Source organism: Bos indicus x Bos taurus, chromosome 26 (assembly GCF_003369695.1).
Source record: "Bos indicus x Bos taurus breed Angus x Brahman F1 hybrid chromosome 26, Bos_hybrid_MaternalHap_v2.0, whole genome shotgun sequence".
NCBI lineage: Eukaryota > Metazoa > Chordata > Mammalia > Artiodactyla > Bovidae > Bos > Bos indicus x Bos taurus.
Window position 1 is genome coordinate 39,072,745 of NC_040101.1, and position 72,089 is coordinate 39,144,833.

Below are 72,089 nucleotides of genomic sequence, written 5' to 3' on the forward strand. Positions count from 1 at the left end.
CAGAGGAACCAGAGATCAAATTGCCAACATCCTCTGGATCATGGAAAAAGCAAGAGAGCTCCAGAAAAACATCTATTTCTGCTTTATTGACTGTACCAAAGCCTTTGACTGTGTGGATCACAATAAACTGTGGAAAATTCTGAAAGAGACGGGAATACCAGACCACCTGATCTGCCTCTTGAGAAATCTGTATGCAGATCTGCAAGCAACAGTTAGAACTGGACATGGAACAACAGGCTGGTTCCAAATAGGAAAAGGAGTACGTCAAGGCCGTATATTGTCACCCTGTTTATTTAACTTCTATGCAGAGTACATCATGAGAAACGCTGGGCTGGAGGAAGCACAAGCTGGAATCAAGATTTCCAGGAGAAATATCAATAACCTCAGATATGCAGATGACACCACCCGTATGGCAGAAAGTGAAGAACTAAAAAGCCTCTTGATGAAAGTGAAAGTGGAGAGTGAAAAAGTTGGCTTAAAGCTCAACATTCAGAAAACTAAGATTATGGCATCTGGTCCCATCACTTCATGGGAAATAGATGGGGAAACAGTGGCTGACTTTATTTTTCTGGGCTCCAAAATCACTGCAGAGGGTGACTGCACCATGAAATTAAAAGATGCTTACTCCTTGGAAGGAAAGTTATGACCAACCTCGATAGCATATTAAAAAGCAGAGACATTACTTTGTCAAGAAAGGTCTGTCTAGTCAAGGCTATGGTTTTTCTAGAGGTCATGTATGGATGTGAGAGTTGGACTATAAAGAAAGCTGAGTACCAAAGAATTGATGCTTTTGAACTGTGGTGTTGGAGAAGACTCTTGAGAGTCCCTTGGACTGCAAGGAGATCCAACAGGTCCATCCTAAAGGAGATCAGTCCTGGGTGTTCATTGGAAGGACTGATGTTGAAGCTGAAACTCTAATACTTTGGCCACCTGATGCGAAGAGCTGACTCATTTGAAAAGACCCTGATGCTGGGAAAGATTGAGGACAGGAGGAGAAGGGGACGACAGAGGATGAGATGGTTGGATGGCATCACTGACTCCATGGATGTGGGTCTGGGTGGACTCCAGGAGTTGGTGATGGACAGGGAGGCCTGGCGTGCTGTGGTTCCTGGGGTCGCAAAGAGTCAGTCACGACTCAGTAACTGAACTGAACTGAATCCTAATTAACTTGTGAAGTCCTCAACTCGTAATACCATCACATTGGAGAGTACAGTTTCTGACATGAATTCTCAGTTCAGTTCAGTTGCTCAGTCATGTCCTACTCTTTGCGATCCCATGAATCACAGCACACCAGGCCTCCCTGTCCATCACCAACTCCCGGAGTTCACCCAGACCCACGTCCATGGAGTCAGTGATGCCATCCAGCCATCTCATCCTCTGTCGTCCCCTTCTCCTCCTGCCCCAAATTCTTCCCAGCATCAGAGTCTTTTCCAATGAGTCAACACTTCGCATGAGGTGGCCAAAGGACTGGAGTTTCAGCTTTAGAATCATTCCTTCCAAAGAAATCCCAGGACTGATCTCCTTCAGAATGGACTGGTTGGATCTCCTTGCAGTCCAAGGGACTCTCAAGAGTCGTCTCCAACACCACAGTTCAAAAGCATCAATTCTTCAGCAATCAGCCTTCTTCACAGTCCAACTCTCACATCCATACATTACCACAGGAAAAACCATAGCCTTGACTAGATGAACCTTTGTTGGCCAAGTAATGTCTCTGCTTTTGAATATGCTGTCTAGGTTGGTCATAACTTTCCTTCCAAGGAGTAAGCGTCTTTTAATTTCATGGCTGCAGTCACCATCTGTAGTGATTTTGGAGCCCCCCAAAATAAAGTCTGTCACTGTTTCCACTGTTTCCCCATCTATTTCCCATGAAGTGATGGGACCAGATGCCATGATCTTCGTTTTCTGAATGTTGAGCTTTAAGCTAACTTTTTCACTCTTCACTTTCACTTTCATCAAGAGGCTTTTGAGTTCCTCTTCACTTTCTGCCATAAGGGTGGTGTCATCTGCATATCTGAGGTTATTGATATTTCTCCCGGCAATCTTGATTCCAGCTTGTGTTTCTTCCAGTCCAGCATTTCTCATGATGTACTCTGCATAGAAGTTAAATAAACAGGGTGACAGTATACAGCCTTGACGTACTTCTTTTCCTATTTGGAACCAGCCTGTTGTTCCATGTCCAGTTCTAACTGTTGCTTCCTGACCTGCATACAAATTTCTCAAGAGGCAGATCAGGTGGTCTGGTATTCCCATCTCTTTCAGAATTTTCCACAGTTTATTGTGATCCACACAGTCAAAGGCTTTGGCACAGTCAATAAAGCAGAAATAGATGTTTTTCTGGAGCTCTCTTGCTTTTTCCATGATCCAGAGGATGTTGGCAATTTGATCTCTGGTTCCTCTGCCTTTTCTCAAACCAGCTTGAACATCAGGAAGTTCACGGTTCACGTATTGCTGAAGCCTGGCTTGGAGAATTTTGAGCATTACTTTACTAGAGTGTGAGATGAGTGCAATTGTGCGGTAGTTTGAGCATTCTTTCGCATTGCCTTTCTTTGGGATTGGAATGAAAACTGACCTTTTCCAGTCCTGTGGCCACTGCTGAGTTTTCCAAATTTGCTGGCATATTGAGTGCAGCACTTTCACAGCATCATCTTTCAGGATTTGAAATAGCTCAATTGGAATTCCATCACCTCCACTAGCTTTGTTCATAGTGATGCTTTCTAAGGCCCACTTGACTTCACATTCCAGGATGTCTGGCTCTAGGTCAGTGATCACACCATCGTGATTCTGGGTCGTGAAGATCTTTTTTGTACAGTTCTGTGTATTCTTGCCATCTCTTCTTAATATCTTCTGCTTCTGCTAGGTCCATACCATTTCTGTCCTTTATCGAGCCCATCTTTGCACTAAATGTTCCCTTCGCATTTCTAATTTTCTTGAAGAGATCTCTAGTCTTTCCCATTCTGTTGTTTTCCTCTATTTCTTTGCATTGATCGCTGAAGAAGGCTTTCTTATCTCTTCTTGCTATTCTTTGGAACTCTGCATTCAGATGTTTATATCTTTCCTTTGCTCCTTTGCTTTTCGCTTCTCTTCTTTTCACCGCTATTTGTAAGGCCTCCCCAGACAGCCAGTATGCTTTTTTGCATTTCTTTTCCACAGGGATGGTCTTGATCCCTGTCTCCTGTACAGTGTCACGAACCTCATTCCGTAGTTCATCAGGCAATCTATCTATCAGATCTAGGCCCTAAATCTATTTCTCACTTCCACTGTATAATCATAAGGGATTTGATTTAGGTCATACCTGAATGGTCTAGTGGTTTTCCCTACTTTCTTCAATTTAAGTCTGAATTTGGCAATAAGGAGTTCATGATCTGAGCCACAGTCAGCTCCTGGTCTTGTTTTTGCTGACTGTATAGAGTTTCTCCATCTTTGGCTGCAAAGAATATAATCAATCTGATTTTGGTGTTGACCATCTGGTGATGTCCATGTGTAGAGTCTTCTCTTGTGTTGTTGGAAGAGGGTGTTTGTTATGACCAGTGCATTTTGTTGGCAAAACTCTATTAGCCTTTGCCCTGCTTCATTCCGTATTCCAAGGGCAAATTTGCCTGTTACTCCAGGGTTTCTTGACTTCCTACTTTTGCATTCCAGTCCCCTATAATGAAAAGGACATCTTTTTTGGGTGTTAGTTATAAAAGGTCTTGTAGGTCTTCATAGAACTGTTCAACTTCAGCTTCTTCAGCATTACTGGTTGGGGCATAGACTTGGATTACTGTGATATTGAATGGTTTGCCTTGGAAACGAACAGAGATCATTCTGACATGAATTCTAGAGGGACACAAACATTCAGTCCAGAACACTTTATCTTTTTAGAGGGCAAAAATGAGAACCACTTCCTCAGTGGGGGTTAGTCAGATGATTTGGCCACCAGGCAATCAGGATTTGAGTACCGGCTATTTAAAGTAGGTGTCTGGGAAGGCCACGTGATCCATTCCCAAGGATCTTGTGGCCCATGGGAGGTTACAGCATCCTCTCCTGGGAAAGGAAGCCCCTGGGACCATAAGGAGCTAAGTTCAGGTGCACACACTTTTGTGGAGAAGCAGAGTCTCAATTGGCTCATTGTCTGGACAACTTAGAATGAGCTCCCCCAGTCACTTTTGAATGATATGCTCATGCATCAGTGTATTAGAATGAGGGGGATATAGTAGATACTCAGAAGTTTTTCCAGTACATGAAACAACAAATGAAGGAGCCTGGAGACTTCGTGGGAATTAGAGTTTGGGATTACTCATATCCCAGCAGCATCTTATTCTGGAGTACTCATTAAGTAAATATCCTAATTTATATTTCTACAGGATACAAATTATCTCTGTTATGGCACATAGCTTGAACATGAGGAAATTTCATGGTTTCCTGGGAACTCATAGTGACAGCCTCTTTCTCCCAGGGATCAGGAGAGATCCTGGAAGCCATGTCACAATACAGCAGAATCCAGAGAAATAGTCTTGAATTATCTGACCCCAAAGTATCCAAACTTCCCCAAATGCATGTAATGAAAAGGATGTATGGAAGGTCTCCTTTACTTTCTGAATCTTGCCTGTTTGGCTCTTAGAATCCACGTGGTTTCTAGATCCTCACAGGGCTGGCAGGATCAGTAAATAAGTCATACTTTGCCTAAAGGCACCTCAAAAATGGTTTTTCTATTACAGGTCATTTCACCAATAACTAAGATATCTCCAAGATCACTGGAAACTTGGAGATGAACAGAATCCTTTCACCCTCAGCTCAATTTCCTATAGACAAAACACCACAGCTTTATAGAGCCAGTGATAAGGTACTGCCAAGTTAGCACTTAGGGGTAACAGGAGATGGGGATCCAGGGAACCAGAACTAGAAAGACATGGGGGATAAGTGTTCATGGTGGGGGAGAGGGTAGAGAGGAGCGAGTAGGGGAATGTCTTTAGTCAAGAGGGTGATTTACAAAGAGGAGACAGTTGCCGCCAACAGGAACAAAAGGAGAAAGAGACACGGGTGGGGGGAGGGGGGCATTTGATGGACAGAAATGGCTGAAAATAGAAATTAATAAATCAATCGGGATTCTCCAGCATGTTCTCTGTACATCCTTTTTTTTCATTCTTCACTCACTGCTCATCAGCTCTCTACACTTTCTGGTCGGTGTGGAGGAGTAGGGTTGTCCCATGGTGACTTTGTTTTCAGTTTTTTTTTTTTTTTTTCTAATTTTATTTTATTTTTAAACTTTACATAATTGTATTAGTTTTGCCAAATATCAAAATGAATCCGCCACAGGTATACATGTGTTCCCCATCCCGAACCCTCCTCCCTCCTCCCTCCCCATACCATCCCTCTGGGCCGTCCCAGTGCACCAGCCCCAAGCATCCAGCATCGTGCATCGAACCTGGACTGGCAACTCATTTCCTACATGATATTTTACATGTTTCATTGCCATTCTCCCAAATCTTCCCACCCTCTCCCTCTCCCACAGAGTCCATAAGACTGTTCTATACATCAGTGTCTCTTTTGCTGTCTCGTACACAGGGTTATTGTTACCATCTTTCTAAATTCCATATATATGCGTTAGTATACTGTATTGGTGTTTTTCCTTCTGGCTTACTTCACTCTGTATAATACGCTCCAGTTTCATCCACCTCATTAGAACTGATTCAAATGTATTCTTTTTAATGGCTGAGTAATACTCCTTTGTGTATATGTACCACAGCTTTCTTATCCATTCATCTGCTGATGGGCATCTAGGTTGCTTCCATGTCTTGGCTATTATAAACCACAGCTGAGACTGGCAAGCTCTTTGATTTGCTCTTCCAGGTTCCTTCAGAATAGATGACTGGTCCAGCTTGGGTCAGAGGTCCAACCCCAGGCCAATCACAAAGGGCTGAAGATCTGGCTTATGTAGTAAACAGCTTCTAGAAGTCCAATCCTGTGGATGGGCAGTTGTGGGGGTGGGGAATACTGGTATCATCAAGCCCTGGGCATCTATGTCTGGGCTGTCCTTTCAAGCAGTAGGTAGACTTCTGCAGTGGAGAGAGCAGGGAAGGAAAAGACCTAGAGAGAACTTGATGGATAAGCTGTTATGCTTCCCAAGTTCTAGCTGTCTTTATCACATTAAAAAAAAAAAAAAAAAGGAATCTTTGAGTGAAAGAGACTTATAGGAAGAAACAACTGGAAATAGCTGGCTAGGGTGAAAAACCTAAAGTTGGAGACTGGACAGAGGTTTCTCCTCCCTCCCTCCTTTAAAACTACTTTATTGAGGTATGAGTGACATAGAAAAAGTCATACAGATTTAATGTATGCAACTTGATGAATTTATAAAGAAGTATATACCCATGAAGGGCTCTCAGATGGCTCAGCATTAAGGAATCTGCCTGCCAGTGCAGGAGATGGGATTCGATCCTCGGGTCAGGAAGAACCCCTGGAGAAGGAAGTGACAACCCAGTCCAGTATATCCTCTTAGCAATTTGGGGGGAATATAATACAGTATTGCTAACTATCTGACTGCATTTTTTGACATGGATTCATTTACTGGTTTGGGCAAGAACTTGGTTTTAACTACCCTGTATACCCCTTTTCATCCTTTCCTCTTCTCTATGACAAAAGGAGCACATTTGAAGATGATTTGGGTAGGATTAGAAGTGTCTTCTTGGAAATAATAATTGTTCCTTTAGGGGCTTGAGTGCAGTCTTTCTCCTGATCTCATTAACGATAGGTTCAGCCAGCAATGTTAGGCAAATCCTGGAGTTAGCTAGGACTTTCTTTCATCTCCTGGCCCTAGGTCTTTTCTACATAAAACTTTATTTCATCCTTTTTTCTGTGACATTTGCTTTGGCTATTATCTCCAGAAGTTAAACTATGTCAAAAGGTTTTTTGAAAAATGAGCTTGTTGCCCTCATTGCCTCCTTGTCATGAGAATAAAGAGACAGCTTCAAAGGCTGCAGCAAGTATTAAGACAACACCTTTTTTTTTTTTTTTTCCCTTTTCCTGAATCTAGGCTGGTGAATCTTAATCAAAATGTTCTTTCTCATAACCTCCACCCATGCTTCTGAAGTGCCTTTCAAACAATTTATTTTATTTTACAATCTTTGTGTTTTATTTAGGTCCCAATAGACATCACACATCAAATTTAGAGAAGTACTTTTCCTTCATGCCCTCCCCAGGACAGTTTGAATTCCTCTCCTCATACTCCAGTTTCTCCAACACAGTTTTCTCCATTGCCTTGTTTAGGATTGTTTTTCACTGGGGTTTCCCCTTAAGACCAAAGGAAAGAATGGAAGTAAGTGGATGTTCTTAGAGGGTAGAGAATTCCCTAGAAGGTTTCTTCTCTAGGAATAAACGCTGTGATGTCCACTTAATATCTTCCTCTTAAACCATCTGGAGTAGGCACCCCTACTTTTATGAATAGAAAGGGGATTTATGATTAGAACAGAAAAAGATACAATATAAAAGAAATCAGACTTATGTAAACTGTAATCTCGGTGATACTTTAACTTAACTGCTATTCATCTTGGCCTTCTTTGGAGGCTCTTTCCATCTCTTGTGATCTGGTATCTGTCTTTGGGATGCAAAGTAGGATCAGAAGTAGAGTCCTGACTGGATAAAGTAGAGGTATATATTCCCCATCCGTGGAATTTGTGGGGCACTGTTTCACAGTCAGAAATGGGACGTTTTTAAGCCCATTATTGGCTAGAGATCTTGAACCATGTTTGTCGTAAGTGGAAAATAAATTGCAACGGCAACAACAGGGACCATGTAACAGAGGCATGTGGGTGTCAAAAGCAAATATCTTCAGTGGCCTGGACATTTTTTGCAAGGGAGGAAAATGGGAGACTCTAGGGGACAAAATCAGAGATGAGGTAGACCTAAGGAAAAGTCTTGAGGTGCATGGAGTATCCCTCTCCTAAGATTACTGATTACTTTGTCATTGATGCTGAGCTAGTTTTCTGGGTTTGATCTGGGACAAAGGAAGCTGTGATATGATCATGCCAATAAGAACAAAAGGTCTCCTTCCAAAAACATCACTCATGCCTCCTTAGACACCTTCCACTTTCCTCTCCTTCCCTAAGTTTAAGGAGGTCTGTCAAATATTAATACTATTCCCAAGAAAGAAGCTCATCAACTAGACTATACTGAAGGCAAAAGTTTTGCCTCTCCCTTGTCCCTGACCCCAGGCATTTGTCATTTAATAGGAAAATTTAAGCCAGAAAACCACGGAACCTGAGAGTCTCCATATTTCAAGTTTTCTTTGGCTAACTGCCTTTCTCTGTTTTCCATATGCCAATATGGAAGCATATGCTGTTTGAAGTTTTAGCTTTTTTCTTAGCAATTTACTTGCTTCTTTGGTCTACCTTTTTTCCCCCCATTAACAGTTTAATTAAAATAGACTACAAAGTTAGAACTTGATAAGTCAGATAAAAAGCCTGCTGTTACACAGAGAAGCAATTCTTCTACACAGCTGCCACCCTAAAGATAATGAGCTTGTCTTTACATATGTAATCCTCTTAGTGCCCTGTCTACCAGCTTGGTCTTGTCGGGGAGACTCAGCATCTCCATGGGTTCTGTGGTCAGTGCCATCTCTTAACTCTAGACCTATCTTCCAGTGGCCTAGTGCACTCTACATGTCTAGGTAGGGTAACGTCAACAGGGCAGTGCTGGTTCATAGGTAAATATTGGGTAGTTCTCGCTTCCAAAAGCAATTAGATGCTTCTATGGTATAAAATACCAAACAGGAGACAGGCATCTAAAGTGGAAAGAGGCTGGGGTAAAAGAAAGGAGGTAGCTAGAGATTGGAGAAGGCAATGGCACCCCACTCCAGCACTCTTGCCTGGAAAATCCCATGGATGGAGGAGCCTGGTAGGCTGCAGTCCATGGGGTCGCTAAGAGTCAGACAAGACTCAGCGACTTCACTTTCACTTTTCACTTTCATACATTGGAAAAGGAAATGGCGACCCACTCCAGTGTTCTTGCCTGGAGAGTCCCAGGGACGGGGGAGCCTCATGGACTGCCGTCTATGGGATTGCACAGTCAGACACAACTGAAGTGACTTAGCAGCAGCAGCAGCAGCTAGAGATTAATAGAAATTAAAAGGAATTATAGAATTATAGAATTCCCTGGTATCTTAGTAAGTAAAATAGAACCCAGTGGTTCTCAACTCAGTCTACACTAATGAATCACCTACTTAGAAGTACTTCTGGCTTCCCAGCCAGGCTGAAAGGGCTCGGGAAGCTAGCTGGCCTTGTTGGCCCTTAAATCGCACACTGGATGGCCTGGCCCCAGCTGCCCTCGCCGAGCCGCGCAAAGAAGGATGCTCCTGGCTCTCGTCAGCCTCCCAGGAGAGGCAAGAATTGAGTACGGTTAATAACTATGGACTGGAGACCTTTTGGAGCCAAAAGGAAGACAGTCTTGAGTCTTTCTTGTTATGGGTTGTAAATACCACATAAGGAATGAGTGCATGTGATGCTGGAAACTTGTAAAGAGGAACTGCTCATGTCTGAAAGGCCTAAGACAGATGTATCTTTCAAGTTCTTATCGAGAAAATGACTGTGAAGAAAATGATGGGTCAGGAAGACCAGTGGAAAACTCCCTAGGAGAGAGTCATAGAAAATGTACACTTCAGAAGAGAGATATAATCAGAGAACTCAAAAAAGGAAAATATATCATGTATGCCCTCAGAAGGGTAAAAAGATTTTTATTCATGTGCATGAGATTACTCAAACAGATGATCAGATATACGAGTGCCTTGAATGTGAGCAAAACTTTTGTGAAAACTTAGCTCTTATTATGTGTGAGAGAACCCACACTGGGGAGAAACCTTATAGATGTGATATGTGTGAGAAAACCTTTATCCAAAGCTCAGATCTTATTTCACATCAGAGGATCCACAGTTATGAGAAACCTTATAAATGTAGCAAATGTGAGAAGAGCTTTTGGCACCACTTAGCCCTTTCAGGACACCAGAGAATGCATGCAGGTAAAAAATTCTATACATGTGATATCTGTGGCAAGAATTTTGGTCAGAGCTCTGATCTGCTTGTCCACCAGCGAAGCCATACAGGTGAGAAACCATATCTGTGTAGTGAGTGTGATAAATGCTTCAGCCGAAGCACAAACCTCATAAGGCATCAAAGAACTCACACGGGTGAGAAACCATTTAAGTGTCTGGAGTGTGAAAAAGCTTTTAGTGGGAAATCCAATCTTATTAGCCACCAGAGAACTCACACTGGTGAAAGACCCTACAAATGTAATAAGTGTGAGAAAAGTTACCGACACCGGTCAGCCTTCATTGTTCATAAAAGAGTACATACTGGGGAGAAGCCCTATAAGTGTGGTGCCTGTGAGAAACGCTTTGGCCAGAAATCAGACCTTATTGTACACCAGAGAGTCCACACAGGTGAGAAGCCGTATAAATGCTTGGAATGTATGAGAAGTTTTACCCGGAGTGCCAACCTCATCAGGCACCAGGCAACTCACACTCACACTTTTAAATGCCTTGAATATGAGAAGAGCTTCAGCTGTAGTTCAGACCTTATTGTGCATCAAAGAATTCACATGGAAGAGAAACCACATCAGTGGTCTGCATGTGACAGTGGCTTCCTCCTAGGCATGGACTTCATTGCCCAACAGAAAATGAGAACTCAGACAGAGGAGTTGCATTATAAGTACAGTGTCTGTGATAAAAGCTTTCATCAGAGCTCAGCTCTTCTTCAACATCAGACAATCCACTTCGGTGAAAAACCATATATCTGTAATGTGGCTGAGAAAGGTCTTGAGCTCAGCCCTCCCCATGTATCAGAAGCCTCACAGATGTCTTGACCAGACAAGAAGTTGTTATACCATTTAAAAAAAAAAAAAAAAAAAAAGATGTATTTACAATGTAAGAGAACTCATTTAAGATGGAGAACTCAAACTCAGACTTTCCTCAGAGCTCAGACTTTATTGGGGACCAGAAAATCTGCAGTTGTAGGAACTTGAGAAATGGTTTGACCAGAGAGCTGTCTTTACAGAACCGTATCAATCACTCCAGTGAGAAACCTTACAAATGCCCTGAGTTTTTGGAAAACCTCAGTCCAAGCTCATGTCTGATCACCCACAAGAGGATTTATACAGGTGGGAAACTTACAAGTTCAGTGGATGTGAGAAAGCTGTCTAGCAATGCTCACCTCTCCTCATTCCAAGAGAATTCAGATCAGAGGATGATATTTTTTTAATGCCCTGTGAAACAGTGCTTCAGACAGTATGCACGCCTCATTGGACGTCAGAAAGCCCCACTGGAAAGAAACCCCAACAGTTGTGAAAAAAGCCTCTTAACGTAACTGTGACTTTATTACCTATCAGAGAAGCCATACAGGTGAAAATTTGTGTATTTGCCTTGAATGTGGTAAAAGCATTAAGTGGAGAGCTTTCTTGGGTTTGCAACCCACACCACCTCCCCCCTGCCCGCCCCCCCCCCGCCCAAAAAAAAAAATCTGATGAAGGACCTTATGAATTCTCAGAATGAGAAAAACTTCTGTCAATGATCAGTTCTTGTACACCAGGGGACTTGTATAAGTGAAAGACGCTATAAATAACCCTAAGTCTGGGGGGAAAAAAAATCCTTGCAGGAAATCTCTACCTTATTGGGCCCCAAAGAAACTACTCTGGAGAGCATTTTGTAGACCTCTAAAGAGGTCTAACTGGATTGTGTACATTTAATAGATATGAGAAGAACTGTTCTCATAGTTAGTTGACCCCTGTAGTAGAGATGACTTTTAATGGAGTCGACATGCAAACCGTTTTGTTTAGATTCCCAGAAACGTTTTCTGGGAAGAGCTAGAGCAGGTCAGAGTAGGCCTGATGGGTAACTCAGGTAAAGATGCTTTTCTTTTATCTGAACCACTGAATGATTGCTTTACTTTCAGTTTTTAAAATTTGGAACTCCAATAAAAGGAAGGACTGTAATTGAAAAAAAAAAAAAAAGAAGAAGAAGAAGTACTTCTTGAAATACTTATGCCTGGGCCCTGTGTTCTTGGGTTCTGATTCAACTCAGGTAGAGGCCTGAGTATTATTGATATGTACAGCCAGATTTGAGAAACCCTGATTTAGGATCAAAAGAGTCTTCAGAGTTTTCAGTGTTTTCAGAAATGGTTCCTCAAACTGAGGGAAATAATAAGATTTTCTCTTCTGCCACATAAATGTGGACTCTCAATGGAGAAGGTCCTAGACTCTGATTTTTATAGAAGCCTCCCTGATACTAATTCAGATAGTTCATGGACCATCCTTGGAAAAATACTCCAGAATGGAAAGAGAGTGTTTCCTTTCTATGTACTGAGAGTTTATGATTCAGTTCAGTCAGTTCAGTCTCTCAGTCATGTACCACTCTTTGCAACCCCATGGACTGCAGCCAGGCTTCCCTGTACATCACCAACTCCCAGGGCCTACTCAAACTCATGCCAATTGAGTCAGTGATGCCATCCAACTATCTCATCCTCTCTCATCCCCTTCTCCTCCCACCTTCAGTCTTTCCCAGCATCAGGGTCTTTTCCAATGAGTCAGTTCTTCGCATCAGGTGGCCAAAGTATTGGAGCTTCAGCTTCAGCATCAGTCCTTCCAATGAATATTCAGGACTGATTTCCTTTAGGATGAACTGGTTGGATTTCCTTGCAGTCCAAGGGACTCTCAAGAGTCTTCTCCAACACCACAGTTCAAAAGCATCAATTCTTCAGCACTCAGATTTCTTTATAGTTGAACTCTCACATCCATACATGATGACTGGAAGAACCATAGCTTTGACTAGACAGACCTTTGTTGGTAAAGTAATGTCTCTGCTTTTAAATATGCTGTCTAGGTTTGTCATAGCTTTTCTTCCAAGGAGCAAGCATCTTTTAATTTCATGGCTGCAGTCACTATTCGCAGTGATTTTGGAGCCCCAAAATATAAAGTCTGTCACAGTTTTCATTGTTTCCCCAGCTATTTGCTATGAAGTGATAGGACCGGATGCCATGATCTTAGTTTTCTGAATGTTGAGCTGTAAGCCAACTTCTTCACTCTCCTCTTTCACTTTCATCAAGAGGCTCTTTAGTTCTTCTTTGCTTTCTGTCATAAGGGTGATGTCATCTGCGTACCTGAGGTTATTGATATTTCTCCTGACAATCTTAATTCTAGCTTGTGCTTCATCCAACCTGGCATTTCTCATGATGAACTCTGCATATAAGTTAAATAAGCAGGGTGACAATATACAGCCTTGACATACTCCTTTCCCAATTTGGAACCAGTCTGTTGTTCCATATCCAGTTCTAATTGTTGCTTCTTGACCAGCATACAGATTTCTCAGGAGGCAAGTCAGGTGGTCTGGTATTCCCATCTCTTGGAAAAATTTCCACAGTTTATTGTGATCCACACAGTCAAAGGCTTTGGCATAGTCAATAAAGCAAAAGTAGATGTTTTTCTGGAACTCTCTCGCTTTTTTGGTGATCCAGCAGATGTTGGCAATTCGATCTCTGGTTCCTCTGCCTTTTCCAAATCCACCTTGAACATGTGGAAGTTCTCGATTCACATACTGTTGAGGCCTGGGTTGGAAAATTTTGAGTATTGCTTTGCTAGTAATGTAGTGTGTGAGATGAATGCATTTGTGCAGTAGTTTGAACATTCTTTGCCATTATCTTTCTTAGGGATTAGAATGAAAACTGACCTTTTCCAGTCCTTTGGCCACTGCTGAGTTTTCCAGATTTGCTGGCATATTGAGTGCAGCACTTTGACAGCATCATCTTTTAGGATTTGAAATAGCTCAACTGGAATTCCATCACCTCCACTAGCTTTGTTTGTAGTGGTGCTTCCTAAGGCCCTCTTGAACTTCCAGGATGTCTGGCTCTGGTTGAGTGATCACACCATTGTGGTTATCTGGGTCATGGAGATCTTTTTTGTATAGTTCTGTGTATTCTTGCCACTTCTTCTTAATATCTTCTGCTTCTATTAGATCCATACCATTTCTGCCCATTATTGTGCTCATCTTTGCATGAAATGTTCCCTTGGTATCTCTAATTTTTTTGAAGAGATCTCTAGTATTTCCCATTCTATTGTTTTCCTCTATTTCTTTGCATTGATCTTATAAGGCTTTCTTATCTCTCCTTGCTGTTCTTTGGAACTTTGCATTCAAATGGGTATATCTTTCCTTTTCTCCTTTGCCTTTCACTTCTCTTCTTTTCTCAGCTATTTTTAAGGCCTCATAAGACAACCATTTGCCTTTTTGCATTTCTTTTTCTTGGGATGGTCTTGGTCACTGCCTCCTGTAGAATATCACAAACTTCTGTCCATAGTGCTTCAGGCAGGCAGTCTGTCGGATCTAATTCCTTGAATCTATTTGTCATTTCCGTTTTATAATCATATAATTGTTTATGATGAGCATGTTTCATTTCAGCTTCATAAGAAGCCTATGAGGAAAACAGTGTCATCCCATTTAACAGTTAAGGGAACTCTCATCAAGGAGATTAAGTAACTTGTGCAAGAACTCAGAGCTAAGAGTAAACAGCAAAGTCTGAAATCAGACATGGATGTTAAGTTGAAGTGCTAAGGACAAGGAAAACTTTAACCATGAATTCACTTTCTTATACCCTTTTTCATGCTTCCTGTTGGCACACTGGGCACATTGGCTGAGCCCCAAGGGTCATCAGCTTGTGACTCTGAGGACAGAGGAGGGGACCTGGCTGAGAAGCAGAAACACAGCTTTGACATAGCCCCACCAAGGCAGGCAGAAGTTCTGGGGAAGTGCTCTGGTCGGAAAGCTGGCCCAGGGCTGCAAATTCTGCAAAACTGTAAGCTTAGTCATCCTTGCATGTAAGAAAAAGCCAATAGTTTTAGAGAAAGTTAGAAAGCCTCACAGTTTTAGTTCCTGCTGTTTTTTCCTGCTGTCTCTCAACTGTCCATCCCAGTAAGGAAATATACCCTCTACCTGTAAAGAGCACCTGAAAGCTCCATAGTTACCAACTTGTGGCTATAAAAGCAACGGGGAGAAGGGTGGCATTGGCAGGGCTGTGAAGGATCATGATGGAGAAGGGAGGGAACTCACAGTAGTGATCTGGTCTTGGCTGCTTCTGGCTTCTGTTAGTCATTTTTTCTCTGAGCCTAATCAGAAGGGAGCATCTCCCCTGAATTCTACACATGTTAGCTGAAAACAAATACAGCTCAGCTGTGGTTCAGGGTTCTCTGTATTCTGGACTTTATTCCACTGCTTGCTGGCTACTTTCATATGGACGCCTCAGAGTGGGTTAAACATGTTCATCTTCTAGCACGTTCTCAATATCATAGACTCCTTCCATTTTCTCCTCAGTTATTCCAAGGGGAAACAGAGCATCTCCCCTTCTCACCTTAGAGCTAATTTAGTGCCAACTTCTAGGGTTGACACCTAGAACTTCTTATAGGTCCTTCTTGGGTCTGATCGCTTCTCCCTCTTCTCATTGTCACAGAACTCTATTACAGTCTGCCTGGACCACAGCAGGAGCCCTGCTTTCACTGCTTTTCCTGCATCCATGCGTGCCCCACGCTTCCATTCTGCCACTGTGTCAGACGAACTAACTTTAATGTTACACATGTAGATTTCTATAAAACTGCTTTTAGGATAAAGATCAAAACCTCTGACTTGGCTGATCAGGCTTGGCCCTGCCCACTTCCCCAGCTGCCTCCTCCTTGCTTTCTCAGTCCCATTCACAATGATCTCCTTCGATCTCTTGCTTGTTTTATATTTGTTCCTCCTTTGGGGTCTCTCTACTTGTCTTCCTAATGCTGGTTCTCCATCCCCTTTGCCATAGTAGTGCTTCCTCATCCTTCGAATCTCTACGTAAATACTATCTCCGTTGTGTCCTTTCCCGCCCTTCAAAACCAGCTGCTTCCTCCAGCAGTGCACCCTGCCTTCCTGCCTACAACTTCCAACTGCTTATATGAACATGCAGGGCCAGGCAGGGGCTCAGCCTGTTCCATCAACACTTTATCCCCATCATAACTCAAGTGATTAGCAGGAGGTACGCTATTTGTAAAGGAAGAAATAAAGGCATATTAAATGATGGGTGTGACAACACCCCCCCCCCATTGTTACACAAACACATTTGCATTTTATCCATTTGGGCTACAGCCTTGAGAACTTCAGTTACTCAACTCACGTTTTGATATGAACACCTGACTAGAATGGAGAAGACCCTGATCAAAGACTGCTTCCTAAATACCCTCTGCTATTGTATCCCCTGTGATCCTATTAAGGATTTGATGAAGTGGGTAGAGCTGCTGTAACTGCCTGCAAAAGAGGGACCTGGAGGCCAGTGAGGTGGACTGATGGGTACAAGGTCAGACCAAGGTGAGGCCTGAAAGGGGAGAGAGTCCTAATTAGGATTTCTTTCTGGCACAAGGGGTGATAATGTTAGTAATTTCAGGGCTTTGAATAAACTGATTTCGAGGTACCATAAAACCCTATTAGGTAGTATAATGATGATCTTTCCTTGACAAATAGGGAAGCTGAGAGGGTAAGTGACTCAGGGTCAGTGAGGTACAGAGAGAGCTCTGTGCCGCCAGCTCTCTGCTCCTCTGTCTTACCTACACTCAGAGAAGCTCCTGGCTTCCTAGGTACCATTTCCATCATGTGGAGGAAAAGGAAAAACTTCAACAAAAAATGTTTTTGTTTGCTATTCACGCCTTTAGTGATTCCCTGTTTCCTTTGTGCCACATCCTGTTTTTCGTGGGCCTCTTCATTCTTCATGGAAGACAGAAAGTTGGGTTGCTGCTGAAGGAATAGCCACAACAATAACAACAAACTCAAACCTTGCTGAACAGCGCCTCTGAAACTGTCTACATGCTTTTCCCATTGAGCACGTGATGGTCTTTTGCAAAGAAGATGCTCAGGTTGTCTCTTTTCCAGTCTTGAGTAAGAAAAACCACCAATGATATTATGTGTGCTGGGTTGAAGGTATCTTAGTTGTTCAGGTAAGCTCATGGGTAAAGTGGAAAATGTTTTGAGTTTCAATTCAGACTTGGTGTTTAAGCCCTGCTTTGTCATTTAGTCGTGCGATAAATAGCAAGTCACTTAACCTCTCTGAACCCACGTCTCTTCATCTATAAAGTGAGATAATAGCTTTGTCTTGTGAACAGTCATTGTGAATTGTAAAGCATCTTTCTATATCATAAGGGGATTGTGGTGGTGTACTTCTTTTAGGAAAAGGAAAGAACATAAAATAGAGCATTTTCATTAATACTTTGAAGGAGAGTGCTAAAGAAACAGACTCTTCTCTCTAATTAGGCAGCTGGTGCCATTGAAAACATTAAGTAAGTTTTCTGGTGGCCAGTGTGTGATGGGACTCAAGGCAGGGAGAGGTGGAAAGAGGGAAAGAGGACAGAGTGAACAATTTCTCTTCTTTAGGCTTTGAGTTGGACAGGCTGGAATGGCTAGAGTTGAGGCGACACATAAAGATGGTTACTGTCTCTCTTTTCTCAGTAATCCTTAGGGAGAGGAAATTGATTTTTTCTTATGTTTCAATTTAAGATTATTGACAGTGTCAGCCAGGAACACTGTTGAAGATATGTCAGGGCTCTCTGGGAAATGGGCCATGATGAACCTGCAAGCTCAGGAGGGCATGGTGGCCTCACTTAACACTAATTTGCCATTCCTTTCCTAGATCTAAGTTAGAACGATGCGAAAGATACCCAGAGTCAGGGATATTAAGAAATCTTAGCCTGGGGACTCTCACTGCCCTCCTGTGTTTACGTAGTATAAATCACCAGAGTTGAAAGATGGCGTTTTATGGTTAGGGGAAAAAGTTATAGCCACCTAACTAACAAAGCATACTCACCAGTTCATATTAGGTATTGTTGTTGCTAAGTTGTGTCCAACTCTTTGTGACCCCATGGACTGCAGCATGCCAAGCTTCCCTGTCCTTCACTATCTCCCAGAGTTTGCTTAAACTCAAGTCCATTGCATTGGTGATGCTATCTAACCATCTCATCCTTTGTCACCCCTTTCTCCTTCTGTCATCAATTTTTCTCCACATTGGGGTCTTTTCCCATGAGTCGGCTCTTTGCATCAGGTGGTCAAAGTATTGGATCTTCAGCATCAGTCCTTCCAATGAATACTCAGTGTTGATTTCCTTTAGGATTGACTGGTTTGATCTCCTTGCAGTCCAAGAGACTCTCAAGAGTCTTCTTTAGCACCACAATTCAAAAACATCACTTCTTCTACACTCAGCTTGTTTTATGTTCCAACTCTCACATCCATAATGACTACTGGAAAAATCACAGCTTTGAATATATGGACGTTTGTTGGCAAAGTGATATCTCAGCTTTTTAACACACTGTCTAGGTTTGTCGTAGCTTTTCTTCCAAGGTGCAAGTGTCTTCTACTTTCATGGCTGCAGTCACATTTGTAGTGATTTTGGAGCCCAAGAAAATACAATCTGTCATTGTTTCCACTTTATTTCCTTCTATTTGCCATGAAGTGATGGGTCTGGATGCTATGCTCTTAGTTTTTTTAATGCTGAATTTTAAGCCAGTTTTTTCACTCTCCTCCGTCACCATCATCAAGAAGCTCTTTAGTTCCTCTTGGCTTTCTCCCATTAGGGTGGTCTCATCTGCATATCTAAGGTTGTTGATATTTCTCCCAGCAATCTTGATTCCAACTTGAGGTTCATCCAGCCCAGCATTTCACATGAGGTACTCTGCACATATGTTAAATAAGCAGGGTGACTATATATAGCCTTGTACTCCTTCTCCACTTTTGAACCTGTCCATTGTTCATGTTCCATTCTAACTGTTGCTTCTTGACCTGCATACAGATTTCCCAGGAGGCAGGTAAGATGGTCTGGTATTCCCATCTCTTTAAGAATTTTCCACAGTTTTTTTTTTTGTGATTCACACAGTCAAAGGCTTTAGCATAGTCAATGAAGTGGAAGTCGATGTTTTTCCTTTTGAACTGTCAGATGTGGAACAATGCCTGGCTCTGTGGTCCTCTTGATGACAGGTGCTGTCTGGGAACAGGCTGGACCCAGATGAGGATCTTAAAGGACACAGAAATACCTGCCAGTGTATTCTCCTACGCGTTAGTACAGATTCATTTTCAATTTACGCCATACATGGGTCCATGAGACAGCCTCACTGGCAGCTGATGTTTGTCTGGCTGTTTCCATTCATCATCAGTACTATGGTTCTCTCATTGCTCCAGCTCTAAGGTGGAGGTTTGGTAGTTTGCTGCTTGTGAGACCAGATTCATGTTGATCAAACATTTGCTTAGCCTTTACTAATATTCTGAGCCCTCCCATGTATATTACGTTATTAAACTTGTTTCATTCAATCTTGGTGGTGGTTTAGTCACTAAGTTGTGTCTGACTCTTGAGACCCCATGGACTGTAGCTTGCCAGGCTCCTCTGTCCATGGGATTCTCCAGGCAAAAATCCTGGAGATTTCCTTCTCCAGAGGATCTTCCTGACCCAGGAATCGATCCCAGGTTTCCTTCATTGCAGGAAGATTCATGAAGTTCTGCAAGGTGCCTATTATGATTTTGTTTTTTCTGCTGAGAAAACTGAGGCTTAGAGGTGATTAGCGAATTGCCTAAGACCTATAGGTGGTGACTAAGCCCCCATCAGCTAGTGTTCTCAAATGTGCCTAAGTATTTTCAAGTTAATTCCTGTGCACTCTCCTTATGCCCCAACTGCCCAGTGAGTGACACTGACCTTGTCATCAGGATATTCTGTGCAATTCAACTTTGTGGAGCAGAAGATGGCAGAGGGGGCTCTCCATCCCTCCTGAGTTCCTTTCTCCAAGCTTGTTCACTGATCTTTTGACTATAAGGTGCTCTTGAGGTTGCCAACTCCCAAAGCCTCCAGTCTCCTGGCTCATTAAACATGCTGCTTTTGTGAGAAGTCACTTTCTATACATCTGTTACCTTCTGGTTCCAGCATTGCACTGAAGATTGAACAGTGGACAAAAGCTAACAGCCATGCTCTCAGGAAGCTTTTTGAGTATAGGAGACAGCAAGGAAATACTGTCATATCAGAGCAGTAATAATCCCTCTAGGAAGCAAAGTAGGGCATGAGGGTTATGAATGATAGGGTACAGTGTTAGATGGAGAGAATAGAGGAGACCTCTCAAAAGAGGTAGCACTTGAGATGGAACTTCAATAATAGGAGCAGAGTCTTATGGACACCTGGAAGGAAAATGTCAGAGGAAACAGAGAGTGCAAAGGCCTGGAGGTAGAAACAAGCTAGATGAACAAGAAGGCTGAATGACTGGAGCGGGTGAGGGAAGAGTGAAAGGAAACAAGATAAGATTGGTATCTGGGAGAAGTGGACACAACACTCAGATTGTGGTAAGGGGCTTTGGATTTTCAGTGTGATGGGAATCCCCGGAGGGTTTTTGAGCTAAAATGTGAAACACCGTTTTAAAAGGCGCAGACTGAGCAATTTCACTTTCACTTTTCACTTTCATGCATTGGAGAAGGAAATGGCAACCCACTCCAGTGTTCTTGCCTGGAGAATCCCAGGGATGGGGGAGCCTGGTGGGCTGCCGTCTATGGGGTCGCACAGAGTCGGACATGACTGAAGCGACTTAGCAGCAGCAGCAGCATATTGGTAACAGACTGGTATGTGGGGGTGGGGGGAACAGTAGAGTAGACAAGCCAATTAGGAGGCTGCTCTAGCAGACCTGGTTAGGCACATTGGTGGGACAGTGCTGTCAGAGTGGCTGAATGTAAAATCTGTTTTGATGGTAGAGAAGTTGTATTACAAGATAGAGTGAAAGGAATGCTATAATAGAGATAGAATGTGCTCCGAGGGAACAGGAAGGTGAATGATTGATGCTAACTTTGGTCAAAAGACTATAAAATTCAGGGGTTGAGAGGGGAAGTGGCCAGGGATCTGAGCTTTAAAAGAAATCCTCCAATTCATGTTCGTGTCTGTTCATGGTCGGTTTCCTAAGATTTTCCCCTTGCCCTTTCTCCCTCTGTGACTATTGGCTTCTTTGTGTTTATTGCTCCATAAGTGAGAAATCCTCCTTCAGTCTAGAGGCAGGGGTGGAAGAAGCATGCTTTTCTCTCAATAGTTAAGACCATATGCCAAATTAGAATGGAGACCCAAGACTGTTTTTCCCTGTGGCCGTAATCATCAGATCTCAGAGTGAACCTTCATTGCTCAGTGACTCATCAAAGCCAGGACAGTGAGGGAGTTTGGAAGTCTTTGTAACAGGAAACTTGTGAAATCCCCTAACCCAGGGAGCTCGGGCTTGGGGCCTAGAGGTCCAGTAAACCTTGCTGTGTGGGCTGCCTGATAACTTTCCAACCTGCTTTTTGTTGTTCAGTCACTAAGTCATGTCTGACTCTTTGTGATCCCATGGACTGTAGCATGCCAGGCTTTCTGTCCTCAGTTATTTCCTGGAGTTTGCTCAAACTCATGTCCATGGAGTCAGTGATGCTATCTAACCATCTCATCCTCCACCACCTCCTTCTCCTTTTGCTTTCAATATTTCCCAGCATCAGGGTCTTTTCCAGTGAGGGCTCTTTGTATCAGGTGGCCAGAGATTTGGAACTTCAGCTTCAGCAACAGTCCTTCCAATGAATATTCAGGGTTGATTTCCTTTAGGACTGACTGTTTTGATTTCCTTGCAGCCCAAGGGACTCTCAAGAGTCTTCTCAAACACGACAATTTTAAAGCATCAATTCCTCAGCACTCACACTTCTTTATGGTCTAGCTCTCACATCCATACAGGACTACTGGAAAAACCATAGCTTTGAATATATGGAGCTTGGTTGCAAAGTGACATTTCTGCTTTTTATTATGCTGTCTAGGCTTATCATAGCTTTTCTTCCAAGGAGCAAATGTCTTTTAATTTCAGACCTGCTAGGGAAGAGCGTTTCCAGTCATTACTCCTCAGACTGAGGTAACTTCTGTGAGTGTTTGTTTCTGTCCTTCAGGGCTCTTTTTACCTGGCTCACCATTTTCTCAGGCTTGACTAAACATTCCTTTGTGATATAGATACAAACATCATCATGACAAAAGGCTTAAGATTCCAGATGCACTCAGTCTATCAGGGCCCTGATAGACTCTCATGTGGAGTTATTCTATTAACAAATCTGTTTCCAATGTCAGTGCTTCATGCAGAGTATGAATATGTTCCTATATTGTCAAGTGTCATTAGCTGACATTGATAGGAGAGTATCCTATTTTGGGGAGGAATAAAAGCAGTCTGTCTGAATTTTCCTTGGAGCACTTGTCAACTATTAGCAAATTTATTGTAAGTTATAAATGTGTGTATCCTGAACTGGATTTTAAGCAGTTGGAGAACAGTGTGTCTTACTCATATTTTTTTTTTCTTCCAGGATTAGAATAGTCATAATCAGACCATGCTTCTTTTTTTTTTGTAAAACAATCGGAAAACATTATACTGAAATGTGTGCATCTATTAAAAAAAAAAAAAAAAAGCAAATTTGCTGGTGCCATAATTTAACCTGTTTCATTGGGATAAACTAATATTCAATGCTGCTTGGTATAATTTCAAGTTTGAGCTTTTAATTATTTTTACTCCATTTGTAGAAACTGATGAGGAATTCTAAATAGCTCATGGCATTAAATGGCATTTACTGTTCCATAAATCTTGATACTCAAAAAGGAATGCTAAGTAGCAAAACTCTAAAACAATGAACAGATAAGCTCACTTCTTTCTCAAATATTTGGTACAGAAAACACATGGTCATACAAAAGCAAAAGGAAAATGACAGAAAGGAAAGGTCTCCTGCTTTGGGATCTATACGAATTATGGATATTTTCAAACCAAAGATGGATTATTTAGAGACAGTGCTTTTTCATATCACATAACCCTCTTTATGAATAAAACATGGCAAAGCGTCAAACTGAATATTTGTCAAGTTGTTTAAATATTCTGTGCCTTAGCTCCTTTAGATAAGAAATGGAAAACATAGTTACAAAGTTATTGAAATATTCAACAAGATGTAACTGTAAAAGAATTTAGTACTGTGCCTGAATTCACAGTGAGCACTCGAACAGGACTATTATGATAGTATGGTAAGTGCTCAGTAACTTTATATTGCCTGAATGGAGTGTTGTTGGGAAGAGACGTCTGTTGGCGTAAGTGAAATCCTGTGACTGTCGCAGGGCAACAGGCAAGAGCTAGTGACCTTCATCCCAGGTCCATTCCTTTCCTAACAGGTCAGGGCTGGGGCTGTGGTTGGTGAAAAATGTCAAGGTTTTTTTGGGTGTGCCAAAAAAAAACCCAGGGCGCTAGTCTATGAAGGGTATTGCCAAATATCGAGGACCTCCTCCTCCAAGTATTGAGGTAGAAATTGCTGGGCAGTCAGTGTAGGACTGTGAGACCTCGGTCTTGTTTTCAATAAACATCTCACTCCATTAACCTTGAGCTAATACTGTTTGTCCCAAACTCCTGGAATGTGTCCTTGGACTGATAAATTATCAGCACTCAGATCCAAGGAAGTGTGGTAATTAACTTCTGTTCCATATGCCTGAGGGAAAAACAACTGGTGGTCATTCATGTCTAGCCCATACATCTGCTACTGCTGCTTCTAAATCACTCCAGTCGTGTCCGACTCTGTGCAACTCCATAGACGGCAGCCCACTAGGCTCCCCCATCCCTGGGATTCTCCAGGCAAGAACACTGGAGTGGGTTGCCATTTCCTTCTCCAATGCATGAAAGTGAAAAGTAAAAGTGAAGTCGCTTAGTCGTGTCCGACTCCTAGCGACCCCATGGACTGCAGCCCACCAGGCTCCTCCGTCCATGGGACTCTCCAGGCAAGAGCAGTGGAGTGGGGTGCCATCGCCCATACATCTGGTCCACTGTAAAGTGGCCAAGGGGCGTGAAAAAGGGTGGCAACTTAATCTGAGGATCAAGAGAAGCCATAAAGATTTTAAGTTAAACATTTTGACCTTTAAACTGGTTAGAAATGACATATTTTAAGAATGGGAGCCAACCAAAAAATGTACAGATTAATACTGGTAAGGTTATAAACTGTTGTTAAGTCCCACCTTTGGGAGGACTTGTTACTCTTTCTCAGTGTCTATGCTGAGAACTTTGTAGTTTCCTTCTCTTTAATAAATCCTATTTGCTTGCTACAATGAGTGTTTGTGTGTTTGTGAAGTTCACTCTTTGGTTCTGCGAACAAGAACTCAGATTCCTGTTTCAGCATCATGAGGAATGTCAAAGGCTGAAACTTTTAATGTCTGGGCCACTTGTCTGATAAGCTCTATCCTATCAGCTCAAGTCATGAAATGGAGCAGAATAAATTGACACTCAGTCCTAATCCATTTCTACCTTATTAACTTTTTGAAATGTGACTTTTGGTTGCTGTTTTGTAATTTCTATCTAGTCACATGGTACAGAGTGTCATGAGCAGCCTTGCCAGGCAGAACAAACTCCCTCTGGTGTGAAGGTTGGGTCTTCTTCAGGACAGACCTCTAGTGACAGGTTTGGGGAATTCTGAATAAAGATAAAACAAGGCCTGTGGTTGCCTCTCTTGGGTACCCAGATACTACACATGCTTCAGGTATGTGTGAGTGCCTGCTTTTCTTGTCAGGACCAGAACCTGAGAGTTTCCCAACAGCTTCCATATCGGCTTTACTCTTGGCACAATTTAATTGGAGATAAAGATGACTCCTAGTTGTAGATTTCTTGATACCTTATCTTGTTTAATATTCACCAAAAGCCTGAAATAAGTATTATCTCCTTTATCCACATGAAAGTACAGAGGTTAAAGTAACTTCCAAGGTCATAAGATAGGAAGGATTTAAACATAATTGTTTAAGCTTCAGCTATACCACTCACCTCCCAGTAGGTGTCTCATTTATTAAAAAGTGAGCTTGCAATGTTACATGAAAATAATTTTAATTAGTATACTGTTGAGCCTGTTCTAGTCCTTTGACCATTCTCCGATCACTCATTTAATAGCTTTTGTTAATAAAGGAAATAAAGTGTTAATAATTTCAGAACAGCTATTTTCTGGTAGCTGAGAAAATTTGTACCATGTAACATTGTACCATGTAATATTGAAACATTTTCTAGTGATACCGTACATGTAGAAAGCACTTTAAACATTTGGTGACTTTCACCTTTTTTGAGCTGTGATGAAGAAATTTTATATAAGTGAGGATGTGTTATCCTTCAAAGTGTGCACTGTTGGAGGTCAAATATTTATTTCAACTTACGTCACCATTGATCCCTCACTTTGGGAATTATTTTCAGACCGAGTTAACAAGCTGTGAAAGAATCTGTCTCATTTTAAAAATAATTTCATCTACTACTGAGACTACAAATACATGTGTAACATTCACTAAAGATCTGTTGCCCAGCTCATTTATATTCAAGATCATATGCTTTAGAGATGATGTGGGAAATTGAGATCTGTTGATTAAGATTTCTCCATTTACTACATATGGCATGCCTAATTAAAAATTGGAAATATTTTTATCCACTAAAGCCCACCCACTTTCTTCCATTTTGCTTGACATTGTCAAGAGTGTTTCACCTTCAGACATGTCTAAATACAGTTTAGTTGGACCCAGTATGGAATATATAATCTGCACTACTGTTTAGAAGCAGTACTCCAGATCCTACTTTTGAATTTTTATAAATATTAATAGTTCAATTTCATATTTGTTAAATGGCACACATGTGGCTTTTCTCAAAATTTCAGTTCTTGAAGTATTGAGAGAAATTAGATTTTTTCCCCCTTCTCTATAAAGATGGAGGTGGTCATGTCCAACTCTTTTGCAACCCCATGGACTGTAGCCCTCCAGGCTCCTCTGTCCATGGGATTTCCTAGGCAAGAATACTGGAGTGGATTGCTATTTCCTTCTCCAGGGGATCTTCCTGACCCAGGGATTGAACCCAGGTCACCTGTGACTGAGCCACAGGGAGCCTCCCCCGACTAAAGATGAGATGAGGATAATTGTCTAAGGCACTACCCAGAAAGGGGCCCTGTGATGCTCAGTGTGGGCTTTGAATCAGATGTCTTTAAGCTCTGACTCTACCACTGTTTGTTACCAGTCTTAACAGAAAATACCTGGCCTTTCTGTGACTCAATTTCATCGTTGCTTTCTTGGTCTCTGTGTTGCTGTTAGAACTCTATCGGTGTATTGCTTTGCTGGGTAATCTCTTTTTCCTTTTCTGGTAACTTAGAAGTTTTTGTTTTTGTTCCATTTGATAGATATTGTTTAACCTGCTCAGGAGTTCTGGTGCTTATTCAATCTGAGATTTCATGTATTTTACTAATTCAGAAAGCTTCACAGTCATTACCTCTTTGAATATTGCTCTCCTTCATTCTCATTTTTTAAAACCTCCTAATAGACATTTGTTGAATGCTCTCCTGTTCTCCGTCTTTTAACATCTCTTAGAGTTGTATTATTTTATCACTTACACATCTTGGGTTATTTCCTCAGCTCTTTTTTAATTGATTATACATTGACTGGATTGAGTTAGTTGTTTTTTACCTCAACTAGATTTTAAATATCAGTGAAAAGCATATGCATTTCTAGAAGTCCTATTTCTAGATTTCTTGTATTTCTTGTGATTCCTTGTGTTTGTTTCCATTCTTTTATCTCTTCAGGCATTCTAAGCTTATTCCAATTATTTGTCATTCTCAGAGGCTATTCATTTTACTTATTCTGTCCACTGCTTATTTTCTAGCATATGTCATCATTTTTGACTGGGACCCTCATGTATGTCATTTCTTCCCCCTGTAGGCATTTCCCATGGCACTGATTCAGAGCAGGTTTTCATTTTCTCATACTGTTTGTCTCTGTGGTACCAGCTTGAATTTTCATCACTTATGGGCATTATAAGTTGGACTCAAACCTCCAGATAATATAGGCTTGAGGCTTTGATTGAGGTAATTTTTAAAAAAACGTATCCAAAATCCAAGATAGTGAAAATATTATTGCTATCTCCCTGTGACAGTAGGCAGATTTTTATCTGTTCCCCATTTCCTAAGGCTATAGCACTTTGAGGGTCCTGGCTTTATCCAAGGATTTACATTTCAATTTCTGATCTCATGCAGGTCCGATCACCTGCGTGGACATTAGGACCTGAGCCCCTGGCAATTAGAGGAGACCTCCCTGGTTCTGTCTCCTCCTGCATAGTAGTCCTGTTGAGCCTTGGCTATCGCAGTGTCAATGTGTGTGTATTTCCCACTATTTTATTTTATGCTCAAGGCTTTTTCTTATTTTTCCTAACAACCTCAATAATGTATTTAAAAATGCTTTTTCTTTCTCCAGAATTTCTAAGCATTTGCAGTGGGAGTAGTTATTTTTTAGTTCGGTCTATCATATTCATAAAATCATATAGTGTTATCTTGAAGATTAAATGAAATTTTGCATGTATGGAATTTGGTACCTGATGGTAAGTTTGATATTTTCAGTATTAGCCATTATGACAGGACAATTTGCACAGAGTCTAAATGAACTTCAGATTACTGCGAAGAGGACGAATTACTTGAGCACATATTTTTGGTTATTTCTACACACAGTTTCTTGATGAGCATATGTCAAGTTCCTAACACTGTTCCTGGAAGATCTTCACTTCCTTAGCACAGCCTCCCAGCAGAAGATAGCTATCTCCAGTGGCTTGCTTTTGTCAGCCTTCTCTTAACCATTTCACCATCATCTTAACCATTTCATCATCTTTTCACAATAGCTTTATGGAGGAAACAATTTAATTCTTTGCCTGTGATGGTTAGCGTTAGTCACTCAGTCGTGTCCAACTCTTGCGACCCCAGTAGTGCCCGAGGCTCCTCTGTCCATGGGGATTCTCCAGGCAAGGATACCAGAGTGAGAAGCCATTGCCTTCCCAACCCGGTATTGAACCCAGACCTCCTCCTGCATTGAAGGCAGGTTCTTACCGTCAGAGCCACCATGGAAGCCCCCCTACAATGATACATAATGCCAAGTATATCTTTCATTAAGATACAAGTGAAATTAACATGATTTTCAAAAGTGACAGATTTTTTTTTTTTCACAATAAAATGAAACCTGAGATCATTGGAGGGCAATGAACAAAGATAAGATTTAATGTTAGCCCTTTTTGACTATGCCTGTCCATTTACCACAATTAATGTCACAGGTTATTGATGCTGAATATTACAGTGTTTTGAGAATAATTAACTTTTTAAAGTCAGGGGATATTAAGAAATGTATTCTAGATTCTTTAGCACAAAGCATCCTTCCTGCTTTTAGGAATTTTTCAGATTTTTGCAAAAATATGTATTACTACACTCCAGTATTCTTGCCTGGAGAATCCCATGGACAAAGGAGCCTGGTGGGCTACAGTCCATGGGGTCGCAAAGAGTCGGACACAACTGAGAGACTAACACACACACACACACACACACATACCCATGAAGGCTTCCCTGGTGGCTCAGACGGTAAAGCGTCTGTCTACATTTCGGGAGACCCAGGTTCAAGCCCTGGGTTGGGAAGATCCCCTGGAGAAGGAAATGGCAATACACTCCAGGACTATTGCCTGGAGAATCCCATGGACAGAGGAGCCTGGTAGGCTACAGTCCATGGGGTCACAAAGAGTCGGACATGACTGAGCGACTTCACTTTCACTTTCTATACCCATGAAAGTAGTGTTTTTAACAAAATAGAATTATTATAATCAACCAAAAATTGAACTAGCCTATAAGCAAAAACTGAGAATAGTTAATGTTTAGTCTTTTCATAGAATATTTCATTGTCCTTAATTATGCAAACAAAATAATGTAGAATCACCAAGCTATATTCAGAGTAAAATGATTCACTGCAAATGGTTTATTAACAACAAAGAATAAAAATAGACCAGGTATTCTATTAAAAACTCTAGACAAACTAGAAATTAAGCTAAGGAAAATAAGAGATAGAATCAAATATAGGATAAAAGCATAAAAATAAAGCCACGAGTAGGCTTTTTGGAAAGACCAGTAAATATCTCAAATCCTGGCAATGCAAATAATGGAGAGACCACCCATACAGAGTGTTTGAATGAAGGGATAGAACAGAAATATTAAAGCAATTAAACATAGAAATGATAAAATAAAAAATGCGAAGTGAAATTTTGAAAATACCAGCTACTAAAAACCTTAAGTAGCAAATATAAGTAATGATCACTCTAGATTTTAAGGATTCACTATTAGGTTTTAGCCTGGAGTACCTCACATGTGAGTTCTTTCAGATCATTCTTAAGCTATTTCTCAATAAAGAAAAAAATCTCCATTAAAAAAAAAAAAAAAAACTATTCCAGATTTCTGTTAGAAATCTTCGAGTTAAGGCATGTATATTCTCATCATTTTCTTAATAACTGACAGAAATAGTGGGAAGAACATAAGTCATCATCTACATCATCACAATAAAAGAAGGGATAATGTCTACAACAACCTCAAATTATAAAGCACTGGCCAAATTTTGCTGAGAGCTGAGAGGTACTCTTGACCTGCAAAATAAGGAATGGAACTCTTATGGGAGATGTGGACTGTCCCTGTAGAGACTTGGTTCAAAACCACAAAAATGCAAGGAAGTACAGCTGAACAATATACCTTATTATGGCATTTCCAGGCATTTCTACTTTCTCTGAACAGCCCTCCTAGTTGAAGTAGGTACCTGGGGTAGGGTAGAGGAACCCAAGAAAAGGAAAGTTGCAGTTACAGATTGCATCAGAGAGGTTACAGGGCCATATAATAGTTAATAATGTTAACCTTTATACAACAATTAGTATGTGAGAGGTGCTACTCGAGACTAAATGTTATCTTGCTAAATTTTCATAACCTATCAAAGAGTTATTACTATCCCCATTTTACAGATGAAGAAAAAAAGATACAGAAGTAAAAATACTAGTTACCGAACCTTGAGCTAGTAAGTAGCATGCCTGCTAAGTTCCTTCAGTTGTGTTTGAGTCTCTGTGACCCTATGAACTGTAGCCCGCGAGGGTCCACCATCCATGGGATTCTCCAGGCAAGAACACTGGGTGGGTTGCCATGCCCTTCTCCAGGGAATCTGCCTGATCCAGGAATTGAAACTGTGTTTCCTCTGTCTCCTGCATTGACAGGCATTTTTTTTTTTTTTTTTATCACTAGCACCACCTGGGAAGTTCCAGAGTCTGTATTTTTCATTATAACCCTCTGTGACTTGCCTTCTCCTTCCTTCCATTTCTATTATACTTTTCCCTAGGTCAATAAGATAGTGAGAAGGTAAAAGAGATCAAAGGGGAAACTGCAGATTGCCAGGTCACATCGTATTCTTCCATAGAATGTTCTTCATCTGAAATCTAGCAGATAAATTATACAAAATTGGGTAAAAGTATTAAAAGGAAATCAATGATATATGTTGTAAAATGAATTGCCTGAAGAAAGATAGGAAGGGTTCACTCTAGTAATTCTCGCTTTTTTGTTATCCAATAAAGTATAGATAATGTCATTCTAAAAATAAGAAAAGCTCAGATGATTATATGATAACAGGATAATCTGAAAAGCCAGTTGGAAAAGCTCAGAAGGAATAGAAAAGAAACCTTACACATTACAGAATGAAAGTAACAAAAGGTAGAGAAATAACAAACTCAAGCAAAGATAGAATGGATGGCTTGGAAGATCATCTGAAATGCAGCAATAAGAATAAAGGTTTATTAAAGATTTGTTGTTATTGTTCGGTTGCTCAGTTGTGTCTGACTCTTTGTGACCCCATGGACTGCAGCACACCAGGCTTCCCTGTCCTTCACTATCTCCTGGGGCTTGCTCAAACTCATGTCCATTGAGTTGGTGATGTCATCCAAACTTCTCACCCTCTGTGTTCCCCTTCTCCTCCTGCCATCAATCTTTCCCAGCATCAGGGTCTTTTCCAATGAGTCAGTTCTTTGCATCAGATGGCCAAAGTATTGGAGCTTCAGCTTCAGCATCATCGTTTCCAATGAATATTCAGCATTTATTTTTTTTTAGGGTTGACTGGTTTGATTTCCTTGCAGTCCATGGGACTCTCAAGAGTCTTCTCCAACACAACAGTTCAAGAGCATCAGCTCTTCAGTGCTCAGCTTTCTTTAGGGCTTCCCTTATAGTTCAGCTGGTAAAGAATCTGCCTTCAATGCAGGAGACCCTGGTTCAATTCCTGGGTGAGGAAGATCCCCAGGGGAAAGGATAGGCTACCCACTCCAGTATTCTTGGTCTTCCCTGTGGCTCAGATGGTAAAGATACTGCCTACAATGTGGGAGACCTGGGGTCAATCCCTGGGTTGGGAAGATCCCCTGCGAAGGGAAAGGCTACTTACTCCAGTATTGTGGCCTAGAGAATAGTCCATGGGGTCACAAAGACTTGGACAGGACCGAGCAACTTTCACTTTCAGTCTTCTTTATGGTCCAACTCACATCCATACTGCTGGAAAAACCACAGCTTTGACTGCATGGACCTTTGTCAGCAAAGTGATGTCTCTGCTTTTTAATATGCTGTCTAGGTTTCTCATAGCTTTTCTTCCAAGAAGCAAGTGTCTAATTTCATGGTTGCAGTCAACATCTGCAGTGATTTTGGAGCCCTCCCAAAATAAAGTCTCTCACTGTTTCCATTGTTTCCCCATCTATTTGCCATGAAGTGATGGGACCAGATGCCAAGATTTTCATTTTTTGAAAGTTGAGTTTCAAGCCAGTTTTTTAACTCTCTTCTTTCACCTTCATCAAGAGGCTCTTTAGTTCCTCTTTGCTTTCTGCCATAAGGGTGGTGTCATCTGCATATCTGAGGTTATTGATGTTTCTCTGGGCAATCTTGATTCTAGCTAGTGATTCATCCAGCCTGGCATTTCTCATGATGTACTCTGATACAAGTTAAATAAGCAGGGTGACAGTGTGCAGCCTTGACATACTCCTTTCCCAATTTGGAACCAGTCTATTGTTCCATGTCAGGTTCTAATGTTTGCTTCTTGACCTGCATACAAATTTCTCAGGAGGCAGGTCAGGTGGTCTGGTATTCCCATCTCTTTAAGAATTTTCCACAGCTGGTTGTGATCCACACAGTCAAAGGCTTTAGCATAGTCAATGAAGCAGAAGATGTTTTTCTGTAATTCTCTTGCTTTTTCTATGATAAACAGATGTTAGCAATTAGATATCTGGTTCCCCTGCCTTTTCTAAATCCACCTTGAAGATCTGGAAGTTTTTGGTTCACTTACTCTGGAAACTTAGCTTGGAGAATTTTGAGCATTACTTTGCTAGCATGTGAAATGAGTGAAATTGTGTGTTAGTTTGAACATTCTTAGGCATTTCCCTTCTTTGGGATTGGAATGAAATCTGACCTTTTCCAGTCCTGTGATCACTGCTGAGTCTTCCAGATTTGTGGCATATTGAGTACGGAACGTTCACAGCATCATATTTTAGGATCTGAAATAGCTCAGCTGAAATTCCATCACCTCCACTAGCTTTGTTTGTAGTGATACTTCCTAAGGCCCACTTCGCACTCCAAGATGTCTGGCTCTAAGTGATGATCACACCATCATGGATATCTGGGTCATTAAGATATATTATTTTTTTTGTATAGTTCTTCTGTGTACTCTTACCACTTCTTCTTAATCTCTTCTGTTTCTGTAGGTCCATACTGTTTCTGTCTCTTCTTGGGCCCATCTTTGCATGAATGTTCCCTTGAAGTGAAATGAAGTGAAAGTCGTTCAGTCATGTCCAACTCTGTGACCCCATGGATTATTCTGTCCATGGAATTCTTCAGTCCAGATAACTAGAGTGGGTATCATTCCCTTCTCCAGGGGATCATCCCAACCCAGGGATCGAACCCAGGTCTCCCACATTGCAGGTGTATTCTTTACCAGCTGAGCCACAAGGGAAGCCTGAAACATTCCCATATGCTACTGGTAAGTCACTTCAGTCGTGTCCAACTCTGTGTGACCCCAGAGATGGTGGCCCACCAGGCTCCCCCATCCCTGGGATTCTCCAGGCAAGAACACTGGAGTGGGTTGCCATTTCCTTCCTCTAATTTTCTTGAAGAGATCTCTAGTCTTTCCCATTGTGTGGTTTTTCTCTATTTCTTTGCATTGATCACTTAGAAAGGTTTTTGTATTTCTCCTTGCTATTCTTTGGAACTCTGCATTTAGATGCGTTTAGGTGGGTGTACCTTTCCTTTTCTTCATTGCTTTTGTTTCTCTTCTATTCTCAGCTTTTGTAAGGACTCCTCAGACAACCATTTTGCCTTTTGCATTTCTTTTTCTTGGTGCTGATTTTGGTCACTGCCTCCTGTATGATGTTACAAGCTTCCATCCATAGTTCTTCAGGCACTCTGTCAGATCTAATCCCTTGAATTTGCCACTTCCACTGTATAATCATAAGGGAGTTGATTTAGATTATGCCTGAATGGTCTAGTGGTTTTCCCTACTTCAGTTTAAGTCTGGATTTTGCGATAGGAGTTCACGATCTGAGCCACAGTCAGTTCCTGGTCTTATTTTTGCTGACAATATATAGCTTGTCCATCTTAGGCTCAAAGAAAATAATCAATCAAATTTTGGTATTGACTATCTGATGATGTCCATGTGTAGAGTCTTCTCTTGTGTTGTTGGAAGAGGGTATTTGCTATGACCAGTGCGTTCTCTTGGCAAAACTCTGTTATCCTTTGCCCTGCTTCACTTTGTACCCCAAGGCCAAACTTCCCTGTTACTCCAGGTATCTCTTAACTTCCTACTTTTGCATTCCAGTCCCCTATGATGAAAAGGACATTTTTTGGGGGTGTTAGTTCTGGAGGGTCTTATAGGTCTTCATAGAAGCATTCAACTTCAGCTTCTTTGACATTAGTGTTTGGGGCATGGATTTGGATTACTGTGACATTGAATGGTTTGCCTTGGAAACAGGGGTCATTCTATCATTTATTATAGACACAAAAGGTAAATAAGGGAGGTCTAAAATATGCACAACTGGTATTTTTGAAAATGAGGACATAACAGATTGAACAGACTCAAATATTAGGTGTCAAGGAGGATGAATTTCAAGAATGCAGTGAGATTCAATACTAGAAAAAGTAGTTAATTACTTTTTACATTATCAATAAAAAATATATTGATAAATGCTAAAAAGGCATTTGAAATTTGAAACACATCCTGATTTAAAAAAGATAAATTTAGTGAAATAAGATTAGATGAAATTGATATGTAAAAAATAATCTCAAGCTATCAGGCATGTTTAGTTGTTGAAAGACTAGATTTCGTCTCATTAAAACCACTATAAGAGCAAAGCTTCTGTTCAGTTCAGTTCAGTTGCTCAGTCATGACTGACTCTTTGTGACCCCATGGACTGCAGCACATTAGTCTTCCCTGTCCATCACCAACTCTGGAAGCTTGCTCAAACTCATGTCCATTGAGTTGGTGATGTCATCCAGCCATCTCATCCTCTGTCATCCCCTTCAGTCTGTCCCAGCATCGGGTCTTTCCTAATGAGTCAGCTCTTTGCATCAGGTAGCCAAAGAATTGGAATTTCAGCTTCAGCATCACTCCTTCCAATGAATATTCAGGACTTATCTCCTTTATGATTGACTGGTTGGATCTCCTTGCAGTCCAAGGGACTCTCAAGAGTCTTATCCGGCACCACAGTTCAAAAGCATCAATTCTTTGGCATTCGGCTTTCTTTATGGTCCAGCTCTCACATCCATACATGACTGCTAGAATGTGGTTCACTGGAGAAGGCAATGGCAAACCACTTCAGTATTCTTGCCTTGAGAACCCCATGAACTGTATGAAAAAGTGAAAAAAAGCTTCTGGTATTAATTACTATTTACCTTTATTCTTTAATATTAGCCAATTCAATTAGATGAGAAAAATGATTATATTAAAAACATAAATGATAAAGAAGTAATGTTGACTCACATTTTAAATGGTTATAATGAATAAGCATATCAATAAAAATATGTAAAGTCTAGAAATAGAAGAAAATATAGTAATTCTGTGAAAATACTTAGCCTTGATAGTAATCAAAGGCATGCAATTTAAGACAATAAAGGCTTTTTCCTATTAAATTACAAAACTAAGCTTAATAGAAATATTCAAAATTGCCACTTGTGAAACAAACATTCTTAGGTACTTTCAGTAAGACTACGTGTTTGTACAGCCTTTCAGAAGTCTTGGAAATAGTATTAAAAATGTTACTACAGTTTGATGCAAGCATTTCACCTCTAGATGTTTCTCCTGAGGAAATATAAGCAAGGATGTGCCTTAAACATTTTGTTTTTTTAATAACAGGAAATTACAGATACCTGGTTTGGTTATGATCTATTGTTAAGAAACTGGTCAGAAGGTTTTGTTTAATTTTACTATTAAAAAAAGATTGAGAGGAGTGGGAGGGAAAGCGGATCCCCGAGCCCTGAACGAGCAGATAGCGTGGGTGTGGCCCTTATCCACCTCCCCTGTCCCCCAGGAACGCCAGTGGGGTGATGCGCTGAGACCTCATTTTTCTCGTTCCCCTCATGGTGCCTCTTCACCCACAGGTTTCTTCATGGGCTGGACTGTAGTTGTGCTGGTCAGAAGGTCAGCGGCTTGGCTGCCAGTTACTACCTGATCCGGGCCCCCTGTCCCTGCCAGGTGGTCTGGGTGGAGGGCAGCGAGCACCTGGGAGGCTGGATCCGCTCAGTATGAGGGCCAGATGGTATTATTTTTGAACTTGGACCTCAAGGAATTTGGCCGGGGGGCAGCCCTGGGAGTCTGGACCCTGCTCCTGGTTTCTGAGCTTGGCTTGAACTCAGAAGTGTTGCCTGTCCTGGGAGGCCATCCAGGTGCCCAGAGCAGGTTCCTGTATGTAGGTGGTGCTCTACCTGCCTTGCCCTCTGGCATCACGGGGCTCCTTTGACCTTCACCTCCCTTCTCCAAACTTCTGTTCTGGGCTGGACTGAGGGATTTGACCACCCCTAGTGGCAAAGACCCTGATGAGACTGTACACAGTCTTGCCCAGCGTGCCTTGCTTCTAAGGTGACATCTTTTGCAGTGAAGTGTTTGAGCTCACAGCATTAGCTCAGCATCAGGTCCTGTTTCCCAGTCTCTTCCAAGCTGAGCAAACCCATCGTTCCATATTACTGGGGCCGCTGCTGGGGGCAGGGTGGGGCCCACAGCTGGGTTCAGCACTTATTCGCCAAGCTCAGGCTGAGTGCATCATGATGCCAGTAGTCACTCCATGGAGGGCTGGAGACAATGCCCCAGGCCCTTAACACCCACCTGACTAGTAGGGGCGTCAGTGTTCTCCAAGGCCAGCCTGTCTGTGTGCTCAGTCTCCAGGCAGAAGGCGCTGGAAGGTGTCTCTAGGGGACAGCAGCCTGGAGGCGGACCACATTATTAGTGTCATTCCAGCTTCAGTGCTCAGCAAGCTGCTCTCTGCTGAGGCTGCCCCTCTGGCCTGTGCCCTGAGTACCATCACTGCTGTGTCTGTGGCTGTGGCAAATCTGCAGTACCAAGGAGCTCGTCTACCTGTCCAGGGATTTGGACATTTGGTGCCATCCTCAGAAGACCCAGTCATCCTGGAAATTGTGTATGACTCCATTGCTTTCCCTGAGCAGGATGGAAGCCCCCCTGGCCTCAGAGTGACTGTGATGTTGGGAGGTTCCCGGTTACAGACACTAGAAGCCAGGGGCTGTCTTATCTCAGGAACTGTTCCAACAGGAGGCAGAGAAAGCTACTGCGACTCAAGTAGGACTGAATGAGCTACCAAGTCACTGCTTGGTCCATCTACACCAGAACTCTATCCCCCAGTATACATTAGGCCACTGGCAAAAATTGGAGTCAGCTACCCAATTCCTGGCTGCTCAGAAGCTGCCTTTGACTCTGGCCGGAGCCTCCTATGAGGGCCTTGCTGTCAATGATTGTATGGAGAGTAGGCTTCAGGCAGCAGCCTGTGTCTTGGGCACAGAACCTAACAGTTGGTCCTCAGCTCCCACTTCTTGCCCCTGGTAGCAGGGATTCTCTCACCCATGAAAATAAAAGTTGCTGAAACTTGAAAAAAAGAAAGCTTGGAAGTACTGCTGCTGCTGCTGCTAAGTCGCTTCAGTCGTGTCCGACTCTGTGCGACCCCATAGACAGCAGCCCACCAGGCTCCCCCATCCCTGGGATTCTCCAGGCAAGGATACTGGAGTGGGTTGCCATTTCCTTGGAAGTACACAGAACAAAAATTGTGTACATCTAGGTGGCAGGATGAGTTTAATTTACATTTTATGATTTCTTCAATCATCTATTTGTATAAAAGTTTGTAAGAACTTTTAAATATATCATGTTACATAGAGAAAACAATATATATACATATATGTATTTATTATTTGATTCCAGATGCCAATAAAAATGCTTAGGAAAAAACCCTGAAATTTAAAATGTTAATGGTAGCTGCCTCTGGGAAATGAAATTATGAATGATCATTATTCTTCATATGCATCTTCCTGTACTTTTCCAAACTTTTTTCTTTTCTGTAATTAAAAAAAAAAAACAAATTCCAAAAGCAGAGTAAGAAACATGAAGGAAAGTAACCTTTACCCTATTCATTAAATTAAAATTTGCTCTTTTTTTTGTTAGTTCCTTAATCCTTGATTTTAAGTGTGATCCCAGTAGGGGGCTCATTTGAATTGTTTCACTTTCACATCCATATTTTATATTTCCTCCAGGAGACTTATTTTGAGGAAATATACAAATTAAGACTATATTTTAAGAAATGAAAGTAAAAAAACCACCTCACAGTCCCATGCTTCTGATCATTTCAATTTTCAGTTCTCTTGGACGAGACACAGGACTGTCTCTCTTCATGGTTTTCATTTCATCAATTTGAAGTTGAAGTAATGAAATGGGAATAAAAAGATTATCTATACTGAAATAAAGCTTAATGGAGCTCCATGTTCCTCCTCCTGTATTTTCTCCTTAAATTGTAATGTTATCATTTATCTTAGTTTGATTAAGAAAAGAAACCTTCTTGCCCCACCCTCCTGCTGCCTATTATAACCCTCCATTTCATACAGCTCCTCAGAGCACTCTTCTAGTTGCTGGATGGCTTCTCCTTTATTCTCCCTTTCTTTTCTTACACTATTCCTTTGCAATAACCCTGCCCCATTAGGGAGAGATGATGTTCAAGAAGTAGCCAAAGCCAGGTCAGTGCTGATGCTCAGTCATGTACAACTCTTTGTGACCCCATGGACTATAACCCAACAGGTTCCTCTGTCCATGGAATTTTCCAGGCAAAAATACTGGAGTAGGTTGCCATTCCCTTCTCCAGGGGATCTTCCCAATCCAGGGATTGCATCTCTTGTGACTCCTGCTTGGCAGGCAGATTCTTTACCACTGAACCACCTGGGAAACCCTGATAAAAAATGAAATTTATTTAAAATTCAAGTAATAGAAAAATATGGGATAAATAAAATATCATTTAAAATCCCAACACAGAAGTGTATTTTTTTGTTTGATTTTTTACAATTTATTTATTTTTAATTGAAGGATAATTGCTTTACAGTATTGTGTTGGTTTCTACCAAACATGAACATGAATCGGCCGTATGTTTACCCATGTGCCCTCCCACTTGAAGATCCCTCCCACCTCCTCCCCATCCCACCCCTGTAGATTGTTACCTGGGTTGAGTTCCCTGAGTCATACAGCAAATTCCCATTGGCTATCTACTTTACATACAGTAAAGTATGTTTTGTTTCCATGTTACTCTCTCTATATATCCCACCTTCTCCTTCCTCTCCAACAAGCCATGTCCATAAGTCTGTTCTCTGTGTTTGCAACACAGAATTATATTCAGTGATATCCACACATTGTTAGTATCTCTTGTCTGGATGTACTCAGATTGAGGAGCATGACTAGATCAATAGCAAGAAGCAATTTAAGAAAAAAGGCATCAATCTATACTCAAAAAAAAAAAAAATACTGAATTTACCTTGAACTAAACCAAAAGAAGAAAATTAAATGGAAATAATTTCTAAGTGAAAAATTAGCATTTCATCCGCAAAAGACATTAGAGGTGTTAAAATGTTAGTCACTCAGTTGGTGTCTGACTCTTTGCGACCCCATGAACCATAGCCTGCCAGCCACCTCTGTCCATAGAGAATACTGGAGTGGGTAGCCATTCCTTGCACCAGGGGTTCTTGCCAACCCAGGGATTGAACCTGCATTGCAGGCATATTCTTTACCATCTGAGACACCAGGGAAGCCCTGGGTATTAAAAGACAACACTAAGGTTAAAGAAAAACAGCTTAAGAGAAACTTTATAACGTCATACATATACAAATATGTTCCTATATGTATGCATGTATTGTGCTGTGCTTAGTCACTCAGTCGTGTCTGACGCTTTGTGACCCCATGTTCTGTAGCCCGCCAGGCTCCTCTGTCCATGGGGATTCCCAGGCAAGAATTCTGGGGTTAGTTGTCATTTACTTACTTGGTGGCTTACATTTACTTGCACATGAAATCCTAAGGAAAATAAAAGTAATAAATCTCCCACTCCTCTTACTCCCTTTCATGGTCTCCAGATTGGATAGCTAGACAAACAGATGTAGGTATTTTTGCCCCCCACTGTGGTCATCCATCGCTTTTCAGGCAGACCCAAATTTCTCTAGTAGCTTACCATTAGGGACTGCGGTTTGTAAATGAAAGATGGTAGGCTGGTGGAGCACTGATGGAGGACCCTGCCGGCATTCATGGGGTCTTTCTAAGAGCTAGGATTGAAGCATTGCCTAGATAGTAGTTTCTCATGTTAATACTCTGACTGTACTTCATGTGAAGCTTGTAATGTATATTGAGATTCTTGGCCAGCTCCTCTCATTATCACTTATCCTCCAGTGCTGGAAATATTTGCTTCCAATAGATCATTGCTATGCCTTCCACTAGAATTGCCCTGAGCTTTTGGGAACTGTCTCATCCAAGGTTACCCTCCCTGGAGGCCATGGCCTGTGGTCTATGACTGAAGAAGGATATGAAGACTCAGCCCCGAGGCTCAATTTGGGATAACTGTGAAGGGTCATTCCAAGTCCAGAGTTCCTTGTAGGATTGAATGAGATTCAGTTGCAACCGCATTGTAGGTCAACTTCATCTTTGACCCAGAGTCGCTTTCCTCACTTTATTACAGCTGTATCTTTTGAGGGTATTCCCCAAAATACCTCTGCAGAAAATGTAAGACAACATTCTCACCACTGGTGATAAATAAAATATTCAGTAAATTTTTCATGAAGGTAAAATTTAAAAGTTATCTTTTATCCATTCTGGTGTGTTACAATGTCCTTTAAAAAATCCATATGGATGCTAGACGGTAATTACAATGTATAACATCAGCTCTGGAATTTCTTTCCAAGCAATAATGCCAACAGAAAGAAAGGGAATACAATGAAATCATAAGTTGACATTTCCTTTTTCTTGTCCTGATTGTGACCATGCTAGAGGGAGTAATTGCACTCAAACTACAACACAATTGCACTCATTTCACATGCTAGCAAAGTAATGCTCAAAATTCTCCAAGCTAAGCTTCCACAGTACATGAACTGAGAACTTCCAGATGCACAAGCTGGATTTAGAAAAGCCAGAGGAACCAGAGATCAAATCGCCAACATCTGTTGGATCATAGAAAAACCAAGAAAATTCCAGAAAAACATCTACTTCTTCATTGACTACGCTAAAGCCTTTGACTGTGTGCATCACAACAAACTGTGGAAAATTCTGAAAGAGATGGGAATACCAGACCACCTGACCTGCCTCCTGAGAAACTTGTATGCAGGTCAAGAAGCAAACATGAGAACTGGACAGGAAACAATGGACTGGTTCCAAATTGGGAAAGGAGTACATCAAGGCTGTCTATTGTCACCCTGCTTATTTAACTTATATGCAGAGTACATCATGTGAAATGTTGGGCTGGATGAAGTATAAACTGGAGTTCTCTAGGTTGCCCGGAGAAACATCAATAACCTCAGATATGCAGATGATGCCACCTTTATGGCAGAAAACTAAGATGAACTAAAGAGCCTCTTGATGAAGGTGAAAGAGGAGAGTGAAAAAGCTGGCTTCAAACTCAATAGTCAAAAAACAAAGAATGGGAAAACAAAGATGATTGCATCTGGTCCCATTACTTCATGGCCAATAGATGGAGAAGCAATGGAAACAGTGATAGACTTTATTTTCTTGGGCTCCAAAATCATTGGAGATGGTGACTGCAGCCATGAAATTAAAAGACACTTGCTTCTTGGATGAAAAGCCATGACAAACCCAGCTGGCATATTAAAAAGAAGAGACATTACTTTGGCAACAAAGTTTCATCTAGTCGAAGCTATGGTTTTTCCGGTGGTCATATATGATTGAGAATTGGACCACAAAGAAGGCTGAGAGCCAAAGAATTGATGCTTTTGAACAGTGGTGTTGGAGATGACTCTTGAGAGTCCCTTGGACTGCAAGGAGATCCAACCAGCCAATCCTAAAGGAAATCAGTCCTGAATATTCATTGGAAGGACTGATGCTGAAGCTGAAGCTCCAATACTTTGGCTACCTGATGCAAAGAGCTGACTCATTAGGAAAGACCCTGATGCTAGGAAAGACTGAAGGCAGGAGGAGAAGGGGACGACAGAGGATGAGATGGTTGGATGGCATCACCGACTCAATGGACATGAGTTTAAGCAATCTCTGGGAGATGGTGAAGGACAGGGAGGCCTGGCATGCTGCAGTCCATGGGGTCGCAAAGAGTCAGACACGACTGAGTGACTGAACAACAACTGTGTGTCCAAGATGATCTCAACACCCAAAGGTTTCCCTTTGAGTAACCAGTTAATCTCTTCACCTTATGATTCTACTCTATTATTATGCTCTTTTTCCAAAGCTCATTATAACATTATCAGCATGAGTAGAGTTGCTATGTAAGTTGGGTTAGGGAAGGCAAACTGGAGGGGTGCTTTGAATCTCTGTTCACGTAGCCAAATGCCAACTAAGTTGGTTGCACAAGCAACTCTTAAAGTTGAATCCGGAATAGACCCTTCTGCCTTCTCTCCCCTGCTGCTGCTGCTGCTAAGTTGCTTCAGTCGTGTCCGACTCTGTGCGACCCCATAGATGGCAGCCCACCAGGCTCCCCCATCCCTGGGATTCTCCAGGCAAGAACACTGGAGTGGGTTGCCGTTTCCTTCTCCGATGCATGAAAGTGAAAAGTGAAACTGAAGTCGCTCAGTCGTATCCAACTCCTAGTGACCCAATGGACCACAGCCTTCCAGGCTCCTCTGTCCATGGGATTCTCCAGGCAAGAGTACTGGAGTGGGGTGCCATTGCCTTCTCCGGCCTTCTCTCCCCTATGTCTCCATATATCATTGCAACTCTGGAATACTCCAGTAAAACACTCATTTCATACATTTGAATTCAACTGACATAACATGAAACATATTTTCAAGCCTGTAAAATAACAATTGACCACTACACTTCTCAATGACTGTATTTTATGCATGTATTACTTGAACTACTGTATTTCTTCCCAGGCCAGCAGGCTGCCAGATCTGCTTCTGTCCGCTAGGCCACTGTTTTGGTTAAAACAATCTCTTCGAAGCTCACCCCACCTTTCCCAGTCCAGGTCATCCTCATTTGGTCTGGGGAATCAATGTCTTCCATTGTCTTTCCAACCTATTGTTATTTCCTGTCTCTTTCACAGCTTTCCCTTTGATCATTAAGAGTCTTCAGCCAACCCTCTTCTTGTGAGTTAAGACTGTCACAACTATTTCTTCTGTTAATAGAAAAACCTATTTTAGGAATAAAATAAAATCTCAATATTTACTGTTTTTCTTGGTTATCTTGCCATAGGGATTTAATTCTTCTAGAGACAATGTGAATGCCTCTGACCCACTAGGAGAGAGATCATGAGATATAAGGGAGTATAGAAAATAATTATAAGATATATTGGATAGAACAAATGTATCAAGTGCTTATAAGGCTATGTTTGACTCCTATAAGGCTATGATGAATCCCTGTTCTTTTTTAAAAATTCATTAATTTTTAGCTGCATTGGTTCTTCATTGCTCTGCATGGGCTTTCTCTAGTTGTGGAGAGTGGGAGCTATTCTTCATTGTGGTGTGTGGGCTTCCTATTGTGTTGGCTTCTCTTGAGGAGCATGGGCTCTAGGCTCATGGGCTTCAGTATTGGGTCTTGAGGGTTGTAGAACATGGGCTCAGTAATTGTGGCACACAGGCTTAGCTGCTGTGTGGCATGTGGGGTCTTCCTGGACCAGGAATCGAACCCTTATGCCCTGCATTGGTAGGTGGATTCCTATCCACTGCACCACCAAGGAAGTCCCTGAATCCTTGTTCTTATTTCTTTTCTTCTGCTTGGAGAGAATACTTCCAGGTGTTAAGTCACTATCTCGGTTGCCACCACTCACCCCTGTAGCTTATCTATCAAAATCTCTTCCAAATTGTCTTCCTTGTTGTGCCAAGGCACATCTTCTCAGAATCTCTTCAGTCCCTAACCTTTGATCAGTATTAAGTTTGTGCTAAGTCACTTCAGTTGTGTCCAACTCTTTGTGACCCCATGGACTGTAGCCCATCAGGCTCATCTGTCTATGGGATTCTCCAGGCAAGAATACTTTAATAGGTTGCCATGCCCTCCTCAATAGCATAAAATTTAATCAAGATGAAATCTATTACCTGTCACCTTAGTTTTCTGGGTGTAGGTTTTCAACAGGGTTTGGGAAGTGAAGCAGGAATACAAATGCAGTGGTATTTCTGCTCTGTAGTACCACAAATGCTCTCCTGTAGTATTTCTCTCCAATATTGCCTAGTGGTGATTCATGGAGCCTATGGGCTTTGAAGAATAGACTCAAAATCACCATCTTCCTTAATTCAGCACATAGAGGGTTTTTAAAAAATTCTATAACAAAGATGCAGATGAAGCTTTGTTGCTAGCTATCAAAAGCCTGGTTCCAACCAAGCTGCTTTCTGTTTCTAATTAAACCCTAATTAGAACTCATAATTTAACTGAGCTGCATTATCACTCCCTGAGCTATGAAAGCTTAGTATGGTTGTTTAAAACCCATGGGTGTTGAAATAACAGCAAAGATATCTCACCTGGATGTGGAGAGATTTATATATAGAATAAATGCCTACATTTGTTGTTAATTTTGAGACGTGTTTCATAAAATGTGTTTCCCATAGGCCATTAGTTCTTTCTCCTCTTTAATCTTTCACTGTGTTCAGTTACCATTTTGAAACTTAGCTCTAATGATCGCACACCTTTGCCTCCATCCATGTCTTAAAACCTCTGTTGGCCATGAAATACTATCCAAAGTTGTTGTCATCTGACACATGTGACCCTGCCTAACCTTTCCAAGCCATACTTAGGATTTAACTATTCCTCTCACAAATGCCATCACTTGACACATCTCCCTCCACAGAGCTTACTCTTGCTGCTGCTGCTAAGTCGCTTCAGTTGTGTCCGACTCTGTGCGACCCCATAGACGGCAGCCCACCAGGCTCCCCCATCCCTGGGATTCTCCAGGCAAGAACACTGGAGTGGGTTGCCATTTCCTTCTGTGATACATGAAAGTGAAAAAATAAAGTGAAGTCACTCAGTCGTGTCCGACTCCTAGCGACCCCATGGACTGCAGCCCACTAGGCCCCTCTGTCCATGGGATTTTCAAGGCAAGAGTACTGGAGTGGGTTGCCATTGCCTTCTCCGGAGCTTACTCTTGAACCACATGTAAACATTTGCCATGTCAGGAACCCAGAGAGATGATTTATTCGTCTTTTCACACATGCTGTTTTCTGGTTGGACTGTTCATCCTCTCTCTTCTGTACTACAACTATTGATCATTTTGAAGATGACAGACGCAGTGATGAAGTGTGGACTCTGGTTTTAGACAGTGTTCTGGGTTTGAGTGCCCCTTTGCATTCTGCTTACTAGTTGGATGTACAAGTTACTAGTACAAGTACTAGTTGATGTACAAGTTACATCATTGTCTCCCAGGCCGTGAAAAAAATAGTTCTTGTATTCTGCTCAGATGAAAAACAAACGCCATTGGAGGTGATTTTTATGTTTATGGTCATGATCAATGAGGAGGAAATTGTGTGAAATTGGAGATTATTACTTAGAGTTCTGATGTGGGGTAGTAGTCAGTATTTCATCTTCCTATCAACTTTTCTGTACTTCAAAGTGGTAGGCATAACTGTTTCAACAGTTTGAGAAATTGTGGTTTCACTTCAATAGGTAATTGGATTTCCTTGAAGATAGGTGATGGCAAGTGTCAATGCCCTCCAGCGAAACACTACCAGGGATATACGTGTAATTGAAGTTGGGTTTATTACTCACTGCAGTGAGTGACAGCACACATCATAAGGAACTGTGGAGCCTCTCAGTAAGATTGTGTCAGAAAGATCCTATTATAAGATTTGGGTATTGGTTGAGTGATTTTTAGGAGGGTCTAAGGAAGTGAAAATTTGCTCTATGTTGGGTACTGGCAAAAACAGCAATTTTATGATTGGCTGTATCAATCAATCTTATCTGTAGGAAGAGCAAAAGAGAGCAAGGACAATGCTGTAATAGGTAAAGAAGATCAGTCTCTCACACCAGTCAGGAAAGGGGGATATTTGGTCTTAAGTGTGTGATTGTGCATTTTCCTGTGCTTAGACAAAGTTATGAAGTGGCTTTGTTTTGTCTCAATTTATCATGGACTCAGAGTTATCATATCTGATGTTAATGTTCCATAAGGTTGTTTATGTCCAGCATGAGAATAGCACAGCCTAGCTTAAATGCCAGATGAGCTTCCAACAACACTGAAGCCTAGTGGCAAGTATCTGATCAATTTCCAGAAAGCAGTATTTGCTTTTTTTTTGAGACAGAAAAGTAAGAGATCCTATTAAAAGTGCCCCTTTAGTTTATTGACTTTTGGGATCTATAGGAATCACATGGAAATCAGATCAACTGCCTGGAGTCTTCTGGATGAGACTTGAACTCAGAGATAATTGGAGGCAGCAGCTAGGGGCTTAAATTGGACAGAAGTTTTACTGTCCCAAGTGAGAATGAGAGCTGCCTTGGCTGCAAGTGTTGCCAGAGTATCAGCCTCGAGGGATCCATAGTAAGAATCCAGGCAAGCAGTCATTTCCTCTATTTTGTCCACTGACTCCCAACTTCCCCTCATCTGTGTGTTTCTTGGTAATGCCCCAAGTCTGGATCTCCACGAGTGACCGTAAGACTCCAGGTAGGCATGATTCTGTTCCTGAGAGTCATTTTCAGTGCTGACCTTTCTCCCTGTGTCGGGTCTTGCTTATATCTTTGAAAATATCAAATTTATTATATAATATTAAGATACTGGAAGGGGCTTCCCAGGTCGCTCAGCGGTAAAGAATCTGCCTACCAAGCAGGAAACTTGTGCTCGATCCCTGGATCAGGAAGATCCCCTGGAGAAGGAAATGGCAACCCACTCCAGTAATTCTTGCCTGAGAAATCCCATGGACAGAGGAACCTGGCGGACTATAGTCCGTGGGAGTCACAGAATAGTCGGACACGACTTAGTGACTTAACAGCAGCGGCAGCAGGGCACCTGAAACCCTAAAGAAAACTGTAGCAAATATTAATCTTGCTATTTTATGTTGACAACCCATATTCTACTTCTATAACTCTTTCTTATCACCCCAGCTTTTCCCTTCCCGGAGGTAACCATTATCCTGAATTTGGTGTTTCTTTCTCATACATTTATTTATACTTCTATACATACTTATATCTCAGAAAGCAATGATGATGCTGCTTTGAATGATTTAAAATTTCCCATGAAGATCTTCATATATACTGTTCAACTTACATCTTTAATTCTACACGTTTGAGATCCATCCATGTTGAAGAACATACAGCTCTAATTCACCCATTTTCTTGGTTATATATCAGCTATTTTCATAAATATTCTATAATTACTGACTTTTCTGTTTTGGATATTATAATAATTTTCAACAACAAGAAAATTCTTTTGTTCTGAATATTATCATATGCATTTCATGATATACAGGTAGATGAATTCTTCAGAACTTTTATGTAGGAGTGGAATTTCTGACTCATAGACTGTGTCTCCAGCTTTAATTCTTAAAGTTGATCACATCACTTAACCCACCCACTGGCAGGTAGGATAAGTCTCCATTTTCTGCCAGTGTTTGTTGTTGAACTTTTAAGTTTTTGTGATATGACAGAGTGAAATGGTATCATGTGGATTTTCATGTATGTTTTCCTATTTGCTGGCTAATTAGGCAACTTTTCATTTGGTATTGCCATTCTAGTGGTATTAGTCACCTGAACTGGCTGTTCGTATCATTTGCCTGTTCTACTTGGTTTGCCTTTTTATTGCTTGGAGAAGTTCTTTGCGTTCACTGCATTATGGTTGCAAGCATTGTTTTGTAATTTGTGGGTTATCTTTTCATTCTTTGTGGTATTTTGAATGAATGGAAGTTTTTCAACTTGAATATAGCCACAGTGTTCCAATTTCCAGTGCTGTATAAAGTTAAAAGTTATTCACACAGTTTTGTCCAATTCTTTGCAATCCAGTGGACTGTAGCCTGCCAGGCTCCTCTTTCCGTGGAATTCTCCAGGCAAGAGTACTGGAGTGGGTTGCCATTTCTTTCTCCAGGGGATCTTCCCGATCTAGGGATTGAGCCTGGGTCTCCTGCTTTGCAGGCAGACTCTTTAGCAACTGAGCTACTAGGGAAGCCCCAGATAAAGAGCACTCGATAACTTTGTGGCTTAAAACACTGTTATTGCATCCCATGGTTCTTCTGAGTTGTAATTTGGAAAGGGCTCAGCTGAGTGCTCTGACTAGAGATCTTTTGTGTGGTTGCAAAGAGATGGTGACTGGAACAGGAACAGTGAGAATCTGATTGGGCATTACTTTTATCAGGTAGTCCCAGAAATTCCTTATATGATGTATCGTTAGCATCTTGTGTGGGTTTGTTCATGGCATAACAGCATAAGGTAGCTGGGCTGCTTGGTTGGCAGTTCTAGGCTCCAGGGTATATGTTTCAGTAAGCAAAGAGGAAGCTGTTGTATCTTTAGTGCCCTGGCCCTGGGATTTTGTTAATTTTGTGTATTCTTTTGTCAAAATAGTCACAAAAGCCCACCCATTTTCATACAGAGGAGACACAGACCTCATCCCTTAATGGCAGGAATGTCAAGATCACATTGTAAAAAGAGCATATGGAATTGAGAATATCATTGTGATCATCTTTGGAAAATAGGACCTGCCACATGGATTTTACTTTCCCCTTATAGATTTTTAAAATCTTGATTTAGAAATCCTTCACTAACTGAAGGGCAAAAGTTTCCTCCTATGTTTGTTTTTGTAAGTTTGAGTTTGCTTTGCACAATTATGTCTGGAGTTCCTTGCATTATGTGAGGAAATAACCTAACTAAATTCTGTTATAGCTTGCATCGATTTTTTTTTTTTTCTTACCATTGATCTGAAATGCTAGATTTGGTATAAATTTTTCAGGTAAGCATGATTCTATTTCAAAGCTTCTGATTCTGTCAAAGTGAAATTTTTATTGATTGCTATAGTTTTAAAAAATTCTCCCCACATTGTTCTTAAAAACTATTGTGTGGTCATTGTCTTTTATTTTTTCATAAAATGTTGGAGTCCGTTTAAGAACTCAAAACACCCTGTTGGAAATTTCTTTGTAATGGAATGAAATTTATAGAATTATTTGGACAGAATCGTCATCTTCATAATATCTTGTCCTGTTGTACCTAGATATAGTAATGGTCCTCATATATAATTAAAATAGTTTTATATTTTCCTTGAAGGTCAGACATATCAAATTATCTATAAATTGTTTATTAAATTTTTTTTTCTATTTGTTTGAGGAAACAGAAATGCAGATGATCTAAGTTGATTTTGTATTCACAATCTTTGCTGAACTCAATTTCTAAGTCTAAAATGTCTATTTGGAGACAAATACTGTATGATACCACTTTTACATTGGAGTCTAAAGAATAATACAAATGAATGTATATGCAAGATAGAAACAGACTCATAGAAAACAAACCTGTGGTTAAGAAAGGGCAGAGGGAAGGAGGAAGGGGCAACTGAGGGGTATGGGCTTAACAGACACAAACTTCTAAGTATAAAATGGACAAGCAACAAGGATGTATTGTTTCGCACAGAGAATTACAGTCATTACCTTTTAATAAATTTCAATGGAGTATAATCTCTTAAAAAATGCTCAATCACTGTGCTGTACACCTAAACCTAATACAATATTGCAAATCATAATCTGTACTGCAGCAAAAAAATAAAATAAAGTCTAATTCTCTTGGGGGTTCTGGGGAAAATGAAGGTTTATTTTCATTTTCAGTCCTTATACATCCTCTTATTTTTCTCATCCTATCCCACATAGCTTGTTCTTGATTTTTAAGGCAAGTGGCTCTACACAGTTACCCATTAATTGAGGTAGTTGATGTAAGTTTTTGGTTCCTACTCCTTTATGGAAAACAATTTTCCTTCTATACATAGTTTATGAAGAGCTGCTAATTATGGTATTGACTTGTATGGAATTCTTTTCCAACATCTATTGTATTGATGATGTAATTTTTCTTAGTGGCAGTTTATATTACTAAACTTTATGTATTTAAACCACTTCTGTATTTATAACTGCTCTAAATGCAAATTTATTATAGTGTGTGTATTTATTGCTATCTTTTACAAATTAGTATTTCTTTTAGGTGCTTTATGTTCATGTCAATGAGATTGATTGGTCTACGGTTTCTTTTACTTGTGTTGTCCTTACTTGGTTTTGGTAAGATTATATCGTAATCATATAATTATGTGAAGAGGGTGGTATTAGTGAAAATGGCAGAATAAGGGACCCCAAAGTACATTCTTCCATTAAAGCAGTGAGAGAAACTGGCAAAATGGACAGAATCAAAATTTGTGGAACTCTGGAAACTAACCAAAAGCTTTCAGCCATCAAAGGAACACTTAATTAAGAAAACCTAATAAATCTTGTTCAGAAGTTTGCTTTGTGGTATTTGTAATTTATCTTGGTCCCATCTTTCACTCCCTAGATTAGGAGTGGCATTGAAGATAACACCCCTGTGCAGACATCTGTACCAGAATAAGCTTTATTTACAAATAATTGTGATTTTACTTGTGTTTTTCAAGAAGTGTATTCATTTGATATAAATTGTCTAACTTACTGGCTTGCTGCTGCTGCTGTTAAGTTGCTTCAGTCGTGTCTGACTCTGTGTGACCCCATAGACAGCAGCCTACCAGGCTCCTCCGTCCTTGGGATTCTCCAGGCAAGAACGCTGGAGTGGGTTGCCATTGCCTTCTCCAATGCATGAAAGTGAAAAGTGAAAGTGAAGTCGCTCAGTCGTGTCTGACTCTTTGCAACCCCATGGACTGCAGCCTACCAGGCTTCTCCGTCCATGGGATTTTCCAGTCAAGAGTACTGGAGTGGGGTGCCATTGCCTTCTCCAAACTTACTGGCTTAAGTTTATAATATTCTCTTTTTAACCCTTTATTATCACTAGTAATATTACCTCGCTCAAGGCCAATGTTTTTATGTATTATCTTTTTTCTTCCTTGCCTAAAGGTTTATCAATTTTATTGATCTTCTCTGTGAACTAACATTTGGCTTTATTGACTTTTCATGACCATTTTTATGTTTTCTATTTTACTAATTTCTGTTTTGATTTGTATTTTCTTGTTATTTTTGACTAAATTTACTCTCTTCTTGTTTGTAAAGGTGAATTTGAGATTTTATTGTTTTGAGATTTTTCTTTTGATACATATTTAGTGTTACACATTTTCTTCAATGCATTGCTTTAGCTGCATATCACAGATATTATGTTGTATTATGATTTTTATTCAGTTTAAAATAATTCCTGAATTCCTTTTCCCCTAAGCTTTGAGATATAATTGACATATAATATTGTGTAAGTTTAAGGTGTATAGCATCATAATTTGAAGGCTTCCTAGGTGGCTCACTAGTAAAGAATCTTCCTGCCAATGCAGGAGATGTGGATTCAATCCCTGGGATCTCCAGGAAGATGCCCTGGAGAAGGAAATGGCAATCCATTCCAATATTCTTGCCTGGATGATTCCATGGACAGAGGAGCCTGGAGGGCTGCAAAGAGGGGTTGCAAGGAGTCATACATGACTGATCAACTGAGAACACATGCACACATCATTATTTGAAACACACATCTATTGTGAAATTATTACCATAAGGTCTGTCAGTATCTCCATATCCCATAATTATGCTGCGTTTGTATAGAGACCATTAAGATCTATGCTGTCAGCAATTTTCAAGTATACAGTATAGTACTATAAATGATATTTACCACATTAGATTCCTAGAACTTATCAACCTTATAACTGGAAGTTTGTACTATTTACCAACATCTCTCCTTTTCTCCTACCTCCCAGCCCTGGAAACCACTATTTTACTCTGTTTCTGTGAATTTAGTTTTTTTAAATTTCACATAAAATATTCGTCTTTCTCTACCTTATTTTACTTAGCATAATGTCCTCAAGTTTCATCTATGCTGTCACAAAAGGCAGTGTTTCCTTATTTATTATGACCAAATAATATTTCATTGTGTATGTATAACACATTTAAAAAATTTTTCAGTTTTATTGAGATATAATTGACATATGTAATTATATAGCTTTAAGGTGTACAACAGGTTTCCCAGGTGGCTCAGATGGTGAAGAATCCACCTGCAATGCAGGAGACATGGGTTCGATCCCTGGATTGGAAAAATTCCCTGAAGAAGGGAATGGCTACCCATTCCAGTAGTCTTGTCTGGAGAATCCCACGGACAGAGGAGCCTGGTAGGCTATATTCCTTGGGGTTGCAAAGATTTGGACATGACTGAGCAACTAGCACACAAACACACACATACACAAGCTGTACAGCATTATGACTTATATACATCATAAAATATCATAAATAAGTTTCAGTTCAGTTCAGTCGCTCAGTTGTGTCTGACTCTTTGTGACCCCATGAATCACAGCATGCCAGGCCTCCCTGTTCATCACCAACTCCCAGACTTCACCCAAACTCACGTGCATAGAATCGGTGATGCCATCCAGCCATCTCATCCTCTATTGTCCCCTTTTCCTCCTGCCCTTAATCTTTCCCAGCATCAGGGTTTTTTCCAATGAGTCAACTCTTTGCATGAGGTGGCCAAAGTATTGGAGTTTCAGCTTTAGCATCAGTCCTTCCAATGAACACCCAGGACTGATCTCTTTTAGGATAGAATGGTTGGATCTCCTTGCAGTCCAAGGGACTCTCAAGAGTCCTCTCCAACACCATAGTTCAAAAGCATCAGTTTTTTGGCACTCAGCTTTCTTCACAGTCCAACTCTCACATCCATACATTACCACTGGAAAAACCATAGCCTTGACTAGATGGACCTTTGTTGGCAAAGTAATATCTCTGCTTTTTAATATGCTATCGAGGTTGGTCATAACTTTCCTCTCAAGGAGTAAGTGCCTTTTAATTTCATGGCTGCAGTCACCATGTGTGGTGATTTTGGAGCCCCCCAAAATAAAGTTTGACACTGTTTCCACTGTTTCCCCATCTATTTCCCATGAAGTGATGGGGTCAGATGCCATGATCTTAGTTTTCTGAATGTTGAGCTTTAAGCCAACTTTTTCACTCTCCACTTTCACTTTCATCAAGAGGCTTTTTGGTTCCTCTTCCCTTTCTGCCATAAGGGTGGTGTCATCTGCATATCTGAGGTTATTGATATTTCTCCTGGCAATCTTGATTCCAGCTTGTGATTCCTCCAGCCCAGCGTTTCTCATGACGTACTCTGCATATAAGTTAAATAAGCAGGGTGACAATATACAGCCTTGATGTATTCCCTTTCCTATTTGGAACCAGTCTGTTGTACCATGTCCAGTTCTAACTATTGCTTTCTGACCTGCATATAGGTTTCTAAAGAGGCAGGTCAGTTTAGTGCACATCAATCTCATATAGATAAGAAAAATCATAGGAATACAGAAATTTTTTCCTTGTGTTGAGAACTCCTATGATTTACTTTTATCAACTTTCATATATAATATACAACAGTGTTTATTATGTACATTACATATGTAGTACTTATCTATTTTATAACTGAAAGTTTGTTCCTTTGACTGCACTCAGACAATTCACCCACCCCACATTCCCTATCTCTACTAACCACAAATCTTTTTCTATGAGTTTGTTTGATTTTGGAATATAATTGACCTATGTTAGTTTCTGTTACACAACTCAATGATCCGATATTTCTATTTGTTCCTTCAAAGTAATCACCATGATAAGTCTAGTTGCAATCTATCAACATGCAAAGATATTACATAATTATTGACTATATTGTCCACCCTGTACATTTCGTACTTGTGGCTTATTTATTTTGGTATTGAAGTTTGTACCTCTTATCTCCATCACCTCTTTCTTCCTCATCTCTGGCAATCACTTGTTTGTTCTCTGTATCTATAACTGTTTCTGTTGTTATGTTTGTTCATTTGTTTTTTTAGATTCTACACGTATGTGAAATCATAGAGTATTTGTCTTTCTCTTTATGACTTATTTCACTTAGCATGATACCATCTAGGTCCAACCATGTTACAAATACCAAGATTTTAGTCTTTCTTATGGTGGAGTAATACTCTATTATACACACACACACACACACACATAAATATGTATGTGTTTATATATATATGCCACATCTTATTTATCTATTCATCTATTGGTGGATACTTAAGTTGCTTTCATATCTTGGCTACTGTAAATAACACAGCAATGAATGTAGGAGTGCACATATGAATATCTTTTCTAATTAGTGTTTTCATTTTTTTCTGATGAGTACCCGGGAATGGAACTCCTGGATAATATGGTAATTCTATTTTTAATCGTTTGAGGCGTCTCTGCACTGTTTTTCACAGTGTCTGCACCAATTTACATTTCCATCAATAGGGTACTGGGTTTCTCTTTTCTCTGTGTCCTTGCCAGCGCCTGACATTTGTTGTCTTTTTGATAATAGCCATTCTGACAGATGTGAGGTGATAATCTTACTGTGGTTTTGATTTGCATTTCCATGCTTAGTGATACTGAGCATCTTTACATGTACCTGTTGGCCATCTATGGGCCCTTCTGTGGTAGTGGGCTGACTTGACTGTTCTGGCAGTCTGGTAGATGTGGTTGGCCCCTGGTCTGGTTGGTTGCCAGGCCTTTACTTGTGCAGAGCTTGAAGTCCGCTAATGGGTGGAACCGGGTCACAAGGTGGCTGGATGCTGAGTCCTGGGGTTTCCTGGGCCTAGTGCTGGCCCAGTGGCAGGTAGAGCAAGGTCCTGGGGTGAATGGTAGTATGTCCGTTGTCTGGTAGTAGGTCAGTAGATCTAATGTCAGCTTGGTGGTGGGCAGAGCCAGTTTCTGACATGGCTGGCTATATAGGGTCTCGGGTCCCTATACTGGCAAGTGAGACTAGAGTGTGGATCATCTGGTTGAATATTCTGACAGTGGCCCTTGCCAGAAACAGCATACCTGTGGTAGAATCAGATCTCCCAGATAGCTGCTGTATGCCCAGAGTGAGCTCTGATTGTGTTCTCCTCCTTTGGGAGGTTAAGATTGGCAGATGGGTTTGACCCAGGCTTCTTTCAACTTGCTGCTTCTGCCCTGGGTCCTGGAGCATGTGAGATGTTGTGTGAGCCCTCTTAAGAATGTAGTCTCTATTTTCTATGACTCTTTGGCTCTCCCAAAAGTAAGCTCCACTGACCTTCAAAACCAAATGTTCTGGGGACTCATCTTCCTGTTGCAGGACCTCTGGGCTCAACCCTTTGTGAGGCTCAGACCCTTTGCTCCTTGGGGAGAACCTCTGCAATTGTAAATACCTTCCTATTTGTGAGTCAGCTACCTGGGAACATGCATCTTTATTATACTCTATCTCTACCTCTCTTACTCAACTCATTGTAGTTCTTTCTTTGTATCTTTAGTTGTAGACAGTTGTAGAAGATCTTTTCTACTAGTCTTCACATTATTCTTGTCATAAGTTGCTATGTAAATATTAGATTGGTACAAAAGTAATTGCCATTTTGAACCATGAATTTTAAATCATTAAAACTAGGCTCAAACACATCTCCATTAATCAAAATAGAACCATTACAATCAACATAATTTTCACAATGAGAAATAAGTTTGTTTATTCCTGTAGCATAAAAATCCATGCTTTTGGATTAGATGAATTCTTGGAAAGCATTTTCTTCCCACCACTGGTTGTAGAAGTGTTTTCCCTGCAAAAAGTTGTCGAGATGCTTGAAGAAGTAGTAGTTTGGTTGGCAAGAGATGAGGCGAATATGCAGATGAGGCAAAAATTGTAGCCCAATTTGTTCAACTTTTGAGGCATTGGTTGTGCAATGTGTGTTGGGCGTTGTCATGGAGAATTGAGCCTTTTCTGTTGACCAATGCCAGCTGCAGTTTTTGGTGCATCTCATTGATTTGCTGAGCATACTTCTCGGATGTAATGGCTTCCTGGGATTCAGAAAGCTGTAGTGGATCTGACCTGCAGCAGACCACTGAATAGTGACCATGAATATTTTTTTGGTGCAAGTTTGACTGTGGTAAGTGTTTTGGAGCTTCTTCTTGGTCCAGCCACTGAGCTGGTCATCACTGGTTGCCATATAAAGTCCTCTTTTCCTCAAAGGTCACAATCAAATCAAGAAATGTTTCATTGTTGTTACATAGAATTAGAGAAGGTGACGCTTCAAGCCAATGATTTTTTTTTAACTTTCCGTCAGCTCATGAGGTACCTGCTTATCAAGCTTTTTCACTTTTCCAGTTTGCTTCAAATGTCAAATGACTGTAGAATGGTCGACATTGAGTTCTTCGGCAACTTCTCATGTAGTTGTAAGAGAATCAGCTTCCATGGTTGCTCTCAAGTTGTCACTGTCAACTTCTGATTGGTGGCCACTGCACTCCTCATCTTCAAGGCACTCATCTCCTTTGCAAAACTACTTGAACCACCACTGCCCTGAACATTCTTAGCAGTTCCTGAGCCAAATGTGTTGTTGATGTTGCGAGTTGCCTCTGCTGCTTTATGACCCATTTTGAACTTGAATTAAAAAATTACTCAAAGTTGCTTTTTGTCTAACATCATTTCCATTGTCTAAAATACGGATAAAATAAATAGCAAGTAATAAGTTATTAGCAAAAAAACATAAAGGGAGAAATGTGCATTAAAATTGTGTATAACATCAGTCAGTCAGTCAGTTCAGTCGCTCAGTCGTGTCCAACTCTTTGAGACCCCATGAATTGCAGCACGCCAGGCCTCCCTGTCCATCACCAGCTCCTGGAGTTCACTCAGACTCATATCCATCGAGTCGGTGATGCCATCCAGCCATCTCATCCTCTGTCGTCCCCTTCTTTATTTAAGGATGTACTCCATTATCAAGTCGTGAATTTCAACAATGCAAAACCACAATTATTTTTCCACCAACATAATAGTTGTCATTTTGGTGTGCCCACGGGAGGAGGTACGCTAAGTTTCTTCCTACTTGGCCATCTTGGCCACTCCTCCCATAACACATTTCTTTATCAGTTCAGTGGCTAATGGATGCTTCAGTTGTTTCCATGTGTTGTTTATTATGAAAATGCTGCTGTGAACATAGGAGTATAGACATCTCTTTGAGACAGTGATTTCATTTCCTTCAGAGACACACCCAGATGAAACTTTGGGATCAATGGTCATTTTATCTTTAACCTTTCCAGGAACCTCCTTACTGTTTGCCATCAGTGAGTTCAGTCGATCAGTCTTTGAGACCCCATGGCCTCAACCATGCCAGGTTTCCCTGTCCATCACCAACTCCCAGAGCTTACTCAAACTCATGTCCATCGAGTCAGTGATGCCATCCAACCATTTCATCCTGTCATCCCCTTTTCCTCCTGCCTTCAATCTTTCCCAGCATCAGGGTCTTTTCCAATGAGTCAGTTCTTCACATCAGGTGGCCAAAGTGTTGGAGTTTCAGCTTCAGCATTAGTCCTTGCAATGAATATTCAGGACTGATTTCCTTTAGGATGGACTGGTTGGATCTCCTTGTTGTCCAAGGGACTCTCAAGAGTCTTCTCCAACACCACAGTTCAAAAGCATCAATTCTTCAGTGCTCAGCTTTCTTTATAGTCCAACACTCACATCCATACATGACTACTGGAAAAAACCATAGCTTTAACTTGTTGGGGGCCAGCGTGAGGTACTCTGCCCATGGCAAAGGTCATGAGGAAGGAGGCTTGACATACGCAAAGGTGGGATCGAGCCTCAGGAGTCCCCCTGGAAATCCTCGAGCATCTACCCCCATAACCAGAGCCTGCCTACTTTACTACTTTGTGTTCTCACCTACACCTCTGACTTTACGGGGGGCTGTCCCCCACCACCTCTTTCGGAGAAGGAGTTAATTTAGAGCTCCAGTTAATAAAAACTCCTGGGCGTGACAAGAGTGTTTTAACCTACAAACTCCTCTGAAGTTTCTCTGGCTTGCCTGACAGGCTTGTCCGGCCACATGTGATTGCTCACAGCCTCCCAACCATGAGAGGCACGAGATGCTTTAAACCTTCTAAAAACAGGTTCCTTAGAAAAGTTAGAAAACTATTAGTATAAGTATAATGGGCTGATTAGAAATTGTATTGGTGAAGGGTTTTTCATTTGTTGAGCCAATGTTTGTTGCTAAGTCTCCACATCCCCTGCCCTTACACACATTAATGAATATATAGAAGAAATAAGTATTAACCTTTGATATTAATCACGTTAGACCTTAGGCTGAGTAAATTCTTTCCTTAACTAAAACCCACTACACCCTATAGGAATGTAGCTTTATTTGGGTGGCATCTGTTTTAAGAATAATCACCCTTGGAGAAAAAAGTGTTCTGGTTGACTGACCACTGTCACAAGGAGAGGGTCATAAATTGTCAGCAGGCCCCCTGGCCAGAAGATGATGTAACACCCCTAAGACCTCTGTATACATTTGTGTGAAGCACCTGACTTTAATAAAAGTCAGGACTGCTGTCCCTGCGTGACTTTTGTATAACATCTCAGTGTATAAAAACAGACTCTGGAAAATAAAGAATTGGGATCAGTTTCTCGAAATACTGGTCTCCCCATGTCTCTCTCTCTCTCACTCTGGCTGAGTCTCCATCTGGAGCGCGGAACCCGCCATGCTTACTAATTATGCCTGGGCTTCTAAGATCCGACCGGGGAGGCTTCAGTGTCTCCTCTCCTTCGGGAAAATGGAAGGAAGCCTGTGGCCTATGTAAGTGGTGCAAGCTTCTTGTCTTGAAGTTTTATTGGTCTCCCGCGTAAACCAAGCCACTCAGCCTCTTTTCTCCACTGAATTTTCCTACTGAGCTATCCTCATTCTATTACTCTTTATATCTTTGATGAATATTTAAATAGTCGCCTAAGCTGTCTCCCCTTCGAATACCCTGGATCAGCCGGGGCTGGACCCTGGCATTAACTAGACAGACTTTTGTTGGCAAAGTAATGCCTCAGCTTTTTAATATGCTACCTAGGTTGGTCATAGCTTTGCTTCCAAGGAGTAAGCATCTTTTAATTTTATGGCTGCAATCACCATCTGCAGTGATTTTGGAGCCCCACAAAATAAAAGTCTCTCACTGTTTCCGTTGTTTCCCATCTATTTGCCATGCAGTGATGATACCAGATGCCATAATCTTAGTTTTCTAAATGTTGAGTTTTAAGCCAACTTTTTCACTCTCCTCTTTCACTTTCATCAAGAGGCTCTTTAGTTCTTCTTTGCTTTGTGCCATAAAGGTTGTGTCATCTGCATACTTGAGGTTATTGATATTTCTCCAAGAAATCTTGATTCCAGAATGTGCATCATCCAGCCTCACATTTTGCATGGTGTACTCTGCATATAAGTTAAACAAGCAGGGTGGCAATATACAGCCTTGACGTACTCCTTGCCCAATTTGGAACCAGTCTGTTGTTCCATGTCCGACTGTTGCTTCTTGACTTGCATACAGATTTCTCAGGAGACAGGTCAGGTGGTCTAGTATTCCCAACTTTTTAAGAATTTTCCATAGTTTGTTGTGATCCACACAGTCAAAGGCTTTGGCATAGTCAATAATGCAGAAGTAAATGTTTTTCTGGAACTCTCTTGCTTTTTTTATGATCCAGCAGATACTGGCAATTTGATCTCTGGTTCCTCTGCCTTTTCTAAAACCATCTTGAACATCTGGATGTTCTTGGTTAATATACCATTGAAGTCTAGCTTGGAGAATTTTGAGCATTACTTTGCTAGCATGTGAGATGAGAGCAATTGTGGGGTAGTTTGAAAATTCTTTGGCATTGCCTTTCTTTGGGATTGGAATGAAAACTAACCTTTTCCAGTCCTGTGGCCACTGCTGAGTTTTCCAAATTTGCTGGCATATTAAGTGAAGCACTTTCACAGCATCATCTTTCAAGATTTGAAATAGCTTAGCTGGAATTCCATCGCTTCCACTAGCTTTGTTCGTAGTGATGCTTTCTAAGACCCACTTGACTTCATATTTCAGGATGTCTGGCTCTAGATGAGTGATCACACCATCATGATTATCTGGGTCATGAAAGTCTATTTTGTATAGTTTTGGGTATTCTTGCCACCTCTTCTTAATATCTTCTGCTTCTGTTAGGTCTATACCATTTCTGTCCTTAATTGTGCCCATCATTGCATGAAATATCCCCTTAATATCTCTAATTTTCTTGAAGAGATCTCTAGTCTTTCCCATTCTATTGTTTTTTCTATTTCTTTGCACTGAACGCCGAAGAAGGCTGTCTTATCTCTCCTTGCTATTCTTTGAAACTGCATTCAAATGGGTATGTCTTTCCTTTTTTCCTTTGCCTTTCTCTTCTCTTCTTTTCTCAGCTATTTGTAAGGCCTCCTTAGACAAACATTTTGCCTTTGCATTTCTTTTTCTTGAGGATGGTGTTGATCACTGCCTCCTGTACAATGTCATGAACCTCTGTCCATAGTTCTTCAGGCACTCTGTCTATCAGATCTAATCCCTTGAATCTATTTGTCACTTCTACTATATAATCATAAAGGATTTGATTTAGCTCATACTTGAATGGTCTAGTGGTTTTCCCTACTTTCTTCAATTTAAGTCTGATTTGGCAGTAAGGTGTTCATGATCTGAACCAGTCAGCTCCCAGTCTTGTTTTTGCTGACTGTTTAAAGCTTCTCCATCTTTGGCTGAAAAGAAAATAATCATTCTGATTTTGGCATGTGTAGATTCTTCTCTTGTGTTGTTGGAAGAGGGTGTTTGCTATGACCAGCGCATCCTCTTGGCAAAATTCTGTTAGCCTTTGCCCTGCTTTGTTTTGTACTCCAAGGCCAAATTTATCTGTTATTCCAGGTATCTCTTGACTTCCTACTTTTGCATTCCAGTCCCCTATAATGAAAAGGACATCTTTTCGGGGTGTTAGTTCTAGAAGGTCTTGTAGGTCTTCATAGAACCATTCAACTTCAGCTTCTTCAGCATTACTGGTCGGGGCATAGGCTTGGATTACTGTGATGTTGAAGGGTTTGCCTTGGAAACAGAGGTCATTCTGTCATTTTTGAGATTGCACCCAAGTACTGCATTTCAAATATTTTGTTGACTGTGAGGGCTACTCCATTTCTTCTAAGGGATTCTTGCCCACAGTAATATATATAATTTGTATTTGAGTATCTCCTGTTAATTTAGGGATCAGCAGTGGCCTGCTGTAGGCCTGCACCCAGGCTCTGGGTGCTGCAGACCTGGGTATGGCATAAGCCCTCTTGGAGGAGGTCGTCATTATCCCCACCATAGAGCTGCCAGAATTTACACAGGACTGGGGAAACAGACTCTTGGAGGGCACAAACAAAATCTTGTGCTCACTAGGACCCAGAAGAAAGGAGCAGTGACCCCAAAAGATACTGACCCAGACTTGCTCATGAGTGGCCAGTAGTCTCTGGCAGAAGTGTGGGTCAGTGGTGGCCTGCTGTAGGGTTGGGGGCACTCAGTGCAGCAGTGCATGCATGGGACCTTTTGAAGGAGGTCGCCATATTCTTCATTATCTCCACCATAGTTTGGCCTCAGTTCAAACAACAGGGAGGGAACACAGCCCCACCCCTCAACAGAAAACTGGATTAAAGATTTACTGAGCATTGCCCTACCCATCAGAACAAGACCCAGTTTCCTCCCCAGTCAGTCTCTCCCATCAGGAAGCTTTTCATCCTTATCCATCAGAGTGTCAGCATAATGAAAACCACAATCACAGAAAAGCTAATCACACCAATCACGTGGACCACAGCCTTGTCTAACTCAATGAAACTATGAGCCATGCTGTGTAGGGCCACCCAAGACAGATGGGTCATTGTGGAAAGTTCTGACAAAATGTGGTCCACTGGAGAGGGGAATGGCAAACCACTTCAGTATTCTTGCCTTGAGAACCCCATGAGCAATGTGATAAGGCCAAACCTTAGGACACTGAAAGATGAACTCCCCTGGTTGGTAGGTGCCCAATATGTTGCTGGAGATCAGTGGAGAAGTAACTCCAGGAAGAATGAAGAAATGGAGCCAAAGCAAAAACAATACCCAGTTGTGGATGAGACTGGTGATGGAAGTAAAGTCAGATGCTGTAAAGAGCAATATTGCATAGGAACCTGGAATGTTAGGTCCATGAATCAAGGCAAATTGGAAGTGGTCAAACGGGAAATGGCAAGAGTGAATGTAGACATTCTAGGAATCAGCGAACTAAAATGGACTGGAATGGGTGAGTTTAACTGTTTGCCCTAATGGCTATAGAATTCACATTCCCACCAAAAGTACAGCAAGTTTTCTTTTTTTCTTCACATCCTTGCTAACACTTGTGTGTTAGACGAGGTCACTGGAAGAATATGACCACCAGCAGACTCGAGTTGGACTGGGTGGTTGGAGAATCCTTCCTCCATCCCCCTGGGGATGATGTCTCTCTGCCCTAGGCTGCCTCGTTTTGGGGCAGCTGTGATGGGTAACGTGAGGCCATCTTTCCTATGTTCTTTAATGTGTTTTTTTATTTTGTTTCACACAGGCACTGCAGTCCCTCACCTGGAATCCTTAGCGCTTGTTCAGGTATTTTTGTGTGTGGATAGTTATTGGAACTTCTGTTTCTGGGAGGAGCTGAGTGCTAGAAACTCCTATACCATCATCTTGCTGACATCACTCCTGAATTCCCTTTTGATTTATTCTTTGACCCATGGGTTATTGAGAGCTGTTTAATTTGCAAATATCTGGAATTTTTCCAGATATCTTTCCATTCTCTGGCTCACATTTTTTTTGTTGTGATGGTTAAAAATTTTTTTTCTGTGACTTGCATCTTTTAAAATTTATTCAGGCTATTGAATGGTTAATGTTGATAAATGTGCCAGACCCACTTGAAAAGAATATATATTCTTATGTTTTTAGGTGTTCTATAAATGTCAATTGTTTGATGTTGCTTGAATTGATGTCCTTACTGACATTCTGTCTACTTATTAATTATCTAGACAATAGTGTTAACCTGTGAATTTGTATGTTTGTCTATCATTTTTTTTGTGGTTTTACAAGTCAGTATTTTGAAACTCAGTTTTTAGATGAATAAACATTTTGAATTATCTCCCCCATATTCTGAAGTATTGTTTTCATGCATTATAATCCTATGTTTTCATCCTGTTTAAACCACACAAGACATTATGTTTTGATTTATGTTTCATCACATATTTCTTTCTACTGCTTTTCATAGTTTCCTACATACCCATGTTTCTCTCTGGGATCACTTTCCTTCTCCCTAAACAACTCTCTTTAGTGTTTGTTTTATAGCAACTTCTCAAGAAGATTATTTCAGATTTTGATTTCTGAAAATGTGTATGTGAATGATATTTTTGCTCAGTATAGAATTCCTTTTTTGATGTGGATAGTTTTTAAAGTTTTTATTTAACTGTTACTATATTGCTTCTGTTTAATGTTTTCATTTTTTTGGCTGTGAGGCATGTGGGATCTTAGCTCCCTACCCAAGGATCGAACCTGCACCCCCTGTATTGGAAGGTGAGTCTTTCAATACACTGGATCTCTAGGGAAGACCCAAAATAGAATTCTTAATCTGTAAATTCTTTCACAAATTTAAAGGTGTTATTTCATTGTCTTCTGGCTCCCACTGTTTCTCTTAATGCAGGTGTAAGTCTTTTTACTACTCCTATAAAAACAATGTGACTTTTAAAAATCTGGATGCTCTAAAGATCTTAATTATGTCCCTTAATTATGTCCCCATATACATTTAACTAGGATGTATATGCTGCTGCTGCTAAGTCGCATCAGTTGTGTCTGACTCTGTGCGACACCATAGACGGCAGCCGACCAGGCTCCCCCGTCCCTGGGATTCTCCAGGCAAGAACATTGGAGTGGGTTGCCACTTCCTTCTCCAATGCATGAAAGTGAAAAGTGAAAGTGAAGTCGCTCAGTCGTATCGGACCGTCAGTGACCCCATGGACTGCAGCCTACCAGGCTCCTGTGTCCATGGGATTTTCCAGGCAAGAGTACTGGAGTGGGGTGCCATCGCCTTCTCATTGTATATAGGTGTGGTCATTTTTCATATTTATTTTGTTTGGGGTTTGCATAGCTTATACCTGTGTTTTTGTTTTTGTTTTTTTTTAGTTTTAGAAAATTATCTTCAAATACTGTTTTTGCACAATTCTCTTCTCCTTTTGGAATGCTAATAAAAATATATAAGTGTATTAACCATTCAGTCATGTCTGATTCTTTGCGACTCCATGTTCTGTAACCCGCCAGGCTCCTCTGTCCCTGGAATTCTCCAGGCAAGAATACTAGAGTGGGTTGCCATTCCCTTCTTCAGGGGAACGTCCCAACTCAGGGATCAAACCCTAGTCTCCCATATTGCAGGCAGATTCTTTACCACGATCCAATAAATATGTAATACGTGTGTGTGTGTGTGTGCATATAATATATATATACATATAACATATTTTTTCTTTCATTTCAAATATTTTCTATTGACCTATCTTACATTTCACTAACCTTATATCCTTGGAGAAGGCAATGGCACCCCACTCCAGTACTCTTGCATGGAAAATCCCATGGGTGGAGGAGCCTGGTAGGCTGCAGTCCATGGGGTCGCTAAGAGTCGGACACGACTGAGCGACTTCACTTTCCCTTTTCACTTTCATGCATTGGAGAAGGAAATGGCAACCCACTCCAGTGTTCTTGCCTGGAGAATCCCAGGGATGGGGGAGCCTGGTAGGCTCCCATCTATGGGGTCGCACAGAGTCGGACACGACTGAAGCTCGCAGCAGCAGCAGCAACCTTATATCCTGCTATATATAATCTACTATAAACTTATTGTTATTAATTTCAATTGTAGTAACTTTCATGCCATTTTATATTATAAATTTCAGTCTGTTGTAATTCTACATGTTTTCTTCTATTTCTCTACTTAAAACATTCTAGTAAATCACTTATTTAAAACACTCTAAGTCACATATTCAGAGAAGGCAATGACAACCCACTCCAGTACTCTTGCCTGGAAAATTCCATGGTTGGAGGAGCCTGGTAGGCTGCAGTCCATGGGGTCACGAAGAGGCGGACACTTACTGAACGACTTCACTTTCATTTTTCACTTTCATGCATTGGAGAAGGAAATGGCAACCCACTCCAGTGTTCTTGTCTGGAGAATCCCAGGGACGGGGGAGCCTATTTACTATGGGTTTCCATCCACTTTCTTCTCTTGCCTTTATAGTTCTGCCCCTAGGCATGCCTAGAAATTTTCATTAAATATAGGACATTGTATATAAAATGTGAAGTCTCTAGATGAAGTTTTGGTTATGTTCCATAAAACACAGTTCACTCTTCTGTTAAATAGAGGCAGATAAAATAGCAAATACTTTAATGCAATCAAGGTCTGAATAGCACTGACCTTGGATTGGGGTCTTAGAAAGTGCCTGCATGCTAAGTTGCTTCAGTTATGTCCAACTCTTTGTGACCCTATGGTCTACAGCCTGCCAGTCTCCTCTGTCCATGGGATTCTCCAGGTAAAATACTGGAGTAGGATACCATGCCCTTCTTTAGGGGATTTCCTGACCCAGGTATCAAACCTGTGTCTTATGGCTCCTGCATTTGCAGGCAGGTTCTTTACCACTAGTACAACCTGGTTAAAGCTCAGTTCACTTCAGTTCAGTCACTCAGTCGTGTCTGACTCTTTGTGACCCCATGAATTGCAGCACACCAGGCCTCCCTGTCCATCACCTACTCCCCGAGTTTACCCAAACTCATGTCCATCGAGTCGGTGATGCCATCCAGCCATCTCATCCTCTGTTGTTCCCTTCTCCTCCTGCCCCAAATTCTTCCCAGCATCAGAGTCTTTTCCAATGAGTCAACTCTTCGCATGAGGTGGCCAAAGTACTGGAGTTTCAGCTTTAGCATCAGTCCTTCCAAAGAACACTCAGGACCGATCTCCTTTCGAATGGACTGGTTGGATCTCCTTGCAGTCCAAGGGACTCTCCAGAGTCTTCTCCTGCACCACAGTTCAAAAGCATCAATTCTTTGGCACTCAGCTTTCTTCACAGTCCAACTCTCACATCTATACATGACCACTGGAAAAACCATAGCCTTGACTAGACGGACCTTTGTTAGCAAAGTAATGTCTCTGCTTTTGAATATGCTATCTAGGCTGGTCATAACTTTCCTTCCAAGGAGTAAGCGTCTTTTAATTCATGGCTGCAATCACCATCTGCAGTGATTTTGGAGCCCCAAAAAACAAAGTCTGAAACTGTTTCCCCATCTATTTCCCATGAAGTGATGGGACCAGATGCCATGATCTTTGTTTTCTGAATGTTGAGCTTTAAGCCAACTTTTTCACCCTCTTCTTTCACTTTGATCAAGAGGCTTTTTAGTTTCTCTTCACTTTCTGCCATAAGGGTGGTGTCATCTGCATATCTGAGGTTATTGATATTTCTCCCGGCAATCTTGATTCCAGCTTGTGCTTCTTCCAGCCCAGTGTTTCTCATGATGTACTCTGCATGTAAGTTAAATAAGCAGGGTGGCAATATACAGCATTGACATACTCCTTTCCCTATTTGGACCTAGTCTGTTGTTCCATGTCCAGTTCTAACTGCTGCTTCCTGACCTACATACAGATTTCTCAAGAGGCAGGTCAAGTGGTCTTATATTTCCATCTCTCTCAGAATTTTCCACAGTTTATTGTGATCCCCACAGTCAAAGGCTTTGGCAGAGTCAATAAAGCAGAAATAGATATTTTTCTGGAACTCTCTTGCTTTTTCGATGATCCAGCAGATGTTGTAAATTTGATCTCTGGTTCCTCTGCCTTTTCTAAAACCAGCTTGAACATCTGGAATTTCATGGTTCACGTACTGCTGAAGCCTGGCTTGGAGAATTTTGAGCATTACTTTACTAGCATGTGAGATGAGTAATTGTGCGGTAGTTTGAGCATTCTTTGGCATTGCCTTTCTTTGGGATTCAAATGAAAACTGGCCTTTTCCTGTCCTGTGGCCACTGCTGAGTTTTCCAAATCTGTTGGCATATTGAGTGCAGCACTTTCACAGCATCATCTTCCAGGATTTGAAATAGCTCAACTGGAATTCCATCACCTCCACTAGCTTTGTTCGTAGTGATGGTTTCTAAGGCCCACTTGACTTCACATTCCAGGATGTCTGGCTCTAGGTGAATGATCACACCATCATGATTATCTTGGTCATGAAGATTTTTTTTTGTACAGTTCTTCTGTGTATTCTTGCCACCTCTTCTTAATATCTTCTGCTTCTCTTAGGTCCATAAAATTTCTGTCCTTTATTGAGCCCATCTTTGCATGAAATGTTCCCTTGGTATCTCTGATTTTCTTGAAGAGATCTCTAGTCTTTCCCATTCTGTTGTTTTCCTCTATTTCTTTGCACTGATCACTGAGGAAGGCTTTCTTATCTCTCCTTGCTATTCTTTGGAACTCTGCATTCAGATGCTTATATCTTTCCTTTTCTCCTTTGCCTTTCACTTCTCTTCTTTTCACAGCTATTTGTAAGGCCTCCCCAGACAGCCATTTCACTTTTTTGCATTTCTTTTCCATGAGGATGGTCTTGATCCCTGTCTCCTGTACAATGTCACAAACCTCTATTCCATAGTTCATCAGGCACTCTATCTATCAGATCTTGTCCCTTAAACCTATTTCTCACTTCCACTGTATAGTCATAAGGGGTTTGATTTAGGTCATACCTGAATGGTCTAGTGGTTTTCCCTACTTTCTTCAATTTAAGTCTGAATTTGGCAATAAAGAGTTCGCGATCTGAGCCACAGTCAGCTCCTAGTCTTGTTTTTGCTGACTGTATAGAGTTTCCCCATCTTTGGCTGCAAAAAATACAATCGATCTGATTTTGGTGTTGACCATCTGGTGATGTCCATGTGTAGTGTCTTCTCTTGTGTTGTTGGAAGAGGGTGTTTGATATGACCAGTGCATTCTCTTGGCAAAACTCTATTCATCTTTGCCCTGCTTCATTCTGTATTCCAAGGCCAAATTTGCCTGTTACCCCAGCTGTTTCTTTTCTTCCTACTTTTGCATTCCAGTCCCCTACAATGAAAAGGACATCTTTTTTGGGTGTTAGTTTTAAAAGGTCTTGTAGGTCTTCATCAGATCAGATCAGATCAGTTGCTCAGTTGTGTCCGACTCTTTGCGACTCCATGAATCGCAGCACGCCAGGCCTCCCTGTTCATCACTAACTCCCGGAGTTCACTGAGACTCACGTCCATTGAGTCAGTGATGCCATCCAGGCATCTCATCCTCTGTCGTCCCCTTCTCCTCCTGCCCCCAATCCCTCCCAGCATCAGAGTCTTTTCCAATGAGTCAACTCTTCGCATGAGGTGGCCAAAGTACTGGAGTTTCAGCTTTAGCATCATTCCTTCCAGAGAAATCCCAGGGCTGATCTCCTTCAGAATGGACTGGTTGGATCTCCTTGCAGTCCAAGGGACTCTCAAAAGTCTTCTCCAACACCGCAGTTCAAAAGCATCAATTCTTCGGCGCTCAGCCTTCTTCACAGTCCAACTCTCACATCCATACATGACCACAGGAAAAACCATAGCCTTGACTAGATGAACCTTTGTTGGCAAAGTAATGTCTCTGCTTTTGAATATGCTATCTAGGTTGGTCATAACTTTCCTTCCAAGGAGTAAGCGTCTTTTAATTTCATGGCTGCAGTCACCATCTGAAACATTCAACTTCAGCTTCTTCAGCATTACTGGTTGGGGCATAGTCTTGGATTACTGTGATATTGAATGGTTTGCCTTGGAAACGAGCAGAGATCATTATGTCGTTTTTGAGATTGCATCCAAGTACTGCATTTTGGACTCTTTTGTTGACCATGATGGCTACTCCATTTCTTCTGAGGGATTCCTGCCCGCAGTAGTATATATAATGGTCATCTGAGTTAAATTCACCCATTCCAGTCCATTTTAGTTCGCTGATTTCTAGAATGTCTACATTCACTCTTGCCATCTCCTGTTTGACTACTTCCAATTTGCCTTGACTCATGGAACTGACATTCCATGTTCCTATGCAATATTGCTCTTCACAGCATCAGACCTTGCTTCTCTCACCAGTCACATCCACAGCTGGGTATTGTTTTTGCTTTGGCTCTATCCCTTCATTCTTTCTGGAGTTATTTCTCCACTGATCTCGAGTAGCGTATTGGGCACCTACCAACCTGGGGAGTTCCTCTTTCAGTATCCTATCATTTTGCCTTTTCATACTGTTCATGAGGCTTTCAAGGCAAGAATACTGAAGTGGTTTGCCATTCCCTTCTCCAGTGGACCACATTCTGTCAGACCTCTCCACCATGACCCACCTGTCTTGGGTGGCCCCACAGGGCATGGCTTAGTTTCATTGAGTTAGACAAGGCTGTGGTCCGTGTGATTAGACTGACTAGTTTTCTGTGATTATGGTTTGTGTGTCTGCCCTCTGATGCCTCTGGCAACACTTACAGTCTTACTTGGGTTTCTCTGACCTTGGACCAGGGGTATCTCTTCACGGCTGCTCCAGCAAAGCACAGCCATTGCTCCTTACCTGGAATGACGGGTGTCTCCTCACAGCCACCCCTCCTGACCTTGAACGTGGGGTAGCTCCTCTCAGCCCTCCTGCGCCCCCGCAGCCACCACTCCTTGGACATGCGGTAGCTCCTCCCAGCCGCTGCCCCTGACCTCAGACATGGGGTAGCTCCTCTCGGCCGCTGCCCCTGACCTCAGACATGGGGTAGCTCCTCTCGGCCGCTGCCCCTGACCTCGGACGTAGGGGTAAAGCTCAGTTTCTGTTTAATTTCCATTCCTTGGATGTTGTTTTTCAGTCACTCGGTCGTGTCCAACTCTGTGACCCCGTGGACTGCAGTGCACCACGCTTCCCTGTCCTTCACTGTCTTCCAGAGCTTGCTCTAACTCACGTCCATTGAGTCGGTGATGCCATCCAACCATCTCATCCTCTGTTACCCTTTCTTTGGATGTAGGCATTAGGTGTTTCCAACTGATAGAATGGTTTTTATTCTGGGGTCCCTTGTGGTAAAGATTCTCCTTCCCTGTCTTGAGAACTTGGCAAATTTCTTGAGAGGGAAAGCCAGCTGTGTCTGAGGCATGAATTTTCTCTTTGCATACCCCCAAATGGCTGGAAGCTCTTTTGGTTTGTCACCAGGCTCAGCAAATTTTAAGTTCTATGTACAATATCATGAATAACCCCAGTGAAACGATCTTTATGAGGTTACTCATCTCTTTGACGTTCTCCCCTATCCTGAATGTTTACCCCTCTACTTCTCAATTCTTCTGTAGCTCTAACGCTAATAGTCATGTGATTTTTAAAATTTATGCCAGTCCAGGTTCGATGCATGATACTGGATGCTTGGGGCTAGAGCACTGGGACGACCCAGAGGGATGGTATGGGGAGGGAGGAGGGAGGAGGGTTCAGGATGGGGAACACATGGATACCGGTGGCGGATTCATTTTGATATTTGGCAAAACTAATACAATTATGTAAAGTTTAAAAATAAAATAAAATTAAAAAAAATAAAATAAAATTTATCTAGAATTTTTGGACTTCCCTGATGGCTCAGATGGTAAAGAATCTACCTGCAGTGTGGGAGACCCAGGTTCAATCCCTGGGTCAGGAAGATCCCCTGGAGAAGGAAATGACAACCCACTCCAGTGTTCTTGCCTGGAGAATCCCATGAACAGAGGGAGCCTGGCGGGCTATAGTCCATGGAGTCACAAAGAGTCAGACACCACTGAGTGACTAAGACTTTCACTTCCAGAGTCCTCACATACTATTAGTCATGTGATGTTAAAAATTTACCCAGAAGTTTTAGTACTTAAAGAGCACTGTGCTATTGCCAGTTATTCCCATCTTGTGAGCTTTTATTTTCAATTACTACTTTATTTTCCCAAGTTCTTTATCAGATCTGTCTGGCCATTAATTATAGACTCTTGATTCTTGTTCTTATCACATTTCACTATTTTCTATGAACATTTTAGCCATACTATTTTTTTGCCCTTTTAGGTACCCAGTAATTCCAAAATCTGAAGTTTTAGGAGGTATAATTGTCATTTGTCACTCCAGCTGACCCTTACTGATGAGGTCTTGTTTTCTCTTGCAGTGGGTACATTTTGATTGTGAGCTTATGCTTACCTGATCATGTTCAACCTTAATCGATCTACGCATTGAGGGGCTTATATTGAAGATGATTTCTTCCAGAGAGTTTTCATGCAGACATCTGTCACTTTAAGTTCCTCACTAACTGTTCCCTGGGCCAATCTAAATTCAACCCTCTGACCCAACTCAAGGCCACTGTACTAATTGAATAGATGTGTGCATCCTAATTCTTAGAATCTGTGAATCTGCTACCTTTTGTGGCAAAAGTGACCTTGCAGATAAAGCTCAATTAGGAATGTGACCTGGAGAGAATCCCAAGTATCCAGGTGACCCTGACAGAATCACAGGAGTCCTCTTACCAGGGAGTCAGGAGACCAAAGAGAAGAGATAATGCTTTACAGCTGGTTGTTAAGGTGAAGGAAGCAGTTGGAGTGATACTTGGAATCTGGCAGAGGCAAGTAGGAATTTTGCCTGGTGCCTCCAAAAGGTACACAGTCTTGGTCTTGCTTAGCTTGGGATGACAAGTTTTGCAGAAAATTCCTAATTTTTTTCCCACTGCAGAGACTTGGGATGGACCAATTGTCTTGCCATTCCTCCTCCTATGGTTCTGGATGCCTGCAGAAATTTCCATCTAACACCTCAACCTGTGAAAGCCCACGATTTTTGTCTTCTATTCCCCTGTTACTGTCAAAACCAAGTATTTAGTTTTTTGTGTGTGTCAAGAGATACCCTCAGGCAACCTGGCAATGCCACGTTCACTCCCCTCTCATGTTGTTAACTGTGTCTTACTTAGAATTTCTAGGTGTTTTTAGCAGGAGAGAGTCAGATTCTAAAATAAACTGCTTTGTGCTTTTTTAAAAATAATGTGTAAAATGAACATGTCACAGAAATTACATTAAAGTGTTACAAACATTCGATCAATATTTTAGTGATGATAGAGATGATTATGATGTCTTATGGTTTCTCCCAGCAAGCAGAGTTAATCATTCTTTCCTTTGCTTTCATATCAAATTTATAAGGACATAACTCTATTTTGTGATAATATATGACACACACTGACAGGCATTGCTTTAAAGATCATATTTTGTATGGAGTGTTTTCAAATCAGTCTGTCTTTGTTAGAAACCAGAAACTTAATTGAAACTATTATTTGATGTATATCTGTTTCAGATTCCTACCTTTAAAAAATATCTGGAGCAATTTCTTCCTTAACTTGAGACTTTAGAACACAAGAACAAAAGATTGATTTAGAAGAATTGAACCTGTATTTTAGAATTTAATTTTGTGGAAACTGATTTGTGATCTTTACCTTCAGATCAAACTCTGTATTAAAAGGGTATTAAATCAGAGTTAAAACATGAATGGGGGTAAATGGACTTTCTTTCCAGAACGCAGGATATCTGAAGCAGAGACATGAATCAGGGACCTGTGGAGAATGACTCTAATTTCTACCAGAGCATAGAGCATAATTTCTATTAGAGCATCCATTAGGACATAGGTTTGTGGTTTGACACTGAA

The 72,089-nt window shown here is 41.2% G+C and overlaps 1 protein-coding gene and 1 pseudogene across 1 annotated transcript; both read left to right on the plus strand.

Moving 5' to 3' along the window:
• Nucleotides 1-9,385: 9,385 nt before the first annotated feature.
• LOC113884533 (zinc finger protein 322-like) lies at nt 9,386-10,852 on the plus strand. Its single transcript, XM_027529164.1, has one exon. It carries the CDS (start codon nt 9,619-9,621, stop codon nt 10,825-10,827), a length of 1,209 nt encoding a protein of 402 aa, XP_027384965.1. The 5' UTR covers nt 9,386-9,618; the 3' UTR covers nt 10,828-10,852.
• Nucleotides 10,853-33,967: 23,115 nt separating this feature from the next.
• On the plus strand, nt 33,968-36,905 carry LOC113884402 (annotated as a pseudogene).
• The last annotated feature ends 35,184 nt before the right edge of the window (nt 36,906-72,089 follow it).

Bases quoted from the DNA above. Each gene is read 5' to 3' on its own strand.
- LOC113884533 (XM_027529164.1), top strand. From the start codon at position 9,619: ATGTACACTTCAGAAGAGAGATATAATCAGAGAACTCAAAAAAGGAAA.